Source organism: Scomber scombrus, chromosome 10, assembly GCF_963691925.1.
Source record: "Scomber scombrus chromosome 10, fScoSco1.1, whole genome shotgun sequence".
Lineage (NCBI taxonomy): Eukaryota > Metazoa > Chordata > Actinopteri > Scombriformes > Scombridae > Scomber > Scomber scombrus.
In genome coordinates, this window is record NC_084979.1 from 16,485,581 (window position 1) to 16,554,980 (window position 69,400).

The 69,400-nt window shown below is 39.2% G+C and overlaps 7 protein-coding genes across 11 annotated transcripts; 2 read left to right on the forward strand and 5 right to left on the reverse strand.

Moving 5' to 3' along the window:
* Positions 1-2,735: 2,735 nt before the first annotated feature.
* On the reverse strand, positions 2,736-8,121 carry cbx5 (chromobox homolog 5 (HP1 alpha homolog, Drosophila)). The gene is made up of 5 exons (XM_062427925.1): positions 7,986-8,121; positions 7,294-7,463; positions 6,566-6,806; positions 5,912-6,012; positions 2,736-4,531 (listed from the first exon to the last, which is right to left on the reverse strand). The coding sequence occupies exons 2-5, from the start codon at positions 7,419-7,421 to the stop codon at positions 4,390-4,392; spliced, it is 612 nt and encodes a 203-aa protein (XP_062283909.1). The 5' UTR covers positions 7,422-7,463; positions 7,986-8,121; the 3' UTR covers positions 2,736-4,389.
* Positions 8,122-8,716: 595 nt separating this feature from the next.
* Positions 8,717-12,787, forward strand: hnrnpa1b (heterogeneous nuclear ribonucleoprotein A1b). 3 transcript variants are annotated; one of them, XR_009925611.1, is made up of 11 exons: positions 8,717-8,803; positions 9,321-9,437; positions 9,889-10,035; positions 10,139-10,349; positions 10,437-10,580; positions 10,661-10,756; positions 10,841-10,969; positions 11,059-11,214; positions 11,310-11,379; positions 12,542-12,592; positions 12,667-12,787. XR_009925611.1 is itself a non-coding variant. In XM_062427924.1 (10 exons), the coding sequence occupies exons 1-9, from the start codon at positions 8,792-8,794 to the stop codon at positions 11,366-11,368; spliced, it is 1,071 nt and encodes a 356-aa protein (XP_062283908.1). In that variant the 5' UTR covers positions 8,717-8,791; the 3' UTR covers positions 11,369-11,379; positions 12,542-12,787. The 3 variants fall into 3 exon arrangements, 2 of the variants coding, with proteins under 2 accessions (XP_062283908.1, XP_062283907.1); XM_062427924.1 differs by having other exon boundaries at positions 12,542-12,787; XM_062427923.1 differs by lacking the exons at positions 12,542-12,592; positions 12,667-12,787 and adding an exon at positions 11,557-12,506.
* A 119-nt stretch (positions 12,788-12,906) lies between these two features.
* Positions 12,907-15,474, reverse strand: nfe2 (nuclear factor, erythroid 2). Its single transcript, XM_062427922.1, has 3 exons — positions 15,218-15,474; positions 14,958-15,095; positions 12,907-14,234 (listed from the first exon to the last, which is right to left on the reverse strand). Exons 1-3 carry the CDS (start codon positions 15,263-15,265, stop codon positions 12,978-12,980), a joined length of 1,443 nt encoding a protein of 480 aa, XP_062283906.1. The 5' UTR covers positions 15,266-15,474; the 3' UTR covers positions 12,907-12,977.
* Positions 15,475-22,783: 7,309 nt separating this feature from the next.
* On the forward strand, positions 22,784-28,576 carry copz1 (COPI coat complex subunit zeta 1). The gene is made up of 9 exons (XM_062427926.1): positions 22,784-22,846; positions 23,307-23,375; positions 24,387-24,468; positions 24,560-24,651; positions 26,945-27,000; positions 27,095-27,172; positions 27,272-27,323; positions 27,404-27,442; positions 27,942-28,576. Exons 1-9 carry the CDS (start codon positions 22,829-22,831, stop codon positions 27,987-27,989), a joined length of 534 nt encoding a protein of 177 aa, XP_062283910.1. The 5' UTR covers positions 22,784-22,828; the 3' UTR covers positions 27,990-28,576.
* An 11,059-nt stretch (positions 28,577-39,635) lies between these two features.
* znf740b (zinc finger protein 740b) lies at positions 39,636-46,313 on the reverse strand. 3 transcript variants are annotated; one of them, XM_062427270.1, is made up of 7 exons: positions 46,231-46,313; positions 44,218-44,365; positions 43,797-44,030; positions 43,323-43,457; positions 43,103-43,232; positions 42,577-42,695; positions 39,636-41,886 (listed from the first exon to the last, which is right to left on the reverse strand). In XM_062427270.1, exons 2-7 carry the CDS (start codon positions 44,257-44,259, stop codon positions 41,710-41,712), a joined length of 837 nt encoding a protein of 278 aa, XP_062283254.1. In that variant the 5' UTR covers positions 44,260-44,365; positions 46,231-46,313; the 3' UTR covers positions 39,636-41,709. The 3 variants fall into 3 exon arrangements, with proteins under 3 accessions (XP_062283254.1, XP_062283255.1, XP_062283253.1); XM_062427271.1 differs by lacking the exon at positions 46,231-46,313 and adding an exon at positions 44,445-44,629; XM_062427269.1 differs by lacking the exon at positions 46,231-46,313 and having other exon boundaries at positions 44,218-44,629.
* A 324-nt stretch (positions 46,314-46,637) lies between these two features.
* csad (cysteine sulfinic acid decarboxylase) lies at positions 46,638-51,475 on the reverse strand. Its single transcript, XM_062426596.1, has 14 exons — positions 50,922-51,475; positions 50,690-50,835; positions 50,476-50,602; positions 50,295-50,385; positions 49,670-49,892; positions 49,464-49,543; positions 49,017-49,071; positions 48,329-48,445; positions 48,140-48,204; positions 47,879-47,960; positions 47,581-47,780; positions 47,295-47,346; positions 47,111-47,200; positions 46,638-46,905 (listed from the first exon to the last, which is right to left on the reverse strand). The coding sequence occupies exons 1-14, from the start codon at positions 50,944-50,946 to the stop codon at positions 46,732-46,734; spliced, it is 1,527 nt and encodes a 508-aa protein (XP_062282580.1). The 5' UTR covers positions 50,947-51,475; the 3' UTR covers positions 46,638-46,731.
* A 278-nt stretch (positions 51,476-51,753) lies between these two features.
* zgc:174906 (uncharacterized protein LOC571548 homolog) lies at positions 51,754-54,304 on the reverse strand. Its single transcript, XM_062426597.1, has 4 exons — positions 54,261-54,304; positions 52,411-52,751; positions 52,240-52,311; positions 51,754-52,153 (listed from the first exon to the last, which is right to left on the reverse strand). The coding sequence occupies exons 2-4, from the start codon at positions 52,724-52,726 to the stop codon at positions 51,873-51,875; spliced, it is 669 nt and encodes a 222-aa protein (XP_062282581.1). The 5' UTR covers positions 52,727-52,751; positions 54,261-54,304; the 3' UTR covers positions 51,754-51,872.
* Positions 54,305-69,400: the final 15,096 nt, after the last annotated feature.

Here is a 69,400-nt window from a genome sequence, read left to right on the forward strand (position 1 = left end):
GAAGCTTTGTCTGTGGTGCTTTACTGCACATTAAGTGTGATAGCCACCCAAATTAGAGCATCACATCACAATCACCTTCATACAGATCAGTGCACTGTGCTGCGAGATGATGCACCAGTCATCATTGCAGAGCTTTATATATGGTTGCGACAAGGAAATGGAGACACAGCTGTTGGGCAGCTGTGCCTACACGATCACAGCACGAGAAAGGCCACATCAAATTACATCGGCCTCTGTGATACTCATGACTTACAACACCTGGAGAATTTGTTCACTGTTTTACTGAGGCCCTGACTTAATGCTATGATTTTTTCCCCCCTTCAGTGATGCATCATGCTGTGTGTTTGTATTATCTGTACGGGTGCACATTTATTTGTTTGTTTTGATGGTATCCTTGAGCAAACTGTGTAACACTGATGAGGCCCACTGCAGCAGTCCCTCCCCTTGCCACAGCTGCACAGTAGCTCCCCTGACACTCATTTGGTGTGTAGGCTAATATGCTGCAAGAAGACCCACCTCTGCCATGGGCAATACCCTGTGGAACTCATTTGCACTACAAGTTACGGGTACAGAAAGGAGTATGTTTGAAGTGCAAAGGCTGCGGTGAAATAAAAAAAATAACCTTACACTAAATCTGTAACTATATTTCAACACATGATACCCATCGAGACAGAGAAAATACTTTGCAGGACAGAACTGGCTATAAAATCAGAATTATTGTTTCCTATTAAAAATATTGCAAGTGACATATGAGCTACATTTTTTACACATTAAAATATATCAAATAATACTTCAGAGTAACGTAAAAAATCTAGAAATGCATCATGAAAAGCTTATAGTTTTAAGTTAAACAAAGCACAGATGGCTCATTTATTGACTCTACCACACATACAATATGCACTCATTACTAGCACAATGCTAAAATCAGATTTTCCTCATTTTGATGTTCAGCCTCAACGAAGCTTCACTCTGCATGCCCATTCAACACGCACCAGAACCACTCTTACGTCTGTATTTGCCACACACATCACAGGCAAAGCTCCCACGAGTGCCACTGTGGCTTTCCCAACCAAACCCACTGGCCAGGGTTTGTCAGCAGACAGCTCCAGGCTCCATAAAACAGCCTGCTGCTCGCTCCTTTTGCCCAGCTTAATGGTCCCAGGGGCTGGAAATTTACTAGTGACCTTTGCATTCCATTTGGAGTGTAAAAGCCTTTTTGCTAGGAAAATTCCATCACTTTAGACGTAGCTGAGCAGCACTTTGTGTGTGTGTGTGTGTGTGTGTGTGTGTGTGTGTGTGTGTGTGTGTGTGTGTGTGTGTGTGTGTGTGTGTGTGTGTGTGTGTGTGTGTGAGCTGCAGAGTCACTATAAAAGGCAGCAAGAAAGAAAAAGAGGGTGGTAAGAGAAGAACAAGGATTAGACTCAACCTTCAATGCGGTTTATTGCAGCACTCCCCCGAAGCAGAAACATCAGTCTTAATGGACATCTATTTTCTTTATTATAATAAACTTAGATTTTAATAAATAATTAGATTTACGGTTTTGTTACAGTCCTGTGGCCGAGGTTGTGATGAAATGGGGGCTTGTGTTACATTTTTTTAATGCAGCATTACTGGTTATTAGTTGGTGTACAAGGTGGTGTCAATTTGAGAGAAAAAAAATCCTCCCACTTCAGCACTAAATATCTTTTGTAGACTATTTAATTTGTTAGTTAGGCAGCTATAACTGCTTGCTTTCACTGACTGAAAAATTCAAACTTCATATGCTATAATTTTATGGATGCACATACATGGAAATGGGTTTTCCTGGTGGTCTAGGGTTGTAAGGCTTCAGTCATGCATGAACCACAATGTCTCCGGTTTTCATCCAGCCAGGAAACTTTGTTGCATGTCAGCACCTACCCGTCTCTCTCTCTCGTCATTTATATGGATAAATATCTCCACTAATAGCATGCCCAAAAATCATTTTTAAAATATCAAACTGATGTATCTGAAACATTTTAGGTGTCTTGTGTATAATTTAAACACATTCAAACACACAAACCATTTCAGTCTGTATCTGGTATCTGGAGAAACTTTAGGGAGCTCCACTGGAATTTAGAACTGTTATGTGTCTGAGCTTCACTGCACAACATGAGATTGTAAAGATGGACCTACAGGTGGGTCCAGCCAATGTTAAAAAGAGTCAAAGTGATTTAGAAGACAATTAAGTCCAACACAAAGATGTGATGCTGGTCAGTAAACTCAACATGATTCCATGCCCCTCCAAAACATGCTTAATAATCCATAAAGGCTCTACAGAAATAATTAATTTATGAGTTTTTACAGTGAGAAACTTTAAGTGTTTGAAACTGAATGACTTGTATAAAAATGTAATTATGACTTTTGCATTGATGTTGTCCAACAGCGCCATCTGCTGGGTGAGAGAAGCTGGTGCTCTCAAAACATTTTCTTCAATAAAGAAAAAAATGTTAAACAGGTCTCATCTCAACAGAGGCCGCATTAAACAACATCTGTTTGGAGATACATGTGACTTATAGGTCTTTATAATTCCCAAGACAGACAGTTATTTTTCTCCACTAATTTAAGGTATGTCCTGATGTTAGAGTAAAGTTTACTACTACTTTATTATTCATGTTTAATCCAACAGATCCCAGAATGTCATTTTAACAGTTCTTTCAAAAGGTTTAAATTAAACTAACCTAAAATAAAAAAGCCAAATAACAGCCAGTTTAACATTGAAATTGTTTATTAAAGGGTGCTACTGTACACATCTTTGTAACATTTAATTCACAAGAAAAAGTCTACATTTCAAAAATCCTGCATCAGCAAAACTGAGGACAGACTTCAAAGATCTGAAAGGACAAAATATTTTTAATGAAAGGAAATTACACTAAAAACAGTATATAATTGATATCAAGGGCCATGATTTATGGGCTGTATGAAAAGGGAGAAGGTCACAGCCTTCATTTACAGTGCGGATTAAAGCCACACAAAAAAAACATCAGTCTGTAGACACTGCACATTTGGTCCTAAAGGTCCATATTGGAGCACAAGAGATCAAACTACAAGACCATTATCCATCTTATATATTCAATTTGATCTCTGGATGTTAGGTAGAAATATCGTCCCAGAAAAAAAAGAAAAAAAAGTAATACTGCCAGGAACAATCAAATTATTCACAATGAAACCCACAATATGCATAATCAGATCAGAAACTGTTTTAATGTTTCAAAATAAACATTACAATGATATCAAGAACAAATACTTTGAATAGATTTTTACCAATTGAAAGTGTTAAAAAATAATCTATCAAAGTATCTCACTAACTAACAAGATCAATAACACCTTAAACTGCAGGGTTGCTATCATAGAGATTGGTCACAGTCAAGAAATTAGTTTTAGCCACAAGGTGGCAGACCCTAATGACTGGTGATGAATGCTGGTTTCACTTCATGTGGATACAGTGAAGATTGTCCTATGAACATGAGACTGGTCCAAAGATAACACTGCAGTTAAAAGAAGGTTGGTTTTTTTTTTAAAAGAAAAAAAAAAAAAAAAAGTACAAAACTCAGCAAAAATTAAATTTTATTGTAATTTTCTTGAACTAATGACGAAATTAAAAAACACCAGTTTGACACATTAAAACTTGGAAATAAGGGGAGAAAAAAAAGACAATTTAAAAAAAACAAAAACAAAGATATCATACCTACTTTATAATAAAAATAATTGGCCGGTGTCCTCAGCAAGTTTGCAAATTGAGTCATTGCATCCAAGTCGGCAGGACAGACAGACAGATGTACAAGAGATAAAAAGTTTAAAAGGAAGTGATTATGCAGTCAGGGAAGTGCTGCGGTGGTTGCTTCCTGAATATTAGTCTTATCCGCAGTGGTGTTAGTACGTTCTTAAAGCAAAGATGTGTACTGCTTATAAAGACTTTAGGATGGCGGTTGTGCACCAACCCAGGACAAGCTCATTGTTAAACAGAGCTTGTGCCAAGTCTGGCTCAAGACTATATTCAGAGTTTAACAGATGGCCACCTGTGCTTGTGGATGCAAAATACCAAACTGACATGATCATATCCCGTAAGCACTAAAACATGACATGTTAAGACATTAAAAGAAGGTAAAGAATAAAAAGAGAACAGCAGAAACCCTCCCCAGTAGCATTGTCCCCCATGTTGCACAGCTCCTCCTCCTATCTGATACATCCTTATCAGCAGTCTGGGCCCTTGTGCTCCAATGGGTCATGGATGGAGATCTGTGTCCGATGTATTTGTGTCATTGTTGGACATGGTACAGAGGAAATATGGGAGGATTGGGTGTGAAAAATGTCTGACTCAAGGTTGTCCCTGCAGCGGATGAGGTCCCGTTTCCTCCTGAGGTGATGCACTCACGCACTGACAGCGTCCTTCTCCTTCTTGTCACTGTCTTCATGCCAGGTGAGACGTTCCTCATAGAAGGCTATGACAATCTGTGGGCACTTATGATTGGCCTCCTTTGCGAGCACGAGATCAGCCTCGTCAGAGTCTTTCCTACAGGAGGTTAAGAGCACAGTTTGTCATTAAAATTTGTTCAGAACAGTGCATCTATGCACAATCTCTATTATATTTTCCATTCATGTGGACAACTACTAATGTATTGCATACATGCTGTTACATGCATAATATGTAAATGGTCTTCTGTCCTTTACAATATACTATGTTTTTGCTTTTGAATATTGTAAGTGCATTGCACATGCTGCAATTATGGTTATGCATGTCCAAGTATGTTTGCCAAACCCAACAATGCAATCTCCAATAATTCTGATCTATGTTTATAGTTATTTTACCATATTATGTTATTGTTTTTCCCTGTTTATTTAAAAACAACAACCACAAAAAACAAACAAACAACACAAAACAATTTACAGTTAGAGTACAACAGTTGCCACATTATGAGCTAGAAAACATCCCAGAAAAGGGATTAAACAAATATGAATGACGACTTACCACAAATATCCACCTAGTTAATACGGAATGACATAAAATTTTATGGCATGGCTTACTGTTTGTATATGAATGGACAACTAGGCTATTAGAGCTGCTAATTAATGGGTGATTTGCCAGTGGTAATCTGGCACATTGAAAGCTGCCGTTTGAAAGAATCATGGCATAACATTAGTTGAAAGTAGTAACAGTAAATACTGCAACAATTGCTGGCAACACCTGCAAAGTGTTGACACCCAGGAACCAGAGGTTCACCAGTATTGTTTTTCTGAATAGATATGAATAATTAGCTACATATTAAGGGAAAACACGATAGAGAGAACTTGTGAGTCATTTGTGCTGTTATCAGTAAGAAGGATGTTTCAGGGGTGGATAACCGTGAAGGTTCTCACTAATCACACTTCTACAGCAGATTAACCCTACCATTGAACTGTAAGTTAAAATTGTAGCCTTAGGCAGTCACATAAGTAGACAGACGCAGACAGTTATCTGCATCTGCAAATGTTTAATTACATGAGTCTCACACTCACATATATATATATGTGTGTTTAATTACATGAGTCTCACACTCACATATATATATATATATATGTGAGTGTGAGACTCATGTAATTAAACATTTGCAGATGCAGATAACTGTCTGCGTCTGTCTACTTATGTGACTGCCTAAAGAGTCGCAAACATTCAAAAGAAGGCAATTTGTCATCATGTAGCCCAAGACCACTAATAGCTCATAAATACTGACTGTTTAAAATACATTTGTATGGAATAATTGTTTACTATTACTATTCAACCTTAGCTGTACATTGTGATTTAATATTCAACTCAGGTCTTCTAAAGACCATGTCTTTTTAAATATCGAAATATTTCACATAATATTAGGCCACACCACATACACATTTTGAGATGAACATAACAAAAACTTACCATTTCATAAGAAACATAAGGTCACCACACGAGTCAGTTGCTCCGATGATCTTCTCTGGCTCGAGTCCTCTTTCAAATCCACGTGCAACGAGAATGTCATCCTAAAAAAAAAAGGAGAAAAAAGTTATCACAATAATGCTAACCCCCCCCCCACAAAAAACAAAACCATAGCATGCTCCAAGCAACGATAAGATTGAAAAATATTTGCAAAAAGTAATGATAAATAATCATCAGTAAAGTGGATTTAATATATCATGATTGTAATGAGACTAGATCAATACATTTCCACGCCCTACTGTATATCAAATAAAAGTCTTATTCTCTCTCTGGACTTCAAGATGAGACACTCATCACCACTTAATTAACATACACATGATTGCTAAGAAATAAGCTATTATTTCCTCTACAAGTGGAAATGTGCCTTTGAGTCCCCACTGTGCAGCACACAAAGACTGAAAAAGGTTTTGACCTCACACATGCAAAACACTTACATCAACTGATTATATGCGATTGTTTTTTTTATATTAGATGGACCAAACACCTAAATTTCCTGTCATGTTAAGAAAAAAAATGATTGTATGTACTTATTGCAGCTAAACATGTTTCACATTTGGAAAAATAAGTGAAACATTTTACACAAAGATTATCACTTACCTCTTTTTTCTTTTTGGGCTTACTGCCACCCTCTTCGTCATCCGAGCTTCTCTTCTTCGAGCCACTGGAGTCTTTGGTGCGTCCTAGGGAGCCTGCACTTGATTTGCTGCCCCCACTGCTTGGTGTGGAGCTTCCACCACCGCTGCTGCTGCTGCTGCTGCTTTTCTTGTAGGTTTTCATGAATTCAGATATAAGCTCAGGGCAGTCCAGATTCTTCTCTGGTTCCCATGTGTTGTGCTTACTGAGGAGGGTCACAGTGGGGATAAGTCAGTACCAGTACAGCCCTAACTCCTAATCAACAGCACTGGGCCCCATTCCCTAAAATCACCTAAGATGACCTTAGTCCCATTGTAAGTCTATGGGCTTGGTTCATCTCAGTCATATGCTTTTTTTGGGAAATGAGGCCCTGATCAGAATTGGATGATGTACATAAATAGCAATGGTATTAAACTTAATATCACCTGTGATTATCAAACTATTGTAAAAGTTCTTATCTTGGTCTCTAATGCAACATCACACTAAAGAGATACAATTTACTGTGACTACTGTATCTAGTTCAAAAAAAGGCATTGAATGTCTCTACCTGCTTGGCTAATGATATCCACATTACAACTATTAATGGCACCCTTTTCCGTTTCCTTTCTGAAGGAACCTACACCAATAAACTCAAACACATCAGTGGTGTTTGAACAAGTAGTGGGTATCACACTAGCAGGATTGCAACTTACTCTGAGTATCCCTTCCACTTCAGGAAGAACTCAACGCGGCCTTTCACCACCCTCCTGTCCAGCACCTTCTCCACAACATACTCCTCTTCAGAAGATGAAGATTCCTCTTCACGGGACTTTTTTCCCATAGCAAAGTTTGTAGCAGTAACGTTACACTTCAGCACAGTTCCCTGCACACGAAGAAACGGTAGAAACTAATGTTAATGACAAAAACAGTCCCTTGCAAAGTTGAGATCGACATAGTCTGTTTCTAAACAACCAAATAAAGCACGGAGCTGTACGTTATAGTTGCAGTTCGGTAAAAACGCTAACTGGATAATGTTACTCTCTTATACCAACAACTAGCATCACTTCATTGTCAATTCTCCTATCTAAAACAGGCACGACAAACAGAGCATTTACTGAACTAACTGATAGACAAAACACCCGTCCATACCTATCCACTCGCCTCAAATAACAAAAGGTGAGATAACATTACCGGAAAACTTTAAACGTGCATTTCGTAGCAAATATCTGGTGCTGTGTTAGCTAACAACTAGCTAACCAATGGGCATGAAAGGCAAACTCGCTTTAGCAGGTAGGCTAAAAGCTAAGGCTTCAACGAACTAGCACTAGCTAACTTTTGGTAGCAAACACACAATGTAAGATACTTGCGCCAGCACGAAGCGCTGCAGGTGCAAACTAGTTCTTACCGTTTAAAGGTGTAGACCACCGGGTTTGACCCGAAAACCGCGGCGAAAACCTGTGTGTTTTGTGGCTCTGTAATCTGTGAAGGCACCGCTGGAGCTAATTTAGCATGTAGCCTGACTCACATAAAGATGTTGTGCGCTTGGCTGTGCGTAAAAAAGCGCGCGTTAAAGGCGCACAATGAACGTACCCGCCCCTCAGTCAGCTGATGACTATATATCCTGCAAGTTAAATTGCTCTTACTACGACTGGAACTCCATCCTGAAAAAGTTAACTATAATACGGATGTGTTATGTGTCTAATTAAAAACATATATGAGATATAATCGTGTTTTCGTTGGTATTTTTCGCTGACGATGAGGCGCTGCTACAGAGAGAAAAACGCAGTCCCTCCTCAAGCCAAAAATCATTTATGACACAATACATATATGGCATTAACACAGTTTTTATTATATTAATAAATTCTCAATTATATATTTATTGAAAGCATCGCACCCAAACAGCTATACTTGAGGGGTTGGAATCCCCTTTATTAATGATACCCACAACCTTCTTTTTTTATCGTCGTGATTGTGAGATGGCCGCCTTCCGTCGGGTGATTGGACGCTGGTCGTGATTGATTGGATCTGGTCCAATCAAAACTCAATCAGTGCTGACGACAGACTGCAGCGGGAACAGATGACCAATCGTCGTGTGGAAGAGGTGTAACCATAACTATTTATTGTACTGTGGCGGAGCTGCTGAGGCTCGTTTGACGCAGATCGTCTTCCTCCGTTCAATTCACGAGGAGTCGCCGAGGATTTTGCTGCAAGATGTCTAAAGATGTGAGTAGAAACATGTCCTGTTAAAAGCTGTGTGTGCACACCATTCTGCATAGTACACGACTGAAATGTGTTTTAAAAGCATGGAAAAAACCGCTGTACGCTGACTGCGTTTTCAGCAGAGCTGCAGCAGCTATCATCGCAAAGCCGCCATTTTATAGCAGCTGGGCCTCGTGGCCTTTTGTTCATGGTGTTAGCTATATACTAAATTAACCAATATCTCCCATCGCTTAGCGTTGATATTTGCATGCACAAGACAACGTCACATTAGTGCACACATGCGTTTAGTTTCTTTTAAAAACTGTTGTTTAAAAAAACTTAACCCTAAAATCCATCCGGTTTGCTAACGTTAATGGCGGCGATGTCGCCTTTCGCCACCCTGCCCTGCATTTTGATATATGACGCAGGGCTGATTAATTAATGAGTAGTGCGTTGCTAATTCGTATTTTAAATTGAAAGTGATAGCCTCTCCGTCCTAAATTGTATCTGTTCTCTTTTGTTGCGTCTGTCCATTGTTTAGGTCCCACGCGAGCCGGAGCAGCTCCGCAAGCTGTTCATTGGGGGTTTGAGCTTTGAGACCACAGATGAAAGCCTGCGGGCTCACTTTGAGCAATGGGGTAGCCTTACAGACTGTGTGGTAAGTGAGTTTCATTAAGTCAATCATCACCACCGTTGCTGCTTCTTTTTTAACATTTACTATAAAAATGGGAAAGCATTAAGAGATGCAACGATGAAGTGTTGTAATCGAGTGGCTGCAGTCATTAAGAACCAAACTAGCGTGAAAAATCAATTAATCATTTATAGCCCTTTGTTAGATAACCGTCCAAATGTGAATATTGTATGGTTTCTGTGATAAACTAAATATTTTCTGGTTGTGGACAAAATAATACATTTGACTCATGTTTGGCTTTATGAAACAGTGGTATTTTTTCCCATTTTCGGATATTTTACAGACCAGTTTACTATTGGATTTACTGTGATAATTATCTGCAGATTAAGCCATCATAATTGCTAGTTGCAGCCCTAGAAATAATGTGAATGTAGTGTGCATTTTGGTTAAAGCTGGTAATAATAAATGCCTCTAACAGGTCATGAGGGACCCCAACAGCAAAAGATCCAGGGGCTTTGGCTTTGTGACATACTCCTCAGTAGATGAGGTTGATGCTGCCATGTCTGCCCGTCCCCATAAGGTTGATGGAAGAGTGGTGGAGCCTAAGCGAGCTGTCTCCAGAGAGGTATGTTGAATTGGAAATACTTGTTTTTTTTTTCTTGTGTAAACTTATTTTTGTTAAAAGGGTAAGTGTACTCTTTAACGGTAACAAAATTCTCTTAACGCAGGACTCAAACCGGCCAGGTGCCCATGTAACAGTGAAAAAGATCTTTGTTGGGGGCATCAAGGAAGATACAGATGAGTCACACCTGCGGGATTACTTCGAGCAGTTCGGCAAAATAGAGGTCATTGATATTATGACTGATCGTAATACTGGCAAGAAGAGGGGCTTTGCTTTCGTAACCTTTGATGACCACGATTCAGTTGACAGGATTGTCAGTAAGTACATACATTCAGTAGTCTGTGGCTGTCAGATTTGATGACGGTGTCTTGAATAGCCACCTAATTTCCTGTTTCACCCCATAGTTCAGAAATACCACACAATCAACTCTCACAACTGTGAAGTGAGGAAGGCTCTCACAAGGCAGGAAATGCAGACTGCAGGAATGGGAATGAGAGGCCGTAGCAGTGGTGGAAGGCCCTATGAATATGACAGAGGCTTCAGTCAAGGTAAGACTTTTTGAACCATTGATTTATACACTGATATAGTATATTGTCTTATACCTAACTCCATGATATGCTTCTTTCAGGTGGCAGGGGTAGATATGGAGATGGTCCATACAATTGCAATGGAGGAGATGGTGGTGGCGGCGGTGGCGGCGGAAGTTGTGGTGGCAACGGTGGTGGTAAGTTAAGGCTACTTTGTTGTTTCTCAAGTGTTTTCACTGCAGTTGGGTAACATGCTCATAGATGACCTGTTTGCTTTTTAGGTTATGGAGGTGGTCCTGGTGGCCCTGGTGGCTATAACAATGGAGGCAACCGGGGTTATAACCAGGGATACAACCAGGGTGGAGGCGGAGGAGGCTATGGAGGAAACGGTTATGACAGCAACGGTTATGGTGAGTATTTTTGGCTTACCTTCACTAATATAACATATCCATGCTGTAGATGTGGTTAACTAAGTTTGTGACTTTGTTCCACATTGTAGGAAACTGTGGTGGCGGGGGCGGCGGTGGTGGTGGTGGTGGTGGCGGCGGCGGCAGCAGTAACTACAACAACATGGGCCACTACGACCCCCAGGCCTCTAACTTTGGCCCAATGAAGAACAACTTTGGAGGTGGCGGAGGTGGTGGCAGGAACTTTGGTAAGTGTCTAAATAGGAAGACAGCCTGTGCATTCCCCAGAGGATCTAATCCTGTGCAAAGTCAATACAATGACTGTTCCTGTTCTTACTTCAAGGTGGCTATGGAGGTGGCTCAAACAATGGTGGTGGATATGGCCGTCCAGGACGATTTTGAAATGTGAAGCGGTATGTATTTGAAGGCATGTTCGAACAATACATTCTGCATCATAAAACCAGAGTTTGTAGTGGCAGGGATTCGTCGTACAGTGCAGATACCAATATATATTTTAAAAAATCACTCTGGATCTCAGGTCATACGAAGTCAGTGCACAGTTAACAATGTTGTTCCATATTGTTCAACAGGACTGAGTACTTAGGAGAGGAGAGCAAGGAGAGGAGAGCAAGCGAAGTGACAGGGCAGCTGCAGGTTCACCTCCTAAATCTGCTCAGCCAAACAGTTGTGGCAGGTTACAGCTGCTGCAAGAAGAGATGTACAGTAGATAAATCATGGAGGGTCTTCATTTAAACGTTTTGTGTTTTTTTTCTTTTTTTTTCATTGACATGTGTTTCTGGAAAGCAAGCATTCCAATGAGGTTTTATGTAGATTTTTCTTCAAGTCTGGTTTTTATTTGTATCTGCATCCAATCAAGCTGAAATAAACAATCGTTCAGTTTTTTTTAAAAAGTCTTATTAGCCTCTTTTAGTGGTTTGGGAAAGGGAGGGTTCACCATTAGATGCTGTGAAGGATGGGGTAAGGGCCATAATATACCTGAATGTGAAGCCATGCACTAGTCACCACATAACTCCATGAGTCATATCAAGACCATTTACAATAAAACTGGTTGAGGACTGAGAAGTGGTGTGCAAATACATTCATCATAAAGAGCCCATCACTTGGTACAAACGCTACCCTGAGTTCTGGAAAGATCATCTGGAAGATGCTAGCTTACATGCAAAGTCTTTGAGGCTAGCCATGGAAGCCAGCTGAGGGAGAGAAGTAGCAAACCATCGCCAGGATCATTGAAGCAGGGGAGAGTGAGAACAGAAGCCTGAGGCTAGCAGGCAGCAGCTACCAAAAGGCTTAAATGCTGTCTGTAGGTAAGACCAGACTTCTCAACTACTGATAGTATATCTTTATTTTGTCATGTAGCTGGTAGTGAGTTGTGTAGCCCAGTAATGACTTAAAACTTTTGTATGAAGTTTTATTATGACTTACACCCATTTTGACTGGTAAACTGGACCTCCTAATTCCATAGTGGTCCTACAACATATTGCATGAAGTGAAAAAATAAACACATTTTTCTTCAAAAAGATGGCATTTTACTCACTTGATGATTCTCCTTTCCAGGAAACTACAAATGGTCTCGAAAACCTGACTTAATTTCAATGGCTCAATCAGGTACAAATAATCAAAACCTTGCTTATTGTCACATGTACGTTTTTCGTTTAACCTGATTCTGTTTTGATTCACAGGTTTACAGAGAAATGCTGGTGCTGAAGATTTTATTACTTTTCCAAGAAATGGAGAAAATGAAGACTGCTGTGCAGTGTCTTTTTTAAAAAACTTTTTTAATAAAGTATTTTTTATAATGGACTCTGGTGTGGTTTCAGTCATTAGAGAAAAAATGTCCATTGATACATGTGTGACAAGTCTTGTGTATAAGGTTTAATTCCATGAAATGAACATAACTTCCAGCAAGTAAATTACTTTCAGTTGGCACAATAAGAAGTAAAGTATTTCTTTAAGAGAATAAATTAGTAATGAAAGCCTGTATCCCACATGTTCAGCATTGCTCCCTCTTTTGCATAGTGGTGTGAGGTACCAAATAGATTTTACCATCAGGTGTCTGTTGTAAGGAGTACTCATCTATTGAATATGGTTGTCCATCTTCATCCCGTAGATGAGAAAACACTTCTGAATAGAGGTCAGTAAGACGACATTTAATAAAAGCCAAGCTACGCTGGAACTCAAGCCTTTCCTGTGCCAGGTTCTCTCTCTGGGCTTGCAGCTGGCCCAGTTCTCTTTCGAGGTGAATGATGCTCTCAAGCTTCCTCTTCCTGCAGTTTTGAGCTGCCACTTTGTTCTTCCCCCTCCGTCTAATGTCCCTAACCAGTGCTAGTTGATTTTCTGTCAGAGTATACTGTGTCAGGAGCTCATTGAAGTCATCCACAGGCAGATTGATAATCTTATCCATAGGGAAGGGTATCTTCAAAGCCACAGCCCGTCTCTCATCCCTGCTCAGCGGTGCAGGAGTAGAGGCACTTCCTTGTGGTTTGGTGTATATGTTGGTGTTTGAGCTCCCTCTGCTGGACACTCCAGAGTCATTGTACATGTCACTGACAGTGGCAACCTGAGACTGTTTCACTGACCGAGGTGTCAAAGCATTAGGTTGGGGGGAGAAATAAGAGTGATGTGCACCTGAGTGGAAATATGAGTGAGATTGATTCTGGTAGTCCATTGGGTAATGGATGTGTGCTCTTCTGGCGTGCTCAGATCTGCCGTCTGGTTCACCATCGCTATATGTTATGCCTATGTCTACACCCATGTAACCTGGGGCAGCACCAACAGCATTATCTGGAGAAGCCATTGGTGGGCTAGAACCCAGAGACAAACCAGAGTCTGACTCTAGATCATCAGCTGAACGAGCATGTCCATGTGTATTCCACAGCATGTGCCGACTTGGACCCTGAGTAAGACAGGCATTGGCCCTTCTGTGCCCCTGACTGGTACCTGACATGTTCATCTGTTCCCTAAAAGCCATAAGTGAGTGCTGTGTTTGAGAGGAGATGGTGGGCATTCTTTGATTGAGCTGAGATTCGGATTGTCCATACATTGCCTCTGCACTGCTGCCTAGACGATGACAGACAGGCACCTCCTCAGAGTAGCATCCCTCATAAATGTCAGCGGTGCCGAGCTGACAAGCAGCAGGTGCAGGCTCAGAATGGGACTGGGCCATTCCATACCCCCCCATCGGGACCATGGGCTCCATGGTTTGGTACTGCGTTGGAGCATAGGAGCCTTCGCCAGGAGCTTCAAACTCCTGTAATAAAAACAAAAGGGACTCAACTAGTCATGACTGACAGGTATTCATGTAACAATAATATAAATTTAAAAAATGAAGGCTATTATAAAATTAATGAAACTTTTGGAGCAGTCTTTTTTTTAAAAGAAATCATCTGTTTCGCTATAGAACAGTTTGCCCCCACTTCTGTATGCCACCCATAGCCTATGAAGGGCTCTCATAGATGCGATCAGGTTTCACTAGGAAACAGTTGGCTATTGTGCAGTGCAGGGGGGCCGCCGGCAACATACAGCACTTGCCCCCTCTTACAATCTCTTCATCCTGCCATTACTCAAATGAGTCAGTGTTACCCACCTGACCTGAGCTTGTATTAGTTTTTTAACACCAAGCAACACATTCAAATGTATAAATATGTATGTATTCCATTGGCATTGTTTTATAAATTCAAATTTTCATTTGTGAGCCACATTTTTAGCTGTTGTGTTTCAAACTTTATGAACTGTTGTCACTAATTAAGATTAATCAATAAAATACATTTGTCTGATGTGTATTCTATAAAACTTTGTGAGTGTGTAGACAGAATTAGCGTTTGTTAAAAAAACCTGCACCTAATTATGATAATGAAACATGGCAAATCATGAAAATATAGTAAGAATATCTGGGATAAGACATAACATTTAGTAACATTTTGCAGTTATGGTTTCATTTCATGTTCTCTGTGTGTCAGTGCTAAAGAGTTACCTGCAGCTCTGTGATGGCCATCAGTTCCTGCCAAGCCATATCCATATCTGTGTCCTGAGGAGCTCCATGGGACCTAGCTCCAGGGAAATTAGTTGGCATGGACACTCCACCACACAGCCTGCCTGGAGTGGCTAATACCTTTAAAAAATAGAAAAAGAAAAAAAATGTTGATTAAAAAACAACATGCAACATTCATAAGTCTATTTCATGCTTGATTATGGCTTATGGTTTTGGTTTTCACATCTCTTACACAGACCTACCTCACAGGTTCTCCTCAAGGGGAGAACATAGTTGGCTGTTGAACACATTCAGGACAGGCTCTTGTGGCAAAAAATCAACCTTGTGGAGACACAGAAAAGCAAGTTACTATCACCTACCCCACCTCGAAACTTTGACACAGTGGAAAGAATAACCTGAATAAAAAAAACAATCATTCAGGTTAAATATCTGAAAACCGTTACAACACAACATGTCTTTAAACACTCATTTGCAATACATACAGTATGTTACATATCTGTAGACTTGCTGCTGCTAAATAAAATGACGTTGTGTGGTGTTGTGTAGATTCTTTTGGAATACATGAAATGTTCAGTACAGTTGACTCCTCCCATCAGCTGTCCCGGGGTGCAGCTATGACAGCCCCTGATAAGACAATCTGCGGGAAAACAGCGTGCTCAACAAGGCAGACTGGGGCCTGATGGCTGCTTTGGAAAATTTGGTGCTTGTCTAATATGTATGCAGTAATAATTTGGCCATTTTTGGTTAAGCTCTGACAATCAGCCTTCTTTCAAAGTTTTAGTGCACACTGTTAGAGCGACAACGATTAGTCTATTACTCGCTGGAAAGAAAATGATTCAACAAACTTAATAACTGTTATATAATTAATTGTTTAAGTACATTTTCAAAGAAAAATGCCAAACATTTGGTGGTTCCAGGTTTTCGAATGTATGAATTTGCTGCTTTTCTTGGCCTTACATTGTAGTAAGTTGAACATTTTTGGTTGTTGGTCGGACAAAACAAGACATTTTAAGATGTTACACTGGACTTTAGGAAACTGTAATCAGCCCTTTTCACTGTTTTCTCAAGTTATATAGACTAAATTATTAACTGATTAATCAAGAAGAAACTATAATTGATTAATCAAGAAAATTGTCATCATTTAATGATGTTCAGCGTTAAATTATTAACATATGTACTTGGACTCATACACATACATTCTTGCAGCTATATGCTAACGCATACATGTACAATAAATACTCGCCTCAATGCATGTATATGCACATACACCCAGTCTATAATACCTGTTTATCTGTGGTTTACCCTGAATCTTTCACAGCAATTTGCTTGTTAAGATGTTTCACCTGAATTTAAAAGCCAAATAAGTGACAGAGGTTGCAAATTAGCTTCAGATAGAAACAATACAGTTCAGCTGTTGCATTGCTTCTTTGTATGTAACATGATTTATCTGAATTGTCCCGCTTAAATGAAATAAGTGCAAGTAAGCGGATGTGAAGAGTCTTCTGTATACACCTTTCTGTGGATCACTTAAAACATTCTGATTTCATTCTAATAATTGATTTGCATAAGTCATTCTCAGGAGCATGTTTCATGAATGAATATTTTTGAGCGAGAGATTTTCTATCAATAAATGCAAAAAGGATCATTAAGTGGCAGCATCAGGCAGCTCCACAAACAATACAACTGAAACTACTTTGTAGTTATGACAATAAACAGTTGGTGTCTGTGGATGCTTGGAGATACATTTTAAGTTTGAATTATTTAAAATGAAAAAGTTGACAAGAAAGTTATCAAAGTCAAGCTATTTGTTTGGCAGTTGAGTAACTGCAGCAATGTAGCAGTTGTGTCACACTTAGGTGTCACAGATTACAGTTTTGGGGATGAGCACTGAAAAAACTTTCATGGTCTACATCAATGAAACTGTCAGAGATCTGAATAAAACTTACATGCAAAATTTGGGACATTCCATATAATGTATATAAAATATATATTTAAGTGTCATCCATGGCCAGAATGCAACAGATGTGTTAATTTTCTTTTTTCTTTAAAAAAATAAAATATATATATATATATATATATATATATATATATATATATATATATATATATATATATATATATATATATATATATATATATATATATATATACTTTTAATTTCCTTATACTGAATTACAAAACAGGTCTGTGTGCATTACATTTGTGAATTTGACTGTTTCTTCACTGGAACATGTTTGTGAAAGACTGTTTGCTATCGTTTTCGACATATGAATTATTCTGTAATGTTTAAAGGTACTGAAACTTGGTGTTATAACTACCATATCCGGCTACAACCGGTGTTTTGTTGGTGGTGAGTTTCTTAAGGCTGTTTCCTTTGCTGTAAGGAATCGTAACTCACTGTCAACACTCAGTACTGTATTCACTGGTTCAGTAAAAAAAGAAAAGAAAAGAAAAGAAAAGAAATTGACAAAACAATGAGTCTAATAAAATCAGGAGGATCAAAAACCAAATAAATAAACTCTGAAATGTGTTAAAATGTCAAGAAAATCTGTGTTATAAATGTAACTGGATAATTTACAATTGAAATAAATGAAAGTCGCAGTGACAATATAAATACATTGTTTGGTAGTTTAACTTGACATGATGTGTAATGTCATATTACCTGAAATGTTACATTTACATAAATAAGATACAATATACATGTAATTTAAGTGGAAATGTGTATCCTCTCAACGTAGCACTGCAATAGACAGTGTGTCAAATATGAGTGAACATACCTGAGCAACATTCTCTGCGTCTTCAACAGGTAATGAGGTGAAGAAAAAACCACAAAAAACTCCCCAAAAACTTCAGACGTGAAACAATCCTGGTTTTAAGAAGAAGAAAAACATTAGTAAAAGGAGACTCTACTCTTTTTGACATATGTTGTGATGCTGCATACTTTTAACAGCTGTAAAGCAGTAAAACACACGAGGCCTCTCCCTCTATCTCCTATTCTGTCTGTCTCTCTCTGTTCAGCTACACATACAGTCACCGACATAAATGGGATGGCTCAGTGCAGACAAACGCAATCTTCCTGTAAAGCACCCACACCACAATTTTTTGCGCTCTTGTATCCTTAATAGCACACTTGCACCCCAACCTCCAAATTTCCCTTTTGCCCACATGACAAACCAACAGTCTGGCATGCACCACACAGTCATTCTGTCAGTCCACACTGAAGTAGGTTGATGTTTACAAATCCCAAAAAAAAGAAGGAAAAAAAAGCCTGCAAGCAATCTTGACTCTAATTATGTGATGACAATAGAAATACATTGATCAGATTAAACAGCTAAGAGTAAGTGAAAACTAGCTGCATGGTTGGTCTCTCCTGGTCAAACCGTACAAGAACAGTGTCCTTTCAAATCCGCCCAAACAAAAGGAATGATGAGTGTTATATGGAGCACCTGGTGTCAGAAGTGGCGTTGCAGTGAGGGCCCTGTTCAAGCAGGGCTGGGTTGGAGGCTGGATAGAAACTAAGTTTAGTAGAGATGGAATGTACACCCTGCAACAGGTAAGAAAGACTACATTGTTCCTCTATCTGGCAGAGTACCCGCCAAGAGAGAGAGAGGAGCAGGGGGAGTATGGAGGGGAGCGTGTCTTACATAGCAAGTGACCATTAAAATCCTCCACAAAAAATCCCCTCATTGCCCTGATCTGAAGAACAGGGAACAGTGAACTCACAAAGGCTACGTGTTACCCTATTGTGTAACAGCTTTCACAGAGTTACTAATGGTAGAGATGTTGCATATTAATTGTTTTATAGAGCAATACATATTTATTTTCATGTACAGTGATAAATGTTGTCTCACAGTGGCAATGATGATTGTGGAACTAACTATTTCATTTTTTGTAGCATCTGTTGATGTTGATGTTAATTGAGCTTCTGTGGCAACACCATATGTTTTGGCTGATGTACATTTAAAATAAACCCTTTGAAAATATAGCTGAAGCTAATGTTTGTAAAATTAATTGCATAAAAGAAATCTCTGGTCTATTATACAGTCATTGTCACATAAAAAAAACTGCAATGTGCAACAAATGCACACTTCTCAAAATACATAGTGTTTCTTTTTCTCAGAAAATGCAAAGGTGAAAACAGATGTCACTATCGCCTTTGTCTTTAAACCACGGTTGGGTGTTGATACTAATAAGCAGAAAAAAGCTGTAATAAATTACCACAAACTGTACACAAATACACCCAAATTGCTTCAAATTTTCTAAATTTAGTTAGTTCTCTTTACTACAAACGTGATAAGTTGAATAGTCGAAAGACATACATGTTCATCTTATTTTGCCAGTTATACCAGCGGCTGGCTTCTTCTGTGATGAAACATGTAAAACAATAATATAGAAGAAGTGTCTAAAGGGGTTACATACTTTAAAAGTTAATGTCTAGATTCTGCTCATAAGTGCATGAAATACTAATAATATATGTAATTCAGAACATGATTATAATAACTTTAAGGCTTAAGGTTTTGCAAAAAATGTATAAACATTTAGGGCTGGTGAAAAAACAAAGAATTTCAGCCAGGCACTGTATATTCAGAAAGCATGAGAACATGGAAGGTTTTGTATGGTCTTTTACAATATCACATCCCACAGAGACATAAATCACAATGTTTTTTCTGTCATTGTTCTAAGATGGAAAAAGTAGGTGGCTGACAGAGTCAAGAAAGGTGAACGTCTACCAGGAATCAAAGAAGGGACTTCCCAACCCAAGTTCCTAGCACCCAGCCCCTGACTCAACCACTGCCACAGCATGCCAAAGAGCACCCTGTTATTACTGTGACCACAGCGGTTTTGAATCTGGACACAGTTCCCAGGTCAACGCCCACGTTCCCTATTTGTGTTTGTTTGCTTCAATTAGTCTTTGACATCTCTTCTTTCCAGCTTGCATGAACCTCTAAGGGCTGTCAGCTTTTTCTCATTGTGCACCACACTGCTGCGAACATCTCAACTTCAAAAATAGACCGGAAATGTTGGCTGGGAACTGCCAAGTTGACTCACTTAGGCTTAAATTATCTTAATGACCACTGAATTTTATATTAGGCTGTGTTGAATCTAAGCTGAAATTAATGCTTAAACTATTTTTTTTCTTGTGTCCGCACCTCTTTTGTATGTTTTGATCATTAAAGGGGGAATGTAGCATCTTTGGTTTTATTTTAACATCCAGAAAGCTGTATCAGACATGAGTGGAGAAAACCACTTTACTACTAAACAAAATGAGTGTGTGTCTTGGGTTGTGGTATCAAAAAGGGAATATTTCTGAAGTCAGTTTCTGGGAAAGGAAAAAAAAAATAGGGAGGTCAGATGGAAGAGTATTATTTTTTGTCCTAGCATCGTATTGATTAATACCAAGTGCAATTTTGATCTGGAATATTAAAACCAAAGGAAAGTTTCTGTATTGCTCCAATTATACACTTAATAAAATATTACCAATAGAAGGCAATATGTTCAGTAGTTCATAATAGTGACAGACAGACTGGTACACAACTGGACTGGGTTTGTGAATTTGATCCACCATGTCATATAGGTGCACTGCACAGTCGGTATCCTGTTTCATTTATTGGCCCAATCCTATACTGTGGACAAAGATGCACATTCAAATTAATGCAGTTTTCATCTTCTTAAAATGAGCGGGATACACAAGTATCTGTGTCGCATATACTGTACAGTGTTTCTCAGAATAATTGTAGATAGATAGACATGGAAAGGAGAGATAACCTTTCCATCGTTGTCCCTCAGAATGTCTTTCATCATGGTCACACATCATCACTACCACAAAAACAACAAATGAGGAACCTGAACATGCAGCATCACTGTGTCGAATGTCTCAATAAGGCCTTATCTCAAGATGCTCAGATAAAGATAATGTTTTGCAATAGCAGTACTGTATTTCTTGATTATTTTGTGATAATTTCAGTTTCCATTTCATTTCTCTATTTATTAATCCACACACTATATAACTGGTGTAGAAAAACAGAAATGCTAAGTATCTGGCATTACGACAGAAATAAGTAATTATGAAGAAATCAGGCTTTTAGGGCTGTTGTAAATGTTTCTGTGCATGTACATAGGTAGATCTATACATGCGATTGCACACGTCTTTTTAATAATGAATGTCAAGGCTAGTTGGTTACACAGAGGCAGAGAGGGAAGGCGAGGAAAGGAGGATGTTGGTCGGCGGAAGTTCTGCTTCATGCTGATAAAAGGAGCGCTTGGTTCTTAGGAAGAGAACTGCTAACTGCTGTGGTTGCTGGCATACGCTGAGGAGAGCATAGCACACTGTACTATCACATTACTTCAACTTCTCAATCAATTCTTTGTTACTATATAATTAATTTTTACTTTTTAATCTGCTTGAGCAATAGGATTAATAGGATGTAGTAAATATTTAGTGAACTTTAGTGAACAAGGGATCTATAAGAGATATTATTAGTCTCTTTAACATTTTCCCCACGTAATGCTTTCAAGATGTACTGAATGGGACTATATTTTAAATATGAAAGAGGTCAATCAATATATCCTTAATTCAAGGTTCATTCTTTAAAGGGTCTTCAACTATGATGTGCAGGTGCATACATTTTTACATAACTTATTTAAAAGAAGTTATTTGCGGGGTTACATTTTTAAAGTAGTCCGCCCTATCAGTGCCATGTACCATCCAGCAGCTTGACAGTCGCGATACACTTTATGTGTGTTAATTCATCATTGATTCATCATTCAACTTTCATCCATCCCCATCACCATCTCTGCCGTTATCATCATCATCACTGTGATGGTTACATAAAATGTTTTGAAACAGCCTATATATTATACCTCTGAGATGAGCTGACATGACAGTGATAGTGAACCTATAAGTAGGAGCTTGTTCAAGGCAGCACAGTTTCCTCTACAGTCGGGATAATTTTGAAATCTTAGTGGCTGAATTGTGTAAACATAGTTCTGTATTGCAACATTTCATGGTCGCCCACAGTGCTATTATAAATGCACGTCAAAAAAGTTTGTATCTTTTTTACAATACACTGGTAAGTTAAATAATGGCTGGCCTCAATTTGCCTGTAAAAAGTCTAAGTATTCCAATTTTATTCAAATCTCAAGCCCGAAAATATCTTACAGTAAGACCAAACAGTGATGTCATTTATGGACTGAGATAGAGGGAAATCCCCATCAGCCTGGGTTTCCAAATGCTTCCCAGAAGTGGGAACTAAGATAATTGAGCTTGGTTAAATGTAGGAGGATCCTGAAAAAGGATGTTGATGAGTACGAGAAAGCTAAAAAGGCTTGTAAATGAGTTACCATGCAACGCTACAAAAAACATTTGTCACCTCAAGCTACTGAACTCATAATGTGCCATTTGGTTTAACTACCATAGGCTACACTGCAATGGCTCTCTATGTGTTATCTATGAAATTACGTATGGGAATTAAATAAATGATTAACTTCTTTGAGCTTTGAGTTGATAAAAGGCACACGCCATGGACAAAAATATAGAAATATTACAGGTTCGTGGAGGAGAACATGTTTGACTTGACCTGAGGGACACTTTCAAGCTGCAACTCTCCCTACTGAAGGGACAAGCGTGATAGCCTACAGATACTGGCACGAATGAATGTACTTTACACACACATAATACAAATGCACACCTTCAGCATTCATGATATGCACTTTCGGTCGTCTCTCCACGCCCGGTAGAGAATTGGTCTTTGCCCCGTACGCACAACACCAGCCAATGAGAAAGAGCCTCGCGCACGTTACGTAGTACGTCAGCCACTGCTAGCCGGCTACCTGGTGTGCTAACAAGAAAGAAGATGGATTCTCCAATACTGGTAATGTATTCAGCATAAATAATTGGACACAACATACGCGTCGTTTAAGCCGTCAGTTATAACATCACAGAATAATGTAATGGTAATTGTTCATCGGAACTGTCTTAAATGGGGCAGTTTAGCTACCAAGTTAACGTAAACGGGGTAGCTAAGTGGCTAACGTTAGCCGCTTGTAACATTACATGTTTGTTGGTGATGTGGAAGTGTCATGTCTTCCTTTGTAACATATTGTTGACTCTGGTCGGATGGCTTTTTGGCCTTTTCATGTCATGTGTAGCGTCCTCACAGCCGACCGTGTCAGAGTTTGTTTTCACAAGTTCATTTTTTCAGCTGTTATAAGATAGTTGGACTGCAGGCACCGATCGGCGCGGATGAGTTGTAATTATCTTAAGTTTGTCGGTGTTCAAATGTAACGATTACTTGTCAAATTAAGACGATTATTCGTGTGTTACCTTCACAGGAACCATCCTTGTATACTGTCAAAGCAGTTCTCATTCTGGACAACGATGGAGACAGGCTTTATGCCAAGGTATTAATTACGTTAAACAATTATACAGTTAAAATACTTAATTGAGTAAACTTTTCCAAGTTGAACTTATTGGGTCTGGACAAACTTGCATTATAGGATGAGTCTGGTGATATTATTGTTATGAATATCACTGGCAATAAATCCTATGAAAGGAGCAAAACCAACAATGAATTAAATCAATTATCAAGTATTTTCTGAAGCCTAAAATTGGCATAACTTTATTCCTCTGGGCCCTATACTTCTATTGTTGAACAACATTTGTTAAAAACACATCAACGAGCCATGCTGTTGCACTGGGTCACATTTTCCTTCAGTACCACATAGGGCTGCAACTATTATTTTAATTATTGATTAATATGTCCATTCTTTTCTTGATTAACTGATTTTTCCATTGTATTTATAAAATGTCGATCACTATTTCCCAAAGCACAAAGAGATGTCCTGGGCAACAGTTAACAATCCAAAGATATTTAGTTTATTATTTTACAGGACTCAAGTAACGAGAAAAATATTCACTTTTATATATTATATTCATTTGAGACACTGGCATGAGATAATTTGACTTTTTTTCTTTAAAAAAATGAATAAATGATTTATCGATTATCGTAGTATTTGACAATGTGTTTTCTATCAGTTGACTAATCTATTAATCAACTAATTGTTGCAGCTCTACACTTATGGTGGTCACTAGTGCACCAAATCCCAGATTGAAAATGTTCCCCAACAAATGCATAATTCACTCCTGTTTGAGTTAAATTTGCTAAATGTTATTTTGAGAAAATATTTCTTTTAAGATTTATGTATTCATTTAGGATTAATGTGCTTGCGAGTTGGAAGTTAGAAGTTGGGAATTATTGAGACTAACGCACTGGTGGTTTGGGTCCTTTTTTGATAAGATATACAATAGAATATCAGTAGTCAAATCTTTTTAATGAAAAATAAACCTAGCTAAAGTATGCTGTGGATTATACATTTACATGTCAATATAATGTTTTTTAAATTTATCTACAGTATTATGATGATACATACCCAACAGTGAAGGAGCAGAAAGCATTTGAGAAGAACATATTCAACAAAACACACAGGACGGACAGTAAGACACGACATTATTACCTTATAAATGCAGCCACTTTTTCCCCTCTGTACATGTCTTACACACGTTGTTGTTTTCTGTGTGCTCTTAGGTGAGATAGCGTTACTCGAGGGCCTCACTGTTGTTTACAAGAGCAACATAGACCTCTTCTTTTATGTGATTGGAAGTTCACATGAAAATGAGGTAAGCTTAATTAATTTTCTTTATTCATCAATCAGTTGTCGCTCAACCATGACACAATGAGCAAAGTCGCACAAAGATAAATCTACCAAAATCGCTCCTAATCACATCCTGTATATTATCATGGCTATCATCCTAAGTGTAATACAATATTCTAAAGCCCCAGTATTTCAACATGTTATCAGTGTTTTTGCAATTCAGGATAACATTTATGTAGACAGAACGAGAACAGATTTATGTTCAGATCAAAAAGAAAATCATTTTTAACAGTTGAATTGTAATTTTGTAATAAATAAGTTAATCTCATATAAAATGGATTGTTATTTGTCTTTTTCTTTATGGCCATTATTTACAAACTGTAAATAGTTAAGAGCACGCATAGTTATTTGCAAAAGTTTGGGCACCCCTTGACAAATTTAACACAAAATATTGTTTTTCATTTGTCATGAAAAACAATATTTTCAGCGGATATTAATGCATAGTTACTTTTTATGTCATAAATTGAATAAAAAATACCCCAAATGAATAAAATGTAATTGATTAAGTTTGAATGCACACTAATAATCCAACATTTTGAATTTGATATGGGTCTTGTGAACAGCGTATTTTTTTTGGATATTCTGATTAAGGCCATATTTTGTTTTTAAGTAATGTGGGATCTGCTGATATTATTCGGGTTTTAGAAGCATTCTTTGGACTTGTATACACCGCATTTGGAATATACGTCTCAATTGGGATTTTTACCACAGTTTGCGAAACATGGCCTCTTGCCTGTTTGTGGTCTGCTTTGTGAGTTGTAAGCAAAACTACCCAACAGCTTGCAAGGTTGGGGTAGAGATGCTCCAAAGAAAAGCCCACATTTCTGGTCAGAAGGAGAAGCGCACCTACTTTTAAACGTTTTTGAAAGACTTGGATATCAACAGATTTTGGATATGTGCAAATATTGCAACACCAACCTTTTTCAAGGAGGTGGTTAAATGAATGAAAGAGGGAAGCTTTGTTCACACGATTGGATGAGTCTGCCACCGCTTCAGTTTCACCCCATTTTACCATAGTTTGACATAGTAAATGAATTATGCAGGGCTGTGTAAACAGGAATATTAGTGGGATGTTTATTTTCATTAGCCATATAAACAGCTTAATATGAATATTGTTTATAGTTATTGGAATAAGGGCAAAAACCGGGATATTTTTTGCATGTAAACGTCATCATTGTGGTATTTGCGAAAGTTCTAGCAGAAGTCTCAGAAGTTAGGAAGTCTCAGAATCTTTTTACAAGGTCTCAGACCTTAATCAGCTTGTTAGGCTTGAGGCGTAAGCACTTTCTTAGGAAATGTCAGTTGGTGCCAATTTCAAAGCTATACTAATACTGTGACTCTTCAAACCTTGTGTTAAAACTTGGCAACCATGTGTTCCCGTAAGCAGCTGTGTAAGACTCTGAAAATGGAAGTTATTGATACCCACAATGCTGGGGAAGGGTACTAAAAGACAGGAAAGGGTTGTCAGCTTGCAGTTTCCGCAGTGCAAAATGTAATTAAGTGATGGCAGTTTAGGGGAACCGTGGAGGTCAAGATGAGATCTGGGGGACCAAGAAAGCTTTTGGAGAAAACTGCTCGCATGCTGGTCTGAAGTGCAAATCAGAACCCCCATTTGACTGCAAAAAGCATGCAGGTAGATTTAGCTGACTCAGGAGTGGTGGTGCACTGTTTCACTGTGCACAAACAAGACCCTTATGGAGGAGTCATTAGAAGATAAACCTAATCTGTATCCTCATCAGAAAATCCAACATCAAAAGTAACTAGAAACATTTTGCAAGGAAGAATCGAAGAAAATCCCAAATGAAAGAATCAAAAGACTTTTTGCTAGCTACAAAAAGCATTTGCAAGCAGTGATATCTGCCAGAGGGGATGTTGCTAAGTAATGACTATGTAGGTTGCCCAAACTTTTGTCCATGCTACAGTTGTGTGTTTTGGTCAATTTATGACATAAAGTCACTATACATTGATGTTTGCTGAAAATGTTTTTTCATATCCTAGAGAGACTCTCTTTCAATTAAAAAATCACAAAAAGATGTCTGCAAGGGGAGCCCACACTTTTACATACAGCTGGACTAAGTTTGTTGTGAATATTAACTGGAAGATTGTGTGCCTTAAGGTCTATAGAAGAATTGAGAACCACATAAAAAGTGATTCCACACGTCATTTCTTTAGTGTTTTATTTTTCTCAAGATGATGTAAAAACACTTTGGACTCATTAGACATGAGCACTTTCTAATATAATCTTTTATTTTCAACAGCTTATGCTCATGGCAGTTCTAAATTGCCTCTTTGATTCGCTCAGTCAGATGTTGAGGTACGTTTCAACAGTTTTAACAAGTGTTGTTTATTCTGCAAAACCTTTTTCTGAGGACTAAAAAGCGTGTCATGTTTTTTTTTTCTCACTGCAGAAAAAATGTTGAGAGGAGAGCTTTGTTGGAGAATATGGAGGGACTCTTCCTTGCTGTGGATGAAATTGTAGATGGAGGGTGAGTACAAACTGAGCAGCTTCAATCTTGTGATGCTAAGTCCTCTCGTTTAAATGACTGGAGCATTACCAATCTTTGTCTCTTTGCTGCCTCCTGCAGGGTGATCCTAGAGAGTGACCCGCAACAAGTTGTGCACCGTGTGGCTCTCAGAGTAAGCTTCTCTCCTCTCAGAAATATTCGATAGAGTTTAATCTAATCTCAACCGCTAACGTAACATAATTGCTCTTGTAGGGGGATGATGTGCCTTTGACCGAGCAGACCGTCACCCAGGTGAGAAAAACATCCTTGCCTTTCTCTTCTCTCTGCAGTAAAGTTTAAAAGCTCCATTAGTTTATTGACTGTTAAAACTCATTACTTCAGAATCTATGAATACAAGGGCAGATTTATGGCATCATTCTCCTTCACTCCCTCCACACTTTATCACTCACCTCTTCGTTGTCATATGCTGCATTGTCTTGTGTGTATGGCAGTGTACATGATTACTAATTATTCACTGGTAAGGTGGTAAGTAGCCAACAGTGGTTCCTGTCTTTTAGTTCTTACATGTGTCTGCCTGTGTGTGAGCTCCTCTTGATTAATGTTGTCATTTAAAAGGCCTGAGACTGGCTACCGCCATCTCGCCTCTGGCTGTGATTAATGGCTAACCCCAATCTCCATGCTTTATGGTTATGATTCAACTTTCATTCAATGAATTAAGATGATTAATTAGTTCTTGCATATTTATCTTCATGGACATCACTTGTTGGTTAAAACTAGCTTTCCTCTACAGGTTCTTCAGTCTGCCAAAGAACAGATCAAGTGGTCGCTTCTACGATAGAGTCAACCTTGTACCAGTCTACCAGTGAGCCGCTGTACAGCCCAGTCTTCATGGCACTGATCCACATACTCCTTTCTATGATTTCCACTCCTTCAATCAAAGCTGTGAGGAGTACTACTGGCTGATCCAGTCACACTCCCAGGACTACTGCTTGACAAAATTTTGTTTTTCATGTCTTTATCCTTTTTTCCTTGTATGACATAATCCACAGGAGATAAGATGGTGTACATTCCATACTAGGACTGGCCTGTTATATTTGTTTGTTTCTTCATTACAGACCCTATATGTTTATGAAACGAGCATATCTCTATAAAACACTGATAAACCTCGTTATAGCATGTGACAACATTCCATGTGTCTCTTAGAACAAGAATGTTGTCCGTTTGACAGCATCCCACCTTCTCCTCCAAATGACTGTACAAAATATTGTGTAACTATAACTCATTCAATTTACACGATAATTGTAATTCTAAAATGTACAATTAGTACTGTAATCATACTGCTGATTGCAGAGGAATGTTTTGCATTTATTTTGTCCAGGGCATCTGCATCATCAGACACTTTTAATAAATGTTTGTTGAAACTCGTATGTGAACAGCTGTGGTATTATCTAACACTAGATGCTCTGTGTGATGTACACTTAACAAACATTGATTTATTTGTGATTGTTTTATGAATATCATGCATAGCGTAATAGTGAACTGTAGACTAGCTTTCATGGTGTTAACATGACTTGCCGTGAGTTATTATATGCAAATTTAGCAGGCTTTAAAGAGATGGTGATTCCTCATTTCAGAGCTGGCAAGCTGTGTGCTCTTTGTCCTTCAAGACCTCAGCAAGAGCTGGAGACACAAGAGCAAGGGCTCCATCTTCTGGTGTGTGCATCAAAGTGCGAGGCTGAGGTACACAAATACTCAACACATGAGGGTAGGGAGGGGAGGAGACTCATTCGTGCAGCTATGATCAGTGGCTCGCACAGTGCTGTGACATAAAGAGAAGTTTTATGGAGTCATACTTGATTCATTTCCATTCTGTAGTTAGCCACTGTGCATCATGAATTGTGTGCTTTCATGTATGCTCCCCCACCTTCACATGCTAGCCTAATATACTAATTTTAATGCAAATGAAGGATACAATTCAGAGGGAAATGGATGTGCGAATAGGCACTTCATCATGCTGGTAGCTGGTGCATATAACAGGAGAGGAAATGATCTATCTGCATTCTTCTAACTGGGTATCCCAATATGTTTTAATGCTGGTCACTCAAAGATTTTTTTCTTGCAGAGATTTGTGTTTGTTGCACAACAAACGGATCCCACCATGCCTAATTTGAAACACATTATGTGGCAGGTCATGTTACAGATCAGGTCTCCTTACTTGTCCTTACAATCAGACTCCTCATCTGTGGAGCTACTGTACTTGGCATGTTGCGACATTTATGTTGGCCAGAGTCAAAAACCATTTAGTTACTGTTTATGTCCTTTGCATTACTTAGCATATATGATAAGTTTGCCCTTTTTATTTTTTTTAAAGTGTCTTTCTCTTAACTACCTAGCCATTTGGTGTGGACATCAAAGTAAGAAGCAGATGAAGAGAGGCAGTACTGTTCATGTAGAGATTTCTATGGCCTGGAGCAGTTGGTAGAGAAGATCGCACAAATTAGTAGTTATGTCGGAATGCAGAAAGTACATTTTAGCATTTCACTCATCATTTGCCCTCTGGAAAGTCCGTGAAATGATATATCTTTAAATGGAGCTACTTCTGTCACAAACATGGAGGGTACAAATCAGCACAAAAAAGTTTAGTTTAGCTGTTTAGTTATCACTGGTTTCAATGGAAAATTGCCCTAGATGTGTGGATGTATGCAGTCATCATACTGTGAGGTTAAAAAAAAAAAAAAAATCTAAAATATTACAATTGAATGAAGATTGTGTACACTGAGTATTACTGGACCACAGAACTGTATTGGTTTCAGTCATTCAGCTTAATTGGAAACTTTGGAAACAATATGTATAACATAATATAATGTATAACTGCCTGAAAACTGAAAATAGAGCTAGACCAATAAATTGACAAGTCTTATGTATCAATATGCCGACACATTGATATTGGTGTATGTTGTATGTTGGTTGATGAGGGATAAGAAATTGCAGTATAGATATGCTACACTATGTTTAAAGTAATTGAGAAACAACAGAGTACCCATGACATAGTTTGTCCACCAGAGAGCAAAGTTTATTTTTACACTGTAAAATGTCCTACCTAATATGTTAGGTCACAATTCTAAAAAGAAAAATCACATCTAAGGGATCCGTTCAAGATTGTTTATGTTAAAAAATGTAGTATCGGCCAAAAAACAAAATCCATTATTGGACGGGCAATAATGAGAACAATGTTTCCTGCATGTTGTTTGTCAGTCACAGTTAACTGTTGGCAGACAACAGTTGATACATATCAAGCCAACAGCATGTGTGTGTGTGTGATTGCGCCTGGATGCACACATGTGGCTTGATGTTTTCACAGAAAGGAGTATAGTCAATGAAACTGTTATTGGCTCTGACCTGTGGACCTATTGTCTTGGCTTTGCTCCAGTTTGATTCAGCCCTTTAATCTGTGGCTCTTTATGGCTGCAGAGATAGCATGAATGGAAGCTATGTTGCTGCTACTAGCTAAGTGTTTTACTGGAGAAAGAGCAGTAAGAAGGAAAAGCTAATCATTATAAATGGACTCCATTATTGCACCAGTTTACTGTTATCGCACCAGTTTGCTGGTATAATGAGGACAGTCTCTGTCTCTGTGCGTGCTTTCAATGAGAGGGAGAGTGTAACATGAAGGTTAAAGAGGACGAGGTTAGCAGAAGGAAGCAGCAGTAAATGTGATTAGATGAGATCCTGGCGAGGGCACGGCAGGGAAGAGATGGGGTTAAAACAGATCCCACCCAAGGTGCCTGTCCAGAACCTCACTTTTAATCTAGATGCCCTACAGCACCATTGGGAGCTCAGTGACTCGTTTTCATCCACTAATTACAGTTGCACCACCATAAAAATCCACCGAGGTAATTTATATTAATTATACAAGAATGAGTATAACAGTTTGAAGCGCCATGTTTTGACATGCTGTACATAACATGCAGTAAAATTGTCAGAGACGTGTGGGCTAGAGCCTTGTAATTGATCGATGCATGCACTTGTGTGTATGCGTGTGTATGCGTGTGTATGTGTGTGTGTGTGTGAGTGAGTGAGTGGACTGTGTGAATTAGAGTCAATAAATTATCATCATCTGTAAGCTTACAGAGTCTTTATGTCATAGTCAATGGGCCTGAGCAGCCATCCACTGCTAAAGAGAAAACACTGGGGAAAACAATGACAGTATGTTGGAGCCAATACAGTAAACATATTAAAGGAAGTGCCGTTATATTGTCTGAGCAGGACAAAGGGCAAGACCCACATGATATTTAATGACCCACTGTATTAAAATTAACAACGCTATTTTGCCCCCACTGCTTTCACATTTCCATCCAGTAGATAATTCTAACATCTAAACAAAGACATTAATACACATTTCTGTACTGGAGGGAAATCAGCTCTTTCATTGTTTATTAATGAGCTGTAGTCACTGAGTTTTAAAAATAAACTAAACCGATATCAAATCTACAGAATAATTGCATAGACAGCTTTTTCAAATAGGTCATTAAAGGCTACTCAAAGCGCATGTGGTCATGTGTGTTTGTGTACATGTGTGCAGCCGGAGAGGAGGAGGTATGCGCCCAGGCCTGCTCGCTCTGCCTCTGCAGCATCTCGACAGCCTGACGTGGTTTATGGCCCCAGTTGCCCTCTCTGGGTCTGTTTATGGATTCCCATTGAACAGAGAATCATGGCCACTCCAGGAAAAAGCCAGCCAAAAACAACACCTTCACCACTGCACTCTTGCCTGCCTTTGCCATAATTCAACATGCTGTTTATCTTTCTGAAGGGGAAAAAAAATGTATTCATAGTAATGACATGAGATGACTGTAAATTCTGATGCTAATGTTTAATTTTTTTGTTGATGTAAGATAAAAATGTCACCACAAATGTGGCTGGTTTATTGGACGTCGTTACAGGTTGGTGAAAAAATTGTGGGCTTTGTTAAAGGAAAGCTGTTTTCTTTGGGTTAGAAGAGCGTTGCCTTTGCAAGACCAGTTATTTTATGATACCTGTAAGATTTATTACATGAAAATGTTCAACTTTGATAGGATAATCAAAGTGCTCCACCAAGGGCATTGTTAATCGAGGAAATATTCTACCTGATGTGTTTTCCCTCTGCAGTTTTCCCCACAGTTCCTTTGTGCCAGTGCAGCCCATTACTCTTCACCAAAAACATGCCCATGTGATAGTTGTTGCACGCTGTATGTGAAAATACTCTGTTCAGGAGTTGGCACTGCTTAGATTGAACTGAGCCATGTTGTGTTTTCTTTGTGGTTAAGTGGCAAAACAAAATCCTCAAGACTAGCTGTACTGGTTTTGTTGTGCCGCAGGGGCAAATTCATCATCCTCTGAAGCTGCACAACTGGGGCACATCTGGTTAGTGGATGGGCTCGACTGAACCCAGGGCTTTCCCTCCTCCAGACCCTCACGGACAGACTGTAATGAGGGCTGTGTGTACCTGGGCGCCTGCCGCTGCTGCTGCTGCTGCTGCCGTGTCATGACAGTCAGAGGTTACTGGGTTACTGCTGTTATCAAACAGACAACGCTAAGTTTTGGGCTAGCAATGATGCAAAAGAGCACTAAAGAAGGGCCATCAGTCATTGTCCCTGTAGACAGTCAACATCAGACACAGCAATGCTGGCCGTAAAGCTTTATGACTGTTTCTCCTCATGTTATTCAACTCCCACTGCATCCACCAGGGAAACATACAGCCTGTTTCTGCTTTTTTTCTGGCCTTGTTTAGTCTTGTTTTTTATGAAAAGATTCCCTCACATGCCCTTTACTATTTTCTACAGTATACAAGCGTGCATTTTTGTAGCATAACCAAAGAATGTAAAGAAAAGCATTTTCTGTGGCATACCTCTGAACCCTCAGTTTGCGCCCTCCTCCCCTCTGTCATCCACTCTTTCTCACTTTCTCCCCTCCCTCCCCGTGGATTCCCCAACCACACCACAACACCCTTAACAGACTTGGCCCTGACAGATTTACTGCCATCGTCTTTCCATTGGCCGCCAGCGTGACAGCTGAGATTTAATGCTGCCTTCTCATTGGCCAAAGCTTGACAAGTTAAATTATAGGCGCACTGTGATTTGATGCCTCCTGCCTTTGAAGTGAGTTACAGCTCTGTCGCTTATAGGACACAGAAACGGTGTCAGGTTGCAGTCGTAAAATCTTATCCCTGAAGGGAGGTGGCGCTGGAGTATAATAGTCCTAACGTCATGAGAGGAGAAGAGACCTTCTTGTGAGCACATAGAAATGGGTGATAGGATAAAATGCTTGGCTTCTATCCAAAATGTTTGGGATAGTTCACAAAATATTCAGATAATATCAGACAAAGCAGTCCAACTGTGCACATATGCATGCATTCAGTCACATGTAACATTTATGGTTTTTATACCTAAATGCACATTTGTCTAAGCCATCATCTCTCTCCTCTCATTCCACATTTCTCATGATCAGCAGGTCTTTTGTTTGTCTTTGGGGGTCAGACGATCCTCAATGACTGAGTAAATCACTATATAGCATAGCTGATCAACAGCAGCAAACTGCCAAAGTCACTTTGGTGTCTGACCACAGTATCTGCTCACTGTAGCCCCAGTGTTCGTGCAACGCTATCATCTATCTGCAGCCTATCTCTTCATCAGCCTGACAGTCTATCCTGACAAGATCAAGAAGAGCGAGAATGTGGCCCCGTAACAGCCTTGACCCATGGAAATATCTAAGGGTAAATAGCATGGCTGCCCCTGCCCTGTCTATCAACCCCTGGCGAATTCGTGCACTGTTTCCCTTGGATATCAAATCCCTCTCTTTACTCTTTCACGTCACACATGAGGTCATCTGCCAGAGTGGAAAAACTGTCAGAAAATAAAGAGAGAGAGAGGAAAGCCCTGGACTTGCCTTGTCAAGAGGGATTGCATAATTTTTTCAGAGACCTTCTGGTGAACTTGATAACTTGGGGTTGCACAGCATGCCCTCTGACAATGTGCCCTGTAAGAGAAATATTACAGCTTTTACATCTTAAAGAGACATGATCCCTGTGAACTCGGAGGAGTGATGGATAGTTTGGCGGTGTGTTAGAAGAGGTTGAGACAGAAATACCTGTATAGGGTTAACTGTTTCAATGAGGCCTTTTCTATGCACACAGCGCTCTGTTTGTGTGCTTGTGTTTTTGCTTTTCTGCTCTTTGAAGTATGAATATTCTTCAATATATATACTGCAAATACGGCTCTTTTTGTTTGTTAGCAGTCAAATCTGTTCCTGCTGTTCTGAGGTCATGGAAAAAGCTGAAAAATGATCTGATTAACTCATTCTAGAGAGTAAATTGATGGTTTCGTTTTAATGTCTCCCTATTTTTGTTTCTATCCAATAGAACTTATTTATAGAGATGGTGGCTTTCTGTATACAGCAAATAACTTCCCACAGTGCAGTGAGCATCCAACACCTCTCAAGCCCAAAATGTTGTGACTCATCATATTATGATTCTGAATATTGATTTCAAAAATGGCTTAATCTCTACTATATATTATTAAAAGTGACTAGAAACCAGCTTCTGTTTCAGTAAATCACCTACACCTGAGTCTGTTCAAACAATCCCACAAAGAAGACACAGATGTTAGAATCCATTCACCAGCTGATTATAAACATTTGTCTGATCATTCACTATCTTTATGTGGTCAGGGGAAACAGCAAATAAAGCCACAGATTCAGTTCAGCTGTAGATTTGTTTGCAATAACAACCATGTGGTGTCAGTTACAAGGCCTGTATAAGGCCTGCAGTTGATGATAATGAATCATCCTAAGATACTGCATGTACGTAAAACTTTAACAGCATTGTTTCCTCGCCTACCACAAATGATGAGAAAGTCCTCATGGAGTTGCTATATTTCCGCTTTGAGGAGACTATAAGATGTAAGAGTGCTCTGCAAGATTAGAGGAAGGCAACCCGTTGAAGCTGGCGCTCACACTCAGGGAACCACCTCGTGGCTGATTGGCTGTTCCCTACAAAAGTGTCCCAGTCCCAACGAGATGTAGATTAATAGGGTGGCGTAAGGCCAAGGCATGCTAATGTATCTGTCGAGGCTAAACGCACTTCAGTTGGAAAGTGATTTTTACAGACTCAACAGGGCGCCGGGGTGTCCGTCCTGTCAAAGGGAATGTGGATGACTGTTTGGCCAAATAAATCTCTGCAGCAAGGACCTGCACAGCTTGTTCTTTGGCAATACATCTGCATACTGCAAACACTTAGCAAAGGTATGGAACTCAATGCAGGATGCCTTCATACAAACATAGCAACAACAACATTGTTCTCGTCGCAGCAGATGATTCAATGACTGAAGTGAGATGGTTCAATGTGCCCCTGATGCCCCTTGATGAAGTTACGCTGTCCCACTAAACTCAGTGACCTCACTACACTTAGTCTCGGCGGTCTTGTGGTGATTGGAAACTCAAACCTAAGTTGTGTAATACCAACTAAGACCTTTTTCACAGCAGACATTTTAACCTGTCACAGTAGTAAAGCAATAACATTGCTAATAACATTAACAATGGCTCAGTTCTATTCAAGTGAAGTTTTGACGGTGTAACGGTAAGTCAACATGCACAAAACCTGGACCCTAAAAACTGAAGCAGCTTGAATCATTTGAATCAGCCTGGATCACTGATTTAATTATTAACACCTGAGCTTCTGCTAATGTTACATGTCAAAATACACTAGTTACATGTTCAAAAAGTTTCCTAACCTGTTTCTTCATTCCAGTGATTCAGTTTCTCTTATTCTCTCTAAAATTTTTCACACTTCACTTTGTATGCGTATGTGATTTAGCCAAATTGCAAAAAGTTTATTTTAGGTTGCAAGTTCTGACTTCCCTGGAGATTCATCTTCATCTCCAAAAGTAGGTCAAATTCAAAATTCACTTTTCCCTTGTAACCAATCAGATGGGTGATGGCTTTCACTTCTTTACTCTTCTGTGTTATATTTTGAATACTGGGAATGGCATACAGAGACTAATTCATCTTGTTGAATTGCACTAATTAGGAAAGTAGTGGCAGACGTCTGAATGTGGGACGATTTGACGCATGACATGACAGAACTTTCCGAGACATTTTGTAAATCAGGTGGCTGGCAGATGTCCCCTTTGTAACTTCCACATGTTAACTACATTTTGATAACAGCAACAGTGATACCATGACACCCTGCATACAATATGTAGGCTATACACCAAATTTTGTGCCCATTTTGTACTGATCATTTCAGATTGGTGTAAAATGTCTGCCATTTGCGAAGACGCCCTCCACTGCTATCATTGTTATTCTTTAATTTTTCACCACTTAAGTTCTCAGAGTGGTGCATGATGCCTTTTGGTTATAACTTGGGCCAGGCTTCAGCTACATGTATAATTTATATCTGAATAATAGCCCCCAGTATTAGAGAATATTACAATATTTGGTAATCATTAATAAGTAATGCATTCATACTTTCTGTGCTCATGGTTTGACAGGAACTTTAGATTTATGGTTAATTCTTACACACAATTTTTAATAATTATTGAGCAAGTGTGATAAGTCAAATTGATGTTTTTACATCTGTGCCGACACAATTGGCTTAACATTAAAATGCACGTAAAAAGATAGAGTGCACCAACAGGGTCACAGTTGGTTCATTTAATTTTAGATTTCCTCTGTAGTCTGCACAGTTTTTCATTTGGAGCTCAGTGAACACTCAATCCCTGCTTCTGAGTGTATGTCTGGGGACGTGTTCACTGAGGTGTCCAGGAAAATGGGAGTAACCCGGACAGAGAAATTGAAATTTTAATGATGAGCAGCACCACCACGCAGACGGCCATGGAACACCTCAGACAGCTTAAATATCACCGCTAATTAACACAGTGAGGTGGGCTGTCACAGGCATGATTGATGGTTTTGGGGGTCGCAGATTGCTGCTTTCAACCAAACAGCTATTCCTTTATTAATCAAAGCCTGAGATGAAAAGGCTCTCCCACACCTCTGGGAGAGGAAGATAGCAGGAGCTATTGTTGGGAGGGTTTCAATCATCCGCTGTGAGCCTGTGATGTATTTGATCAGGGGGCATCCAAACATTTGTAGGGGACAGAACGTTTCTGCTGCTGAGCGCTTGTTTTTGTAAACCTCTGAATCACCCATGTGTTGACAGAGCCACAGTATGCACAGTCAGTTGAGATTTACCAGTTGTTGGGGAAATTTCTGTTTGGAGGACCTATTTTTTTTATTCCTCTGACAGGAAAGGTGAGCATGTAGAGAGTTGGCTATCAGTCTTAAAGAGGGCTTTCCTCCCTGATAGAGTGTACAAGGCAGCACTCCTACACCTTACCTCTGGACTGACTCCATGATCAGTCTGTCTCACAGAGATGATTTCGAAGCTAGATGATTTCAGCACTTTGTGTATGAAGATGGAGGGTTATCTCCCCCTCTCCGATCTCCTCCCCATCTACCTCACTTAAGGAGGTCCATTGTTAAGTGCCGGGGGCCTGTGGGTGCTGTAAATCAGGCTGCAGAGGGAGGGGATGTCTCCCATGGGGGAGAGCACACACTCCCAGCAGCCTTCAGGCTGATCTCATCCTGCCTATCCTAATGCTTTAATTAAAGAACTGGTCAATAGCAAAGAGGAAGGTGCTAAAGGGTATGATCTGCACTTCGTAATGTACGACTGATGTGGCAATACCCGTGCAGGGAGAATGACGGGGCAATGTACTTGTAGAAATTCTTTCTCCTGTCTGAAGAATGTGGGTATCAGCTATTACCACGCAGGCAGTTATGTCTGTTTGATTGCTGACAATAATATGTCTTAAAAGCATGAGACCAAGAAAAAAAAGGGAGTTTAGACTTGTACTTTGCTTTGTGATCAATACGCTTTAGCCAAAAAATACCAAGCAACAGTTTGGCAAAAATTTAAAAGCATTTCATAAATGGACTTAGCACCTACATGTTTCAGCAGTCTTGTTCAGGTGCTCCTAGGATCCACAGAGCGGTTTTTGGATACCTACACTTATCTGCCAATCTACTGGCATTTGCTCTCTCTATAGAAGTTTATACATTTTTAACAATTCATCTTTATACATACATACAGATTGGTTGTTGTGCCTTTTACATGTCTTTAGTTCCAAAAGGACGTTCCAAAAAGTGTAATTCAACATCAGATCATGGTCACATATTTCCAACCAGCTCCAGGTCATGATCAGTATCATATCAGTAATTGCTTCATGGAATAGGTATATTGATCATCTTTTGTCTCAGCTTTAGAAAGTCCTTTAAAAAGAAAAGTACTGATCAACTGACTTCACGCAGCACAAGTACCATAGGTCTGCTTCTTAGTCTAAAGGAAGGTTGAGAACAGACAGTAGCTTAGGATACATCTCCCTCTTGTGGCACGAACAAGGCTTTGTGTAAAGTTACAATTGTTACAAAACTGTATTATAATTACAATTAATTACTGTCAATCTGATGTAATACATTTCAATTCAAATGTTTTCGTTCTTATCGTCATAAAAAAAAGATAACAAGGAAAGGTGAGGTTCCCTTCTGCCTGGTTTTTTGAATAATGGTCCAAGACAAAACTGTTCTGGTAACTGAAGGTGGACATGAGTCATTCTTCACAATTAATCAACTTATTTAAGCATATAGATCAATCAGTGACTTACTCAGAATTGTGTGTGTGTAATGTATTGTCTTTGGTTGTGTCATTGTTTCATGTTGTTCTGACCAAAACTTTGTATTTAAGCCAATTGGAAGTGAGGACAGGACTTGATTCCCCTTTTGACATTAATTCCAGTAATTCACTGTTGCCTCCAAAGACTCATCAATGTGCAGATTTTTTAATTTGATGAAAACCAATTTATAAACCCTTATAGAAAGTGAGAACTAAATGCCTTTATCTCATCCACATTAAGTCATTGTATGTATGTATGTATGTATGTATGTATGTATGTATGTATGTATGTATGTATGTATGTATGTATGTATGTATGTATGTATGTATGTATGTATGTATATTTTGGACCCAGAGCAATCCGTGCAAATAGCTTAAAAAGGGGTGTTACTTCATCGTCATTACTATACTGGATAGAAAATTGGCCCTCATGTGGTCATGGGTGCCATCTGCTGACACAATTAGTGAATTACATATTTCTGAAATGTTCTGCAGTTGTTCTATTCCGTAAGATTATTTGAGTAATTTGTACTTGAAGACAGATAATACAAGTTTTCATGTTATGTTGATTGAGGCTCAGCAGTAGATGACAGAAAGACTGAAATAGGTCAAAATAATTAATGAATATTTCATGTTGAAAAACCCTGAGAACATACCTTAAGTCAGACTGAACTTCAGTCTCACTTTTGAAACCTGCATCCTTATAAAATCACATGAGGCACGACTGTTGTAAAACACATGAATAACATGCACTTGTTTAAAAAGTGTAACCGTTTTATTGAGACTAGGGGCCCTAAAACTCCATCCACTACAGAGTCAAAATTTACTTCACTTCACCCCTGAAATGACTTAAGAAGGTGGAGCTCACATTTTATAAAATTTCACAAAATGTATACAAATCCTCCAACAAACACATGCAAAATAAAATTTAAAAAGTATGTCAACTAATCATGGCTGCTATACTAAAAGGGCGAGAGAATAGCAAGTTGAAGAATGTCTCACCTTGGACTTTCTTCAGCTGCCATAAGAAATCATCAGACTCCAGTTCAGAAATTGGTAAATACTTTGATCTTTTGGAGTGTGTGTGGGCCCCATACATACTATTTTCTACCCCTACAATTTAAATATATATTAACTTCATAAGCAGTAGACAAGTCAGTGATCTAAAAGTCTGACAGCAACAAAACTACCAGTCTACTATAAAACATTAGTCTAAACAGATCACAACTGTTAAACTCATGTGTTCCTCTACAATTGAGCTAATGTCTTCAGTCCAGTGTTTATAGACTGATTCAACCATACACAGGCCTGAATATGATATAATGTAGGTTATCATCATAAACAAACACCACATGGACCTTATATTCCCCTGTCCACCACATAAAATTAGTCATCTTCACTGAAGATGCTAAAGGTTAAAATGGAGATGAAGTGACATGGCACTGTACTCAGATCACATTCAGTCAGGTCAAGAAAAATGTATGGATGAGCCAAATCTGATTTTAAAATGTTTGAATTCATCTGGGCCACTTTTATGAGCAATGACAATTTAAAAAAAAAAAGTTCCCCGGTAACTCCAGTAAAAATGGAACAGGCAGCCTTACAACTGTCTGTTTTGAAAATATTTTACAGGCTGTTGAACTTGTGACAGGGAACAGGCTGTCGGCTCACAACTCTCAGCCTCACTTACCAAAATACTTCTGCAAGGACGGAAGACTGAGCAGGAGACTCTACTGACAGAAGTGGGGAAACAGAGAGATAGCAAACAAACTGAATCTAAATTGAGGGGATTATTTAAGAATCATCTCATTTTTGCAGTAGACAGGTGCTTCATAGATCCAGTTACAGTCAAAAAAAAAGCAGACTAACTTTGTTCTATGTTGCTATGATAATTAAAAAAAAGTGAGCTGTCACCTGCTACGGTAGCTTCATCACTGTAACTTAACAGTAAAGACAAAACCCTTTAAACAAGGTAGAACAGTTCGTGTGTATGCAAACAGTCTACATAAACTAGTTGAAAACCTAAGCTTGTTTTTTTTACATTTCAGGAGCATCTAGTTAACTTTTAGTGTTTTTCACTTTAACAGCAGGACAGATAGCAGATGAGAACTGTTTTAAGACATCCATTGAGATCCATGTAAGACTTGTGTTGGGGAAAGGCAGTCTTGCACATGAAGTAAAAATGGATGAATGGTTTGCATTTATTCTGTAATAAGCCCCTTCCATGTTTGGATCAGTGTCAGATGTATTAAACACATAACGACTACAGTATTTTAGAAAGGTGGCTAATCACAACCTCAAGGCAGCACGTACCACAAATCTGCTGTGATTTTTCTCTTATCAGCTGTGTCTGGTGCATGATTAGTAGTAGAAGAAACATAAAATGAGTAGGAATTGAATTGGTTCTGTTTTTGTGTTCTTCAGTGAATTGTCCATATGTAGTAGCAGGCAGCGCTGGGGTTGATTGCAGATCAGCAGGATACCCAAGTGGTGCTACACGATACATTAGCAGTTGATGCAGTCAAAAATACTTGCAAACCCTTGCCAGCAATAACGAAAAACCTTTTCAAATAAAGGATGTGTGCATTCATCATTCAGTTATTGCCATAATAATGTTAACTGTTGACCAAGGATGTGAATTAGTCCTTCCCCTTCGACCTGTACCATGAATGTAACAGTACATTAAAAAAGTACAAAAATCCACTATAAAGCTTTATGAAGGAGCCGGTGAGAGCAAACTAAAGTTTGGTTGTGTTTAAGCTAGGCTGTTGTCAGGTTACAGTACTGTTGACCTTCAATGTGCGACATTACTGAGCCGCAGACTGTCTGTAGGGTCTTTGAGGGGGACTGAGGGTCAGACAGTCAGGCGGTTGTTGGAAGGCTGTAGGGGGCTCCAAGAAGCCGGATGGGCTGATGCGTCCTGTGAGTACCCCGATGCGCGACTGTCACAGCACGACTGGTTTTCCTCTTTGCTTATTCCAACTGTACACAACCGTCTGTGCCTCAGCAGCCGGTCTGTCCGTGAGAAGTTCTAGAGCCAGGAACATAAAGACATATGTTTCAGACACCGTAGCTGAACAGTATTACTGATACTGCTAAGACAGCTGGATCTTTGGAAATTCTTTCCCTTCAAATGTACTTTCAATGTAAGTGATGGGGGGCAAAATCCACAGTGTGTCCACACAGTCATTTTGTGGAAAAAACCTTTTAAACATTTTTTTCTGAAGACTGTCTGAGGCTTCAGCAGTCTACGTTAGTCCTATCAAGTGGATATCTGCCACATTTACAGTCTTTTTACCATAAATGTGTGTTCTTTGTGTTTCCCTGTTAAGCTGTTGTAGAAGTATAGTAACAAACAGAGGGATTTTGGCACTAAAAAGACTGTAATGTTGAAAGATATCTACTTGATTTGACACATTTGAGTGACTGAAGCTTCATATTAGCTAAACTTAAGAACATAGTTTTGCACAAGAGGAGGACTGTGGATTGCCTCCCATCACTTACATTGTAAGTGCATTATGAAGGGATCTTGTAATGGCCAGTATGAACAGGAGGAATGACTATAGCAAGAAAAACCTATTTCAATGTTTATTTAAGCAATGACTATTGTTTTATGACAGTATTTAAAAATGGTGAACCCGACCTTTAATGTTTTAAGATGCTGACTAATATGAAGTACATGTAAAGCTTATTAGCTAAACAGAAAGAACTGCTGACCAACCTGATGACAGCGATCACACTGGTACGGCTTCTCTCCACTGTGCACCCTCTTGTGTCTATCCAGGTGGTAACGCTGAATGAACCGCATATCACACGCATCACAAGCAAATGGCTTTTCCCCTGTGAACAATCATAGCATTTACCACACTCATCAGAACTCACAGACACACATTTCAACTTACTGTTCAAAGATACTTAAAATTTGTTTTTAATTTTACATTACTTGGCTAAAAGAGCTGCACAACTATGTTACAGAGTACTAATATGGAACTAAATTCTACAAAAAGAAAGACATTAAAAACATGGAACATAAAAATAAAAAATTATATAACAATTTTTTTAATGACACAATTGTATGTGCCCAATTTGGTACTTAAAATCATTAGAATCTATGCTTAAAAGTTTTATGGGCTGAATATTGGCCCCAACAGTCATTACACCACCCTGTTTTCCATATTAAACTAATAAATGCAAAGGGAAGAAGAAGTCTGCACTGCAGTGAAAAAACACAGGTTGTGAGTTCTCACCTGTGTGTGTTAGTATATGTCGCTTGAGGTGGTAGCTGCTCCGGAAAGCTCCGTAGCAGTGGTCACAGATGAAGTTCTTCTGGACTTTCAAGGAACTGTCGACATCCATATCAATTGGGGGAAGTAAAGGCTAACAACAAGAAGAACATTAGTTTACACTAAAGTGAACGGCAAAAGCAAATCTTTAAATTTAAATGTGTAGTTTTGAAACCGTCTTTACCTCCACTTTCTCTTTAACTTTGTGGGATGACCCTGATTTTTTGTGCTTTTTCTTGGGTTGCATATTCTGGTTTGCCTGCATGTCCTTTTCATCCATCACTCTTGATGTGTGATAATCCCCATCCTTTCTAATCAGCTTTTAGAGGAAGAAATGGTAGGAGGTAAGCTTTGCTGCTTTAAACAGACTGCATGATAGCTTGCAATCAAGCCGAAAAATATATTTACATCTTTTTAAAAAAAAATCATCTATGATTTGTAAAAACTCCCTCTCAAAAAAATCTCAAAAAATAAGTTAATGTTTCAGAATACTGAATTAAAGCAATTAGTATCCAACCTCTGTTCCTTTTAACTTCCATTACACTTATCTATTAACAACTTTTCTTTTTTTCATGACAACAAAGTTTAGAAATCACAGCATTAACTGGATTTCAAACAGAGAGGCTCCTTTAGTGAGCATAGCTTGAATCTCCCTCACCAGTGGTGGACAGCTCCCAGCTGACAGATGGCCCATGTGGCTGTTGTGGGGTTGTCCATGGTGAACCTGGTGCCCGTGGTGGTTGTGGCTGTGCTGTGAATGGGTTTGGTGGCTCTCGGGACTGGCCCTATGCCCCTGACCCAAGGATGACATCATCTTCTTCTGGCCTGGAATGTTGTTGGCTTGCATCAGGGCCATGCTGGACAGCACGGCCTCGCAGCCCAGCAACCCAGCCTAGCAACGCAAACAACACGTCAGAGCAGAAAGAGTGGGCATCGGGACTCCTCACAGAGACACGGAGTCAGGGGAAGGAGTGGGAGTCGAGTAATGGGAGTAACAGAGAAATTGCACTGGCATCAGGACTGGGAACACACAGTAAAACTATGATGGTGATTCTGGAGATGAAGAGACTTCCACTGACCCATTTCATATGGTCTCGAACATTGTTGGAATGGTGTGTCATCGCCGTAGTTTGAATGCGTGCGTGTTTGGGGTAACAGAGGGGGCTTCACTCAGGATGAGGGGTAACAGAAGAGACCACACCCACCCAAATCATCAAGGGCAAAAGCCTGAAAGTAGAGGCATGACAACATGATGCTGAGATTTTAACATGCTTGAATCAGGAGCTGGAATACCAGACCAACCTACTTTGATTTCGTAAAGCACACATGCTGGATATCATATATCCAGAAATGTAGGTTAAGCACTAATAATGTGCAGAGTATCAGGCAGGAGAGCCCCAGTGGTTTGGTGCACACCATGTTTCCATGGCAGAAAAACTAAGAGCAAAATGGAAGAAACAAAAAGAGGGAAATCTGATGGAAAACATGAAGACAGTGTTCAAAAACAACAACAACAAAAAAAAGGACATCTATTTAGGTATGAAACATTAATCACACAAATTATTTGTACGTGAGGTCGTCTGAAAAGTATAAAAGGGGTGAGTATCTAAAAATTGTGTTGTGAGCTTCAGTTTGAGAACAGCAAGTGTACTGAAAAACACAATTTTTGCTCATCTAAATGATGTAGATGTATGCCTCTCAAAATGGAATACAGAAGTTTTCTGAACTGATTGAAAGAAAGATATTATAACACAACTTTATATTAGCTCAAGAAGTAAGCCCAACAAAACTGAATGTACATCTTCGCAAATCATATTATTTTTTAAATGTTTCATAGGACAAATCAACTGACGTGGGAGGAAGATGTGAATCACAGGTGTGTTTCAAACATTTCAACAGGCAATCTGTCACTACACTGAATTGTAATTCATGCAATGGAGTTGCAAATGCGATGAACGTTGGTTCTCCAATTATTTAGTCAATTGTGAAGTAATTCCAAAGCACGGCATGATAATGACTAAACATCACAAACAAATCACCTTGGAATTAAAAGTACGATGTAGAAAAAAACAAATACATTTTACTGTGAGCCTGTAACAATACAGACATGAGGTATGTTTCTGATGTCGTACAGTTTGATGAATTCTCTTTTTAAGTGTGTGTGTGTGTGTGTAATTCTATTTCCTTTCAGTCGGTGAGCTTTTAACATCATACCCTTTCAAAGTGCCCCATTTCTATAATCTTTGTCTTTAATTACAACTATTGATAAAACCCTGGTACACAATTCCTGCTCATCATTATAACAATGTAGTTTTGTCTTGAGGTTAAACAGGAACCTTTGAAAGCTGTATGGCCACATCCTTGGCACTGGACAGCAGATGCTTTGGTTTGGTTTAAACACACATTTCCACCCTGCACATTACCCAAAACTGAACTGATTATACCGCAAGAAACATTATGGTGCAGTGTTATGACTTAACTATTATGTAAGACTATAAAAAAGGGTCTCTAGCAGATATATATACTGACCATGCTTAAAACGATTGATAGTAAACAGAAACACTGTAATTCATCACTTTAGTGAGAGATATTAGCTTTCCATTCATTTGTGTACTTTAATTTTAACAATAATCTGTGTTGGAGAGGTTGCGAGTCTTATTTATCGTAAACAAACGTTTGATACCCTGTTGTGAAGATGACCATCTCTGAATAAGTGAGTTTTATTAATCAAACGGGACTGTATCGACTATAAAGGCAAGTGTGTGTGTTTAGATCAGGTTTGTAGAGATTTAAACATGTGAAGCATATTCAGAGTATCAGCTAAATGAAACAGTAACGGCTAACTAGCTAACTCACCAGCAATGTTAGATAGGTTTTGGGACTCTAATACGACTGAAACCCGCCCCCACACCCCACCAAACAACCCGCCGCCCCAGACAACACAACAACAGCCAGGCAGGGCGTGCGGGCTCAGCGCCGACCACGAAACACCACCTCCATCCCCGCCTGCAGCAGCCACAAATAGGAGAGCCGCAGGTTAAAAAGCGTCTCGACACTCGGGAGTAAACTACGCTGCGGCACCGACTTCTTACCTTTCGTTTTTTAGAGTTCCGCGGATTAGTATTTCTTGTCGCACTTCCAATTTTTTCTCAGTTTACAAACACTGACAGGAAACACCACCGGAAGTGGTTCCCAGAGAGCGTCGTGATTGGTCAGATGCACAGTCACGTGACTGAGGCAGAATGGCCCGAATTGGCGGCCATAATTGTAAGGGACTGGTGGTGGACAAAAGAGTAAAGTTTTAAAAGGGACATCTCCATGTGGCTAACTCTCCAGCCCTGGGGAAGTATTTTTTTGTATTGTTTGATCAGTGTTCACTTGAAATGTTTTAAAACATAAAAAAGCCATTGTCATTTTACATTCTTATTAAGAATAAAAAGCCTTTATTCATTCATTAATCAATGATCTTAACATTTCTTAGGCTAGCAACTCCTTCCAGCTCGCTAAATTCAGTTAATTACAATTCTCATTTGTACCATGTAAGGGCTACATATCTGATAAATTGTGATATTGGTCACAAAGCATTTCAAAAGTCACAAATCATTTCCCAGTCTTTCAATTTCATCAAGAAAGAAGTCTGTATCTTTCTTGGTAACAAGGGGAGAGAACACAATCACACGGAAAAAGTTGACCTTGTTTCCCAGAGGCTGGTAGCCCACCATCATAGTGCCTTGTTTCATCATGCGTTCCTTGATGACTGGAGCGACCTTTTAATAAAATTAAGGAATAGAGAAGAAAAAAAGTACACAGTCAACTGTTTGATTTAGAAGCGCTAAAGGCTTAAAGAGGATGGCCTACATGTTTGTTTGTTTTTTTAACAAAGCATGCACACTTAAATAAGTGAAGGGTTGAATCCAGATGCTTAACCTGAGTAATATATACCCAGTCCACTGATGTAATAAATAAACTTACTTTTGACAGTCTCTCCCAGTAATCTGCATTTCCTTCCTTCCCTCTCAAATCGGGTGGTATAAACCAGAAGCATACATTCACAAACTCCGGCTGCCAATTGAGACAAATACAGATAGGTAATCAACGTTTTGCAGGCAAAAAAAAGGAACTCATCTTTCTCAGTATCCTTGAAAAGTTAACTTACATCACGCAAAAGATGGAACCCCTCTCTTTTCTTCATCTGCTCAACCAGGTACCTGCAGGAGATTTACTAGATTATCACATTGTGTTGGATCCGAACTCAGCTCTATGCTTTTGTTAAAGATTAAATATTCAGCAGTTAGCAAATACTGTGTGACTGAGGGGAATAGATAGAAGCAGTCTTAACATCCTATGCAAGATAGATCCAAATATTCCGCCTTCCTTGGTGTTTTGCTCACCTGACCTTCACTATCTCAAGTTCATTGGGTGCTGTTGCATGTTTTATTCACCTGACATGGATAAAAGCTTTGTCCACACGCTCTGCCAAGCCAATGGAGCCAACAGCCTTCCACATCAACCACAGCTTCAGACAGTCAACTTTGCGGCTGCACTGTACTGACTTGTCCCCAACGTCCAGATTCATGTCGTAGAATTTGTCTTGCTGGAAGAGGTATGTGGCATTGGCGCTGTTGCACTGCTTCAACAAGCCCTGAGGACAATAGCAGAGATGAATGACCATCAAAGAAGTTTAAGTATAAATCATTAAAAAAATGTTTATCCGGTAATTTTCAATCTTTGAAACCAGACCGTGGTATCCTTTAGCAGCAAGACAGAACACTGCAGGCCAGCCACCAGCATCTTGTGTGGATTCCAGGCTACTGAGTTTGCTCTTGTCATACACACACACAGACACATACAAACACACTCAATAAAAATATTATTATTATAAAAAAATTGCATTGTTTGTATGCTCTGTATGACCATATCGTTCTAACTTTACTCATGTACAGGCAAAACGTTGCCTTCCTTATAATGCAAAATGCATCCTCCTTTCATGCATATTAATACCTGTCAACACCTTTCATCAGATGTCTGTGTTGCTTGGAAAAGAGCACACTCCCTCCCCAGGCAGCCTGAAACAAACAACAAAACAGACGTGCCTCTTCAGGTTCTAAAATTTTAACAAACACAACACAAGCCTCATGAAAACCGAGGCTTGTCAACAGACATGGATTTGTCTTCCACCGGATGACTCACGTCTACGTGCATCCAGAGCTTGTGTTTCTCACAGACATCAGCTATGTGGTGCAGCGGGTCAAAGGCACCCTGCACTGTGGTTCCTGATGTGCAGCTTACATGGAACGGCACCAAACCCTGGTAGAAACAAACTGACAATGAACACAGCTTCCTTGTACTTTCTGGTTTGCAGGAATGCATCAGTTTGTATCTTTTGTTATATCTTGTGGATAATCACTGTTAAAAATGAGTACTTCATTAAACATCATTTGAGTGAGGACACTCATGTCAACCTTATTAACAATTTATTGTAACAATATGAATATTGTTTGGTAGTGTGACTCTGCTCATAAGAGGCTCTGGAAAAAATCTGAGTAAGCTTTACACACACTGTGCCTGAGATGACAACACCCCCTGGCAAAGCCTGTGATACACCACATCTGACAAACATGAATACATATGAACAGAAACCATTAAAAATGACATTGTAACACAGGAGGAGGCTGGGAAGGTAGAGGGAGTTACATTTCTGATTGTAGGCACTGGTGTAACAGCGAGCATACAGAGCTCAGCACTGGTGTATACAGACAGAATGAAATCTTTATATGGACTACCTACTAAGGGAAATATAGGTCATACATTTACTGTGTTTATTTGGAGGGTATACTAGAACATATAATAAAATTACTTCCATGCCAGCCTGAACTACCTGAGATTTTGCAAACTGTATCTTTTCATCCAGGTCCTCTGGACTCATGTGGCCTCTGCAACACATTAGAGAAAACAGAAAAAAGGCAAAGACACATAAGTAATGTGATGCTATAGTAGAGAGCCAAAGTGATTATTTTCATCATCGATTGATCTATCAATTTATTAATTTCTTCTATAAAATGACAGAAAAATTGTGAAAATACACTTCATGTTGTGACAACCAATGGTAATGTCACCAAACTTCTTGTTTTAATTCATCAAAACCAAAGTATACTCAATTTACAAGGATATAAAATTTAAAAAGCTGTAAATCCATTATCCACTAAGTTATAACCAGAGAATTTTGGGCAATTTGCTTGATGAATGACTCAAACAATCAATTTAGTTTGAAAATTGATGGACTTATTTATTAATCACTCAGCTCATGAAATAAACGATTCATTACCCATCATCCACTTTCACCAATATGACATTGTCTGTCCCAATGCCCATGAAGGCAGCCCCTTTCTGCACAGAGTAATGGCTCTGTAAAAACATGAGAAACATTCCTTTAAGTCATATTTAAACTACAGTGTGATCCACAATGAACACCTTTTATAAAGTTTCAGTGCACTCTACATCATCAATATGTGTTACACTGCCATGCCTGACCTCTGGGGATGTAAAGATGGCTAGTCGTGGGAGACGCCACAGCCCCTGGCTTTTGACCTCTGGAAAGAGTCGGTAGCGTGCAAGATTCATGGCGTACATGTTGGAGGTAGACCCACCAGGGCAGAAAATACCATCACCTTCTGTCCAGCCAACCAGCTGACGTAGCCCTCTCAGAACCTCTTTCTCCATCAACACAAACACTGGGGCAACCTCATAGGTGAAGCTGCATTTCATGAGGACAAATGTCATATAATGAAGATAGCGCTAAGAAGTTAATATAGCTAAAAGATATAAATAAGTATTATACAGATTGTCGACACAACATAGTTGGCCTCCACCAGCCACATGGGTTAGGGGTTGTTTTGTTTGCACACGTCACATACTTCACTTATCCACACATTGCATTCATTACTGATATTGCTGACTAATATTATATTTTATCTTGAGTTGACAATAAATTTCATTTTAGAAACTGTTCTTGTGTTATTCCCTTTTTTGTCGCTGACCCAAAGAGTATCTCAAAGGTATTTATTGCATTCAATTTATAATTTATTAATAATACTATCTTATATTTCTTTTCAGAGATGTTCTGCTTAATTGTCTAATACTTTATGTTGATTCTTACAGGTTAGTGTTGAGAGCTTCAGTGAGGAACCGACCACCCAAGGCATGATAGTCCACCCCACCAAACTGTTGATTAAAAAAACGTGGGTGACCTGAAATAAGCCACAAAAAAAAGTCTCATCATGAGTGAATAAGGGTCAATCAGATTCAGTCTATTTCCCTGCTGTCTATGGCAGTCTTACTTGTCTTGACGCTGTATTTGGCAACATCTCTTACTCTCTCTAAGAGCCTACATTGTGGCTCCCCGGTCTCTCTCAACTGCAGATCCAGCAAATGAGCCAGCTCCTCTGGCTCTTTCCACTCACAAACCTGCAGGAAGGAAATATGGGTTATGAGTTTTCTTTAGAATACACGCTGAAATGTGACAATATTGCAATTTTAGGCATCATGAGAGACCTTCTGTTTGATATCTGTGCCCTTGCAGAGCACCTCTTCCACAATAATTTGGAAGGCTTCATTCAAGAAGAGTTGGCCCTCAGCGTGGTTGATAAGAGGCTCATTCAGGTCATGAAGATTAGCCGTTTTTTTGGCCTGCCCATCAGCTATTGGTATAATGATTAAACACAGAAATTTTTTATCAAAAGTTACTTTTAATAAAAAAAAGACATACATAGCACACTGTACTTACATGAGAATGGTAACATGTTTGCCATATCCACGCTTTTAAAAATATGGTGACTCTTTATCCTGTTATGTGTTGATGAGGCAGACAGCAGAACAGACTGGCCACAAAGCCAAAGGTACAGAATAGAAGAAGTGGGTGGGAGTCAACCTTTGTCCTAGACAAAGTTAATTAATGTTGTCTTGGAAGAGAGAACAGAATCAGAGAAACAACAGAGAACACAGTAACGTCTAACCTATGAGTTTCTGTCAAAGAAAGAAAGTTAATTGGTTTCATCAATTCATGAGAATTTCTCATGAATAAATCAAAGTATTGTGCATTTCATCAAATATTTCTCATTGGATTTAAGCCACTTTAAAACCATTGTTTTCAAGAGTATCTCAACTTGTAATAGGAATTTTCAGGGAAGTGATCTAATGAGTTTATTTAATGTGTGTCAGAGGGCAGGCAATGTGTTTCTTTTATGTCAACAGACACTGACAGACTTGTGATGTCTACACATCCAGAGAAAATCACATTTTCTCTCACAAAGTTGCCGATGATCTCTTTCTCCTTTTTTAATGCCCTTTGCTCTGTATTTAATTCTTGTATTTAATTTGTCCCTGAATGGAAGGTTAATGAAAAATCAATGCTACAGACAGTAATAATAAAAAAAAGAAATCTTTCTTCAAAGAAATGTCATAAAACAAAACATTTTTTGATAATACAATCATAATGTCAAGCTGCACTGTCATATAAAGTAGATTAAGTAAGTAAAATTAGAGACCTCTTGCTCAGTGGGACTAAAGCTTCTTACAATAAATATGTATGACTCTTGATTGATCCCATAACATAGTCATCAAGTGTCGTTTTTTTTCTTGATATGGAATGGCAAGATCTATGATGAGAAACACTTATTTCCAGTAAAAACATTCCCTTTGATTTGTCAGTCTCAGCAGGTACCAGGCAGTGAAAGCCTCAGTCAGTCTCCAACAGAAAATCAATGCTTTCAGATGTTAGCGCCCAGTCGTTCTGACTAAGCAGGGAGTGCAGGTAAGTGGCAGTGGCTTTTTCCCTCTGGGTGTTACGCCAGTGGCGCAGCATCGCAAATACTCGTTCCTTATGGAGGGAATGGTCCTCTTCAATCTCCTCCAGCTTCACAGAGCGTATGTCCAGTGCCTGTCTGCCAATCTCCCTCCAAGATCTGCCAATAGCACAAGCCACGGTCATCAGCTGTTTCTCCGTCACCAAGTGAGAACCTGTGCAAAGAGGAAGAGGCAAATAAAGCAACAGATGGTTTTATAATGTTTTGAGTTGAGATAGTTTTAAGTGCAATTTGACCCACCATTGTTGCAGATCCGTTTAGATGGAATGGTCTCTTGTAAACCAGGAGCTGATTTTGTCCTCTTCAATGTTTCTTTAATAATAATAATAAATAATAATTACATGTAACACAGAAGTCCTAACAGTATTTGAAAATGGGACTGCTGAAAATACTGAGCAGACTTTGTTCTACCTGAGGACAGTGTGTTGACTTGCAGATCCTTAACATAGGAAAGCATTGGGAAGGTTTCCTGCAGGGCCTGATCCTTCAGTAGTTCCAGTAAACCCTGTGCTGCTTTGGGCCCTCTCTGGATGACATTATCCAGAAGGTCCCTCACCTTCTCACTGGGAATATGGCAAGCTTTCACTTGCTGGTACCCAGAACGAGACAGCAGAGAGCGTGAGTCTGCATGCTGCAGTACAAAGTCAGCATCAGCACTTAGAATTTCTATTAGCTTGGCCTTCTGGGTTCTGAGTATTTGGATTACTCCTGCTGGTTCCTCAGCCATGACTGACTGTCACTTACATCAGCTCCTGAGAAAAAAAAGAGATAGTAAATTATTAAATCTCTCCAACACAAGCACATATCAAATTTGAAATTTGAGTTCTCATTGTCTCATCTTTAAGTTAGTTCTTTTTGTTGTACTTCTTTAAATCTTTACCATTTATGATTACTGGTTAAATCTTGATTGTATTTAGGACATTTCTGGGCCATTCATGTGCCAAATTACCATGATGCTGTTTAGTAGACACACTGGGTTGGAGATCCATATTAAGCATAGTTTAAAACTTTGAAAGAATGTGCATCCCAACTAAAACGTTTTTATATCATATAAATGTGTTGTAAATGACCAAGCAGACTCTTTTGAGGTTCTTGCATTATGTTTGTGTATTTCTATGGCTGCAGAGATATGACAATAATCTTTATTTGAGGTAATACCCTCTGAATAACTGTTACTTCCATGAGCAGTTTAGCAATGATCTCCAGGGATTTAGTAATGACCAATAAACTATAAACTAAAATGTGTTGAATGCTTTCTCAGAATAAGTAGAGCTACTTAAATTGAACAGTTATGGGTATATAATGTGTTGGTGATGTCATCTTTTGTTCAACCTGTAATTTGTATTGGCATTAACTTTGCCACAACCAGTTTTAAATGTGTTTTGAGCTTCAGTTTTGACTATGATGCCATCTATTAACTAACCTGAAAAATGCTACTTCATGACAGCTGCTGCCTGTTTGTGGAAACTTTGCCTAGTAGGTTTGGTCATTATAAATGTCAAGTAGTAAAAATAACCCAACTAAAGTCTAATTAACTGGTGTATTTAAATTCATGTATAGGCACAGTGGTGGTGTATGTTATGAGTTTACATAGAGTAAACAATGTCTGACTGCATTAAAATCAGAATTTAAACCGGGCAAACACCTTCCTCTGAAGAAGAAAGTGAGATGAGGATGAAAGATCCAGAAGAAATCTAGTGCAAGTAAACCGAGGGTAAGAATAATTTATTTAACTATTTAAATCAGAATTAAGGTGTAGTTTATTGTACAGGCCTACTAATAGTATTCAACATACATTTTAGTATAACATATGTTTATTGCAAAAACCGTGTCAAGAGGCTACAGTGTTGCCTCTTGACATACAGTAAATCCTGTGCTGAATAAATCAGGACTTCCTGGTTTCCTGCTCACTACCTGCACCGCACAGCAGCTGTTGTTTAACTCCAGATGAGATTATAACTCTCTCTCTCTCTCTCTCTCTCTCACTCTCTCATACACACACACACACACTCATACACACACACACACACACACACACACACACACACACACACACACACACACACACACACACACACACACACACACACACACACACACACACACACACACACACAACGTCCTCGTCCAACAAACAAATGTATTCCCATAAAGATCTTACCACACTCTAACAGCTCGGGGAATATAAAAACACGTTAAAACAACGTTTTAAAGTCAAATAGAAAACAGTTTCATCTGTTCATAGACTTCAGGTTACGTACATCAGCCTCTCTTGCCCCTCTCTCCCAACTCCCGCTGCTTTTTCTTCATCGTTTATCTTCGACAGACTACAGTGTTTGTATGTTTTAGTTGCGTGTGCTTCCACCCAGCGGAGGGATGATTTAACTGCATTCATATTCCGAGAGGGTCTGGTGACATCTGCTGGATCTAATTACACATTGCAGAAAATGTACTCTAAGACAACTGTAGATAAAGTTCAGGTCAGTCAAATTATACTATATACTAGGGTAGTTACGTCTGTAGAGATATTTTGTTTGTCTGAATCTGCATAAATCTATCTATCTATGAATCTATCTATCTATCTATCTATCTATCTATCTATCTATCTATCTATCTATCTATCTATCTATCTATCTATCTATCTATCTATCTATCTATCTATCTATCTATCTATCTATCTATCTATCTATCTATCTATCTATCTATCTATCTATCTAATAAAATAATAATATTGTGTGTGTACAGTACGTTATTGTCCATGATAGTGTCCATGAACTGTCTCACTGAGCTCAAATTCCTTAAGCAGGAGGCACAAACACTCACTGTTGTTATCATTGCTGTAAATTGTTAAACTGTAAACTAAATGTCTTCTCTGCCTGGGTGCATCTCAGCAAAACAAGAAACTCAAAAATTCATGTCAGCAACAGAAATGTGCGGTCGTTCATGCTGGTGAACTGGAATGCTGTAAAAATGGGAATAAATATTTGATTGTTTTTGTGTGAGCACAAAAGATTCATTGCATGAATACCAAATAAAATATGCGTGTACTTACAGGCTTGTGCATGCTAACCTAAGTCAACATGAATGATGTAGGAGCTACAGTAAGATCACATCTTAGTTTATTGTATCATTTCAGAGAAAAGGCCTTTGACTGTTACTGGACAACAATTATCAGGGACCACTGGTCACACATCTGCTTAGCCTGTTTACACAGCTTCAGCTATGGGAAATGACAAATCAATATCTTATTCCTGGACAGATATTTGCTTTGTGTGAGAGGAAAATCCTCCTGCGCCCATTTCATCCACACACAGTATACACTCTGAGTCACTGTGTGTATTAGCTGTCTGAATAAATCCAGTTTTCTCTCTGCCTACAGTCGGTGGAAAGAGTAGAGAGAACCAGGCGAAGCTGTACTGGCCTGGGCGTCATTTATTCTTATTGTTTATTCTTACCACCCAGGTGAGACTGCTGTATATGAGAGCTATGCACAACTCATCCACCTTTATGGAGTTCCAATGACTTTATTATGCTATAAATTTGCAATGCATACTTATTCAGACTACTTATTCAGAGATCTCAAGAAGATATATTATGAAGACTTACACAAGGCTGAAATGCAGTGATCTACTGATCTCTGAAATTATACACATGCTGAAATTCTGGGAGCTTTCAACTCCAAATGCTGTATAATGTGCTTATGAAGTGTGCACTTAGTCATTTTGCATTATATCACTGCAACACAAGTGAAGCACATTCTGTATGGAATATGAAAATGGACTTACTTTGCAGCTGATCAAGCACGATCCCACTCATACCCTTCTGTTTTTCAGGCCCCATTACTCACGCTGTCAAGTGGCAAACTCCATTTGTATGTGCATGCTAGTGGTGGATGGTATAATAGCTCGGACGCTCCACAGTGCTGATGGAGAAAAATACTGTTTCCTTATGAGTGGCTCTGGCTCCATTCTACAGACTTGTGCACCTGGAAAATTGGGATTTTGTAGATGAAGTGTGTGTCTGTGTGTGTGTGTGTGTGTGTGTGTGTGTGTGTGTGTGTGTGTGTGTGTGTGTGTGTGTGCGCGCGCGTGCGTGTGTGTTTATTTATGCATGTAAACAAGTCAAGAGTGAGCCAGCACAGCAGCTTATCCCCTCCATGCCTTAACAGAGAAATTAGATTTACATGTAAAGTAACTGACAAGGGAAATCGCTCTTACTTGCAGTCTTCAGTCCTCTGAACCACAAGGGACATAATAGAGCTGGGTCTACATTTGTATGGATCAAACATTACCCTGTACGTGCATTGACAGTACATCAGTACTTTAACTGTAAGTGCATACAAAGATATAAACTCATTTTGAAGCTGTAGTAAAATCCTTGATAAAATAGACTTGTCTCAGTTAAATAAGGCTCTAGTTGACTCTTCTCCTTTGTTATATTTCCTTGAAACTGACACTTTAGTCTGTATTTGTAATGATTCTACATAAAATCTCTACTCTCAAGCCTAATATAATTTAATTTGATGGATTTCATCTTAAAAAGTTTGTATATATAGTATTTTCTATTCCCCCCTGTATAACAAACAATTTTATTTTCTGTGTCTGACTGTAGTTCAGATGGGCTGTACATGAAGGCCTCAGAGACGTGACCCCACCCTTCGAGTGGATGGAGGAGCAGGGAGGGGACCACCATGCATTTCAGTGACTATGACATGTCTGTTTGTTTAACATGCATTATATATGAAAGACCAGAGTGAGAGAGGAAAGAGCACAAGAGCAGGGCAGCAGAACAGAGAGAGAGGGAGGAAGAGAGAGAGAGACGCCACTGTAAAGACAGACATTGACAAGAGAGGGAGAGGCCAAAGGAAAGGATCTATTCACAGTGGAGTGAACACACACTGTGGGTGGAAAGCTTCAGTTTCCTGCAGAAAGAAGCTAGATTTAGTATTATGAAGGAAGAGTGAGAGCAGAGTGCAGAAAAATACAAACATAGGAAAAGAGATTTCAGTATGGCTCAACTTGGAGTGCCAGAGTAATGCCATCTGAGATGTTATTATCCTTAGTTTTAGAGGAAAGATGCCAGGAGGGCCATCCATTATCATTCAGTGTGTCACATACATTTTCTTAGATCAAATATATATGAAGCTGTTGTTCATTATGAGAGGAGGACAGTTTGCGGAGGACTTATAGGTTGAGCCCGTAATGTAATTGACGGATCCATTAACGTTGATAGGAGTGTAAATAATTTAAGTGTGTGCACCTCTACTTAGAGAGGATACTGAAAAATGCCAAACACAAAGGTCTTTTTCCTTCCTTCGGGTCTAATGAATGGAAAAGACAGTAAGTCTGACTGACAGCACAGACACATTCTCAGACTGCATTAAAGCTGCGGAAGAGCTGCTGGAGAAAATGGATGAGTGCAGGAGAGGGAGAGACCATGCATCTGTGTCTGTGTTTTGATGGGTGTGTGAGGTAAGCTGAAAAAGGGACTTTTCATGTAGAAGGTCAAAGAAAGGAAGTCAAGGAGGTTAAGGAAGCAAAGAAAGGTCGCTGCTAAAAACGATGATCTTACTGCATGAGATCATCACAGTTGAAGTCACCGGACCCCTGGAAAGGCAGGTGTCAGCTGATGTCAGTATTTTATACCTGCTGTATTTCAAAGCAGTCAGTGTGAAGTCAAAACCTTGTTTATAACATTCATCAAACCAAATCACAGGACCAGGGGACTGCATTATGACATGAAAGACAAAAGGAACAAAGTGATCGAAAATGGGGAGAGAACAAATTGATGTGTTTCTGTTGTGGCATGAGTCAACCTCTAGAGGGAGCTCTGATCCTCCTAAAGTGTCATTTGAATGCTTTCAACTGCTCAGCTCTTCATTTAAGCATACCTTTATGTTTAATTTCAGCCATAAAGCTCCAACTCTCCCTTAAACCAGCAGCCTCTCTGTTTTTGGACATGAGATAACACAAGGTCCCCCCTGGCAAAAGTGGGCAAGCCAGGTTTCCTGAGCTCCTGAATGAAACCCACAGGGAAAATGGACCTGCACTCTGCTGGCTTCAGGATTTTGGTCTGGACTGTTCTTAACTCAGTGACCTCTATGTATGAACTGGAATGACTTGGACTGGGTGAAGACAGACTATGATATTGTAATGTTTTCTGGGGACAATGCCAGATAACAACTCCTGCTCCCAGATCCAGTCCTTCTCTTTGGTTTCCTGACAAGTTTGCTGCTAATTGCATCACACGCATGAACCTGTTAATACATTTCTATTGCATATTTTGAATGGTTGCTATGCATGTAAATTGCTTCAGGTAGCAAGTCATGACACAAATGTTAACATGTTATTTATGTAAAAACAGCCTTCTGTGTTTAATCTGTTTACAAAAATACTCACTGGTAAGCATTTTCAAAGAACAATTTCTCCATTGTGTGGAGTATATGTTTCTCACTGAACAAATTTCAAGCATTTAGTTGATATGAACGCATACTACTTCTGTATATGTTTTGAAATCTTAGAAATGTCCATAGATTGACAGTGAGAGGTTTGCAGATGCACTTGGGTAATGATCGGTTACTGTGCTACTGTGTTGTACACAGAATGTTACCTGCTTGGGTTCAATAGTCTTGGACAAAATACTCAAGTGTTATACTGCTGGTAATTTTAAAACATTAAATCATCTTGTTCTATCAGATGAAGACCAACATTTTCATGGTTTAAATCATCTTCAGTATTCATCATCAACTGAAAGAGTCTCACGAACCTTATCGATTGGATCAATGCCAGGAAAACAGCAATGTTTGTGTCAAAAATAAAATCCCATGCTGTTTGCTTCTTTGCCACCACAATGATTATATGACTGTGCAAAATGTCTTTCCTTCTCTCCTATCAGCCTCCCGACCACCACCATTACCTGCAGACACTCATTTCTGTTGTCGCCACTACATCGTAATAATCCCATTAGAGCTGGGACAACAGCACAATCTATGACTGGGCTACAGAAGTTCACTGGATATTATGCTGGGTGTGATTTTCCTCCTAATGCTTTTAAACATATCATGCTAAGCTAATTAAAGTTCTAGAAGATGGAAGAAAGACTTTTGACTTTGAGTGATGTACATATAGTACCAGTCAAAAGTGAGTGTGTGTCTATATATGTGTGATTTAAAGTGTTTATGAGAGCATTCCATTCCATGTTGGTGTGAATTTGTGTGCCTTGGTATGCCGGGGGGCAGTGATTCACATTTGAGAGTTGCATCATACTGAACATTCCCAGAGGGAGGAGGTCTCTTTACTGATTCAGTTGAAAAAAAAGCTTTCTTGAGAATCATGGAGAAAAAAAGGATGGCAGATAAATAAGAGATCTATAATATATTATTCCTAATCAAAAATGTTGGATATTTTTTTGTCTTTGCTGACTGCTGGTGTTTTGTAACAAAATTCAGTACATGTAAATTTGAGTTATTCACACGTGTTTGTTGCTGAAAAGAACATTTGGACTCAGGAAGTCACTTTAGTTGTGTTATCATTTCTTTAAACCAGGTCTGAACCTCGCCGTGGGGAGCTGGCATCCATATTGTATTCATTGGCAAGGAAACTCTAATCGAATTAAAGAATTGGTTCATGAATATGGAGACCAAATGAGGGGGAACTCTGTTGTTCAATGATTTGTTTTACTGTTAGTCAGTTTTCAAGGGGTTTACAATCTGTACAGGATATGACATCCCTAGATCCTCGATACATAGTCAGAATATTGTACACCTTTCTGGGTTTCCTAGTTCTTCACATGTTCGCTTAAGTTTCCCTTCATGCATCCCAACATAGAGGTCAGGTGGATTAGACTACCATCATATTTTCATAGCTCTGTGCAGGTAATCAGTGCAGCATGGTTCTCTTTCCTCGGCCTATTGCATGCTTAGATAGATCCAAAAACTAATTTTTATGTGAATGAATTAAATGCACATTTTGAAATAAAGATCTATCAAATTAGCTGTGGTCTTTACTGGTCAATGACTGAAAGAGTGTGTCATGTGTGGCGTGACACATGTAAATACCTGTGTGTCATTGTGATTGCATACAGTATGTTTACCTTGTGTGTTTTTCATTGCACCTGCTTCCACAGATTTTCTTGCATTGTTGAAAAACTCATCACCATAGATCTCCATGCTATAACCAGACAATCACTTAGTGTCTGCTTGTGGCCTGCTACCCACAGATTGCACTATTCCTCCCTTGGCCATGGAAATGGAGTATTATGCAATGAGTGGCCTACCTCAGGTCATTAAGATGCCCTCACTCAGCAAAACTGGCACATCTGCGTGTGCTGATCAGCCCGGCCCTGCGGTTGGTGGAGGGATGATAACTGCACGCTAATTAAAAAGCCATTCATTGGAGTGAAAGGCCAATTAAAGGCCTAATATTTGATAAGCCTCTCAGTTCACTCAGCAGCAAGCCCACCTGGGAAGTATTTATTAAATGTTAATGGAGACTGTAATTAATATCCAGGGCGGATTAACGTGCAACTGAATATCATTCACATTCACAGAGAGGGGGAGAGTGGGAGAACGAGTACAAATGAGAGACAGATGAATATCAGCATTTTGCTCTGCAAAGCTACCAAGAACACTAGAGGCTTTTATACAGGTTTGTCATCAGTCCAGAATGTTACTACTGTGGCACTTAAGCATGACAAATACCTTCTCAGAGACATGTAAGACATTGTAGGCGAAATATGCAGATTCCTTGTAGCAGTTCACACTTTTCTAAATATAGCAGCCAGTTAAATCTAGATAATTGGGTATTGATATCTGTATATTGATATTCACACTGATGGGACAAGTGAGTAGAGCGCATTTGTGTGTGCACGTGTGCATGAATATTTGTAGATCAGTGTTGTGGTATAGTATTTATTGAATACTGTGCATACATATACTATAATGCAATGTGCAGAAACTGGAAAGCAATATGCATTGTGTAATACATTTGAAGGTAAGGTAATGTAATAGTCTGACTTTCACATCCAGTCATTTTGAAAGAGGAAAATATTTTCCCTATGCTAAACTCATCTAAAATCATATTTAATATTTCAGATGTGGGTCTCTGCTCCATTCCTCCAATGACCGGCTTGTAGGGGAACAATATGGCAAAAAAGTCAGTGAAAGTTTATATTTTTCACTACTAACATTGTGCACACTTCAGAATATAATATTCCCATTCTGTTATGACTGTATGTAGTATAAAGAATTCAGACACAACCTTAGTTCAGCACTCTTCTGTAGCAGTCCCTGCCACATTGTGTGACTGTGTCAATGTGTTCTGTTACAGTGGCTGTCCTTGCTTCTGTCCCTCAGAAGCTGCCCTCTATTTATAAATTGTACTTTTTTTTATTAAACTATGTCCTCTTGGTCAGTGAGCAGCACAATGCTTGGGAGAGACACTCACTGTGTTCTTGAACTGTAGATAACATACCTGGCAAAATGATTTCCCTGTAGAGCAAGCCTCTTGCTCCCCTTTCCTTTTACAAAAAGCTTTGTTACTGCTGCTGTGAGCTGAGTTATTGTCTGGCCATGATGATGGTTTTCTTTCATTTTCTTTCCATTTTGATGTGAAGTTTTGGCTTTTACTTTTGACCTTGTTTACTTCCCTTCCACAAGGCATTAGGAACTATGTAGTGTGTCTTCATTACTGATAGCTGCTCCATCAGCCAAGACTAATTGACATGGTCACAGAGGACAGACATGCCAATAGCACTAAATAGGCTAAATATAGTGATCAGATTGATCGGATTGGCATGATTAAGGTTATGGCTTAAGGTTGAGGTTAAAGTTACAATTTAACATTGATGAAATTGACATTGTGTCAGTAAATTGATGCAAAAAGTGACAAAAGTAGCAAAAAGTGGACAGAGCTGGACTTTGCTGTAGGAGACCACTGTTTGTTTCCCGCTTCCAACCACATTTCAAGTGATAACTTTAACCCAAACCATGATCGTTCCCTGACCCTAACCAGATGGTTTTTGTGCCTGTTGACATATAGGAAAAATGTGCTCTCAATTTTAAAAATGTATCTTTAATCTGTCACATAGTCAAACTTGAGATAATGTAGGTTCTGTGTGATAGACAGTGAACAGCCAATGAGATTGACATGTAATATGTATGTACATATCAAAGAGCATGTCAATAAGATTTTCTTAGAGAGTGAGTTCCATTCAGATGAGAACTGATGCTCCAGTGAGTTTTTATTTATTTTTTATTCCTCCATTATTTTTGGTCCAGCACTGGGTATGCATGCCAGAATCGCTGGACAATTCACTTCTGCCAACAGTGCCTCAATCTAACCAGACCTTAATCACAGTGCTGTCATACCATAAAACTTAATCATCAAACAGTGAATGCATGAAAGCAAGGCACAAAAGATACTTCCAATTGAAATACATTATATAGATTACACTTCAGAGACTGCAGTGATACTGCATGTTGAAAATGCGTCTAATACTGATGTAATGCATAGTAGTCTCGTATGCATTACTTTCTGCTTTATGGAAGGCGTACCATTGTCAGATTTTGTGTGAATGCAGAGCTTCATCGTGTCTGCAGTGGCCTCACTGCTCTGTATGTGTGTAGCTCAGCCCCACCCTCGATCAAACAGACACACAAACCTACAGTGCTTTATACATCCATGACACAGAGACAGAGAGTAGAGCGGAGGAGAGGAGAGAAACCGAGACAGTGAAGTAACCTGATCACCACGCTATTAATCCAAACCTCAAACCCTGCGTGTTGCTATTGGCTGGGGGTAGACACCCACTTTCCAAAGGTTGACACCCAGAAGCAAGAATGCAGCAAAATAATAATACAATTAAATAAAAAACAGATAGAGGGCAGGGTCTCTGAGGATACATATACACTTCTAGTTGGTCATAAGTGATGATTGGGGGAATTATATTGTATGAGTCCATACACACACAAAAATTGAAGTACCAGTGTCTCCCTATGGATACAAATGCGTGTTGGGGGGCACCCTTTTGGGAGACAATTGTGTACCCTTCAGTGCCAGTCCATTTTTGTATCTTATCAAATTGTAAAAGTTTAAGTACAATTGTGTACTAGTGAGACACTAGTCATGAGCTTTGCACCAGTGCACCTTCACATTAGCTGCACACACTGAGCCATTATGCAAACAATATGTTTGAGTTAATTTGTTTAAGTGCATTTATATGGATTTATTTGAAATAGTTTGCAGTTGCACAGTCAGAAAGTCTGATCAAAGCTGACAATGTTTCATTTAAATAAATTAGAAGACAATTAGCGGATTTATCACATTTTATCTACCAACCCACGAAATATAATTTTGTTCAATGTAAGTCTGCAAACAACAGACTCAGTACCATGCTAGCCAGAGTATTACATGCCTCCTTGTGAGAAGAGACAGAGGCCCTAATAGTAAATAGTGATCATTTCAATAATGGATGCGTGTGTGTGTGTGTATGTGTGAGTGTGAGTGTGCAAACAGCAGCAATGAAGTGGCTGTGTGTGTGTGTGGTCTTTATTGGTCAATAAAATACTCAGGCTCGAGTCTGAGTGCAAATTTATTGTTTCCATGGTCACTTGTATGTATGTATGTGTGTGTGTGTGTGTGTGTGCGTCAGTGTGTGAGAGAGAGAGAGTGTGTGTGTGTGCAGTATTAATGCCACAATATTCAGTAAATCAGTCAGACACAGCAGACAAAGCACTATGTTAAAACTTCACTGTAGAGAAGCTAGAGCTAAGATGGATGGGTAGTGGTGGGGGTGGCGGGACTATTAAAGGATATAAAGTAAGAGGGGGAGGGAGGGCGAACGAGAGGAAATCAGCAGGAAACGGCTGTTGAACGGCGCTCAGATCAATACTAATAACCACACACAGAGAATGACTTCCTCTCATCCCTATAACTCACACAGAGAGGAGAGGAGGAGAGAGATGGGAGCGTACATTCAGAGGAGAGAGAGGGGAAAACATGGAGGCTGTTAAAGGAGAGGCAGCAGGAGGAAAAATGAATATGATATCCAAATTTGTCTGTTTTGCAATCTCTGTTGGTCTCCTTGCTCCGTTTCTTTCTTTCAGTTTAATAAGAGGGCAGGGCGAGCAGACGGCCATGTTTGAGATGCCACTACATCACTGTGCAGATGGTTCGCCACCCATCCCCTCCTTCTGTAGCCCTCGCAGAGCTACAGTCATATTTGGAAGATTAGAGAAGTGTGTGTGTGTGTGTGTGTGTGTGTGTGTGTGTGTGTGTGTGTGTGTGTGTGTGTGTGTGTGTGTATCTATGCGAGCATGTGGAGTGTTGGAGTGCCATGCAATTTGTGGTGAATTAGATTGTTCTAAAAGCATCTCTCAATAAGAGGCTGGTGAATGCGTTTGCCCTAATGGCCTGCCATTTTATATGTCTTTAATGAAGTTACAGAAAAGGAGAAAATGGACAGCCCTGCCATGCGGCCCCCCCTCCCGAACACACACACACACACACACACACACACACACACACACACACACACACACACACACACACACACACACACACACACACACACACACACACACACACACACACACACACACACACACACACACACCTCCCAACACACACACACACGCAGTACTCTCTATTTTCTTTCTAAACTGAGGTGCAGACATTAACCTCAGTTAATTCTGTGTGCCAGAACTCAACTGAAGCTGCATGAGGCCTTCTCACAACGCAAGATTCAGTTTTGTGTGTGTGTGTGTGTGTGTGTGTTCTTTTTTCCTTATTTTTTTGCATGTGTGTCTTTGTCAGCTGAACTTACAGTCACAACACTGTATCAAAACATAATAATATAATCCCAGCTAACTTTTGAGTGACAATCCCATTTCACCCAGGCTTCACAGCTTCAGTGAAATTTCAACACCTTGCTCAAACTCAAACATATTCACACACCACTGAGCAGAAAAGGATGTATGTGAGAGAGGGGCAGAATAAAGTAAGGGATTGTCTAATGTCAGATGAGAAAACTATGCACACATGCAGATATTTTCAGTGTTGCATATTGTCTGACAAGTGCAATGATAAATTCAGTTTTCTTCTTTTTGGTGCCAAATATGACAACCAAAGGCAGGAGATCAGTATAAAGCACATGCCTTTTCCCAGTATGTCGCTAGGCTGTTTCAAGAACCTCTTCAGATAATTTCCAAAGCGGCGTTGGAAAGCAGACATGTTGTGATTCCCAGATGGCAGACAGCTCATTGTCTGTGGCTACACAGAGCCAAATTCTAGGACAGAGCTTTCATAAGCTGGTCATTATGGTGGAACTCAAGAGCAGATGGCACCCTAAAGCCCTGCCTGGAATTTTCTTTCTACAATCACCACTATGACATATTGTCTGTAGTTTTTTGTCATACATTAGTTGGCTAGGCAATGGCTCATGGGCATGGAAAAGCAAAAGAGATTGTATGAATCTTCACTTAAAAAGCAATATGTTGCAATTAATTCAAGTAGCGTTTGGTGATCATGGATGAATCCTTGTCTAAAATCCCAACAATCTGCTCAAAAAGGCCCTTTGTACTTGTCAACTAAAACTGACTGAAATTTTAGATGCTTTGAAGATCCTGGTCTATTTTTTTACAGTGCATAACTTGGAAATAGTATAAATTCCAGCAAAAAGAGATGGGCTCCTCAGGCACAGAATCCCAGGTACACTTATGTATTGATGTGTAACTAAATGTTTCATCCTACAATAACAGAATATCTCAAGAACAGAAAAGAAATAGGAAAGCTCCTGAACTATAAAGACTCAATATAGCCTGAACAAGCTTTACTTCCTCCAGAGTGAGTAATTAAGAATTTGATCAAACTGAATGGGGCATATTAGGATTCCTTAATTATTTTTTTTGATGAATGACATTATTCTCTACATTTCACTGACACACATTTAGTTGTAATCAGTGCAACCTTCTATAAGATATGTGCTAATCAATAATCTACCCTTACCAACAGATTTTCTCCAGGGCTATCTTGAGATGGTGCTCATCTTATCAAACAACAATGATACATATCACCATCGACCCATCTTAATCAATTATTCAATCCCAGGACCTAAGCCATACCTGCATTTGTTACAGCCCCTAATGGCAATATTTATCTATTCCTTCCTCCTCTGTCCCTCCTTCCCTTTCTGATATTGACTTAGCCAGAGCTAAGGTACACTGGTATTGAGTGGAACAATGTCTGGTCAAAATACTATTGACTTGGACAGTATGTATTCATCAAAGTTCATCCCATTGGTAATAAAAAGTCTTTGCTCATGAACAAATATAACCAAGATGATGATGGGATGAAATGGGATGTTTTTCTCTTTATGCATGTTTGACAACGTTGATAATACATGGATGCCATGTATGAAGCTTGGTGTTAGACTTAAGTTCATTAAATACAGTACCAGTCAAATGTTTGAACACTCTCATTCAAGGGAATGGGAAGGTGTGTCCAAACGTTTGAATGGTGCTATATATTTCAATTAGGGTGCCCTGCTAGCCTTATGATTGAGGCGCGATGCCCTCTGTCTGCTTCCAGCCAGGGATCTTTGTTATATCTCATGGTGGACAAACTATGTTATTCCTCAACTATTTCTAAACAACTTCAACCATATCTTTGGCATTTTTTAAATGTAAATCTCTTATTTCACGAGCCAACATATGTGCAGCTACAGCTATATCTGTAATAAACTGTAAATATTGATCGTATATCATCCCACATAATTTAATAGAAGGAGTCTAATGGCAACTGATTTCTATGTAGAGGAGTACACAGATTAATCTAAGAAACCTCAGAGGCTTGCTTTCATTATATCAGTCCAACAGATATGCGTCAAAATAGGGGAATACTATCACTCAGCAGTTTTTGCTCTGAAATGTATACAGTTTAGATGATGCTGTTTTACAGTTGAAAGTACAAATTGAAAAAGATAATTTAAGTTTAAGATTAAAATAATTTTGCAGTCATCTCATAGTAGGCAGGACATAATAAATAAATAACTTTTTCTATGACATAACTATTTTTCTAAATTTAATGTGGATTCCAGCTCAGAAAGTCATTTAAAGACAAAAATAGTATAATGGCAATACTAACCATTGGTACTATTATTGTTGTTTGTTGTTATCACTAGTATTGACAGTAAAGATGGGAAAAGGAATACATGCAGAAACTGAAAAGGGGCATTTTGACTTCAGAAGGCAGGAGACCCATGTTCATCTGCATTTTGGAAAGACAGAAACAAAGCGTGACACTCTATACAATTGTGGATACGGTACTTATTACTAAATTTAAATATTAAAAAATGGTGTCATATAATGAATCTTATAAATGTTATTGGTAAATTCCACATACACTCACTGAAAGATGAAACTAATGCAGAAATGCCCTAGACCTGTATTATCTCTAATGGCCAGCAGGGGAAGACTCCACTGATTTAAAAAAGAAGTCAGATTGAGAATTGAAATTGAGTATGTCTATGAGTAATTGACTCTACTTCTCACTTGATTTATAGCCTTATGGGCAGTTTGTTCTTAAGGGCGATCGGGCGACGCAACACTAAAGGGGAAAAAGGAGGGATTTCATATTCTTCCACAGTGTTAAACTGCACAACTACTGTAAAGCTGCATTCACACCAAAAGCGTCTACAAGCGTGATACAAGCGATTCAAGCGATTTTTTCGCGTCAGACGCTTTTGGTGTGAACGCAGCTTTACAGTAGTTGTGACAGTTCTAGACAGTTTGAGCTGCTCTGTATGTCATTGTCCAATCAGCATAAGGCATGCGCCATGAAGTACTGCCCTTTTTGGGAGATTTCAGTTCCACGATTGCTCTCAAAGACTCTCATGTAAAATCTGTATTTTTCAAATTTCAGTCATTACAATGCAATCTCTATCGGTTCCGGGAGGGCTCACCCTAACATGCTTTCGTCATACGTAATGTGAGGATAGCTGGCGTAGCCACTGTGGGCTAGTCACATTCAAGGTCAGTACGGCAAGTGTACGGAGCAACTCGATCGTTTCTTTGAGAGAAGTCCCTTTCAGTCGTCGCAGTCACGAAGATAAATTCGCAGTGAAACAATTAGGATCTCCCTGAACAAATTTAAACATTAAACAAGTTTCTACTAAGGGGGGGAAATCATATAACTGGGGATTTTCGCGGAGCTGGTACAAGCAGAAAACCTGGCTAGCAGGCTGTGAAGCAGCTAATGTTTTATTCTGCTACCCCTGTACACTGTTTCACCCTGATGGCAACACAGCAGACACCACCACATGGACAACTACATGAGTCACCGACATGCATCATCTGTCTGAAAAGGTGAAGAAACACGAGCTCTCTAAGATCCACATGGACAGTTGCCTGAAGTTTTCTGCTTTTAGGCGGGTAAACATCGCAACGCAGCTGGATGAGACCACCGACGTATCAACACAGATGCAGCTCGTGCTTGTGTTAAGATACATCGACTCAAACCATGCGGTGCAGGAGCGTTTCTTTGAGTTTCTGCCTGTTATAGAAGCAACATCTGACTCAATTGCTAGTGTGCTTCTGGACAAACTGAACAGTCTTTTTTCCAACGGTGACAGAGAGAAACTCATCGCGCTAGCATATGATGGAGCTAGTGTGATGAGAGGAGACCGGGCTGGTGTGCAGCAGAAGGTGCGTGAGCATTTCAAAAATGCCCATTATGTGCATTGCTATGCACACCAGCTGAATTTGATTATGCAGCAGGCCAATTCTCAAATCCCAGCAGTGAAAGTTTTCTTTTCCGAACTGGGCGGTATTGCTAGTTTTTTTACCCGGTTACCTAAACGCACCAGCATACTTGACAAGATTGGTGAAGGAAGGCTGCCAAGAGCTTCATCTGGCTTCCTGAGGATTCTGCAGGATGATGACTTCCAGTTGGCTCTGTTGAACATCCTCATAACCACTCCAATGACAACAGCTGAAGCTTAGAAGTGTTTCTCAACACTGAAGAGAATCAAGACGTTCCTGTGCAATGCAATGGGCCAGGAACGTCTGAATGCACTGGCCATGCTCCGTGGAGAGGGGGCTAGTCAGGAACATGCCTGATTTCAATGAGAGAGTTATTGATCACTTTGCTTCTTCGAAAAGAGATGAACAAATTTTCAGTACAAGTAATGTGGTTTAAATAGTAACACTCTCATTCTCAGTCTCTGTCTCTCTCTCTCTCTGTCACACTCACCCACACACACATGCACATAATCTTTTAACTGTTGATATTGTTTTTTTTTGTTACTTTTTTATTCAAATGTTCAAATGTTTTTCAGGCAGTATGTTAATCTCTGTTCACATTTTTACAAAGGCCAAGCCTCACATTTTCTCTTATCTGGGATTTCT

What these genes read in the sequence shown, in the direction of transcription:
- cbx5 (XM_062427925.1), bottom strand. Translation starts at nt 7,421, where the DNA reads ATGGGAAAAAAGTCCCGTGAAGAGGAATCTTCATCTTCTGAAGAGGAG. An exon ending in AGCCCAAAAAGAAAAAAGAG is followed by an intron (nt 6,013 to 6,565) that starts GTAAGTGATAAT and finishes TTTTTTTTTTAG; the next exon opens with GATGACATTCTCGTTGCACG. An exon ending in CTTATGTTTCTTATGAAATG is followed by an intron (nt 4,532 to 5,911) that starts GTAAGTTTTTGT and finishes AACCTCCTGTAG; the next exon opens with GAAAGACTCTGACGAGGCTG.
- hnrnpa1b (XM_062427924.1), top strand. An exon ending in AGCGAGCTGTCTCCAGAGAG is followed by an intron (nt 10,036 to 10,138) that starts GTATGTTGAATT and finishes CTCTTAACGCAG; the next exon opens with GACTCAAACCGGCCAGGTGC. An exon ending in TGACAGAGGCTTCAGTCAAG is followed by an intron (nt 10,581 to 10,660) that starts GTAAGACTTTTT and finishes TGCTTCTTTCAG; the next exon opens with GTGGCAGGGGTAGATATGGA.
- nfe2 (XM_062427922.1), bottom strand. Translation starts at nt 15,265, where the DNA reads ATGTGTTCAACAGCCAACTATGTTCTCCCCTTGAGGAGAACCTGTGAG. An exon ending in CCTTGAGGAGAACCTGTGAG is followed by an intron (nt 15,096 to 15,217) that starts GTAGGTCTGTGT and finishes TATTTTTTAAAG; the next exon opens with GTATTAGCCACTCCAGGCAG. An exon ending in TGGCCATCACAGAGCTGCAG is followed by an intron (nt 14,235 to 14,957) that starts GTAACTCTTTAG and finishes TTTTTATTACAG; the next exon opens with GAGTTTGAAGCTCCTGGCGA.
- copz1 (XM_062427926.1), top strand. An exon ending in GAAGTTCACATGAAAATGAG is followed by an intron (nt 24,652 to 26,944) that starts GTAAGCTTAATT and finishes TATTTTCAACAG; the next exon opens with CTTATGCTCATGGCAGTTCT. An exon ending in TGCACCGTGTGGCTCTCAGA is followed by an intron (nt 27,324 to 27,403) that starts GTAAGCTTCTCT and finishes TTGCTCTTGTAG; the next exon opens with GGGGATGATGTGCCTTTGAC.
- znf740b (XM_062427270.1), bottom strand. Translation starts at nt 44,259, where the DNA reads ATGACACACCATTCCAACAATGTTCGAGACCATATGAAATGG. An exon ending in TTCGAGACCATATGAAATGG is followed by an intron (nt 44,031 to 44,217) that starts GTCAGTGGAAGT and finishes TTGCGTTGCTAG; the next exon opens with GCTGGGTTGCTGGGCTGCGA. An exon ending in ACATATACTAACACACACAG is followed by an intron (nt 42,696 to 43,102) that starts GTGAGAACTCAC and finishes GATTGTTCACAG; the next exon opens with GGGAAAAGCCATTTGCTTGT.
- csad (XM_062426596.1), bottom strand. Translation starts at nt 50,946, where the DNA reads ATGGCAAACATGTTACCATTCTCAT. An exon ending in CAAATACAGCGTCAAGACAA is followed by an intron (nt 50,386 to 50,475) that starts GTAAGACTGCCA and finishes GGCTTATTTCAG; the next exon opens with GTCACCCACGTTTTTTTAAT. An exon ending in CCATCTTTACATCCCCAGAG is followed by an intron (nt 49,544 to 49,669) that starts GTCAGGCATGGC and finishes ATGTTTTTACAG; the next exon opens with AGCCATTACTCTGTGCAGAA.
- zgc:174906 (XM_062426597.1), bottom strand. Translation starts at nt 52,726, where the DNA reads ATGGCTGAGGAACCAGCAGGAGTAATCCAAATACTCAGAACCCAGAAG. An exon ending in AGTCAACACACTGTCCTCAG is followed by an intron (nt 52,312 to 52,410) that starts GTAGAACAAAGT and finishes TTATTATTAAAG; the next exon opens with AAACATTGAAGAGGACAAAA. An exon ending in TAAACGGATCTGCAACAATG is followed by an intron (nt 52,154 to 52,239) that starts GTGGGTCAAATT and finishes CTCTTTGCACAG; the next exon opens with GTTCTCACTTGGTGACGGAG.